General features: G+C 37.6%; 3 long non-coding RNA genes across 3 annotated transcripts; all 3 read right to left on the reverse strand.

Moving 5' to 3' along the window:
* Window positions 1-18992: 18992 nt before the first annotated feature.
* On the reverse strand, window positions 18993-21023 carry LOC126967119 (uncharacterized). Its single transcript, XR_007729934.1, has 2 exons — window positions 20923-21023; window positions 18993-19317 (listed from the first exon to the last, which is right to left on the reverse strand). It is a non-coding gene; the product is annotated as an uncharacterized LOC126967119 (long non-coding RNA).
* A 6323-nt stretch (window positions 21024-27346) lies between these two features.
* On the reverse strand, window positions 27347-31823 carry LOC126967116 (uncharacterized). Its single transcript, XR_007729931.1, has 2 exons — window positions 31679-31823; window positions 27347-27411 (listed from the first exon to the last, which is right to left on the reverse strand). It is a non-coding gene; the product is annotated as an uncharacterized LOC126967116 (long non-coding RNA).
* A 4963-nt stretch (window positions 31824-36786) lies between these two features.
* Window positions 36787-41145, reverse strand: LOC126967117 (uncharacterized). Its single transcript, XR_007729932.1, has 2 exons — window positions 41003-41145; window positions 36787-37110 (listed from the first exon to the last, which is right to left on the reverse strand). It is a non-coding gene; the product is annotated as an uncharacterized LOC126967117 (long non-coding RNA).
* Between the last annotated feature and the right edge of the window lie 30944 nt (window positions 41146-72089).

The following is a 72089-nucleotide window of genomic DNA, read 5'->3' on the forward strand; positions in this document are numbered from 1 at the left end:
AGAATTATTCTCTGCACCCTCAATAACCTCGGACACGATATCCATACTGCTAAAATCATAATTTTGTTCGGCGGCCATCTTGGATTTGAAAAATGATCACCAAAACGTTCTCTGCACCTTCGAGTACCTCGGGTACGATATTCATTTTGCTGAATTGTGTGTGGCAGCCATCTTGGATTTCAAAAATGATCACAGAATTGTTCTCTGCACCCTCGATAACCTCGGACACGATATCCATATTGCTAAAATCATAATTTTGTGCGGCGGCTATCTTGGCTTTGAAAAATGATCACCAAATCGTTCTCTGCACCCTCGAGAACCTGGAATACGATACCCATAATGTTTTCATCATAATTTTGCGCGGCGGCCATCTTGGATTTCAAAAATGATCCCGAAATCATTCTCTGCACCCTCGAGAATCTCGGACACGATATCCATATTGCTGAAATCATAATTTTGTGCGGCGGCCATCTTAGGTTTGAAAAATGATCACAAAATCGTTCTATGCACCCTCGAGAATCTCGGATACGATACCCAAAATGTTGTTATCATAATTTTGTGCGGTGGCCATCTTTGTTTTCAAAAATGATCCCAAAATAGTTCTTAGCACCCTCGAGAACCGGGGGTACGATATCCATATTGCTGAAATCATAATTTTGTGCGGCGGCCATCTTGGATTTGGAAAATGATCACAAAATCGTTCTCTGCACCCTCGAGAACCTCGAATACGATACCCATAATGTTGTCATCATAATTTTGCGCGGCGGCCATCTTGGATTTCAAAAATGATCCCGAAATCATTCTCTGCACCCTCGAGAACCTCGGACTCGATATTCATTTTGCTGAATTGTGTGTGGCAGCCATCTTGGATTTCAAAAATGATCACAGAATTGTTCTCTGCACCCTCAATAACCTCGGACACGATATCCATATTGCTAAAATCATAATTTTGTGCGGCGGCCATCTTGGCTTTGAAAAATGATCACCAAATCGTTATCTGCACCCTCGAGAACCTCGAATACGATACCCATAATGTTTTCATCATAATTTTGCGCGGCGGCCATCTTGGATTTCAAAAATGATCCCGAAATCATTCTCTGCACCCTCGAGAATCTCGGACACGATATCCATATTGCTGAAATCATAATTTTGTGCGGCGGCCATCTTAGGTTTGAAAAGTGATCACAAAATCGTTCTCTGCGCCCTCGAGAATCTCGGATACGATACCCAAAATGTTGTAATCATAATTTTGTGCGGTGACCTTCTTCGTTTTCAAAAATGATCCCAAAATCGTTCTCTGCACCCTCGAGAACCTGGGGTAGGATATGCATATTGCTGAAATCATAATTTTGTGTGGCGGCCATCTTGGATTACAAATATGATCACAAAATCGTTCTCTGCACCCTCGAGAACCTCGGGTACGATATCCATGTTGCTGAAATCATAATTTTGTGCGGCGGCCATCTTGGCTTTGAAAAATGATCACCAAATCGTTCTCTGCACCCTAGAGAACCTCGAATACGATACCCATAATGTTGTCATCATAAATTTGCGCGGCGGCCATCTTGGATTTCAAAAATGATCCCGAAATCATTCTCTGCACCCTCGAGAATCTCGGACACGATATCCATATTGCTGAAATCATAATTTTGTGCGGCGGCCATCTTAGGTTTGAAAAATGATCACAAAATCGTTCTCTGCACCCTCGAGAACCTCGGGTACGATATTCATGTTGCTGAAATCATAATTTTGTGCGGCGGCCATCTTGGGTTTCAAATATGATCACAAAATCGTTCTCTGCACCCTCGAGAACCTCGAATACGATACCCATAATGGTGTCATCATAATTTTGCGCGGCGGCCATCTTGGATTTTAAAAATGATCCCGAAATCATTCTCTGCACCCTCGAGAATCTCGGACACGATATCCATATTGGTGAAATCATAATTTTGTGCGGCAGCCATCTTAGGTTTGAAAAATTATCACAAAATCGTTCTATGCACCCTCGAGAATCTCGGATACGATACCCAAAATGTTGTTATCATAATTTTGTGCGGTGGCCATCTTTGTTTTCAAAAATGATCCCAAAATCGTTCTATGCCTCCTCGAGAATCTCGGATACGATACCCAAAATGTTGTTATCATAATTTTGTGCGGTGGCCATCTTTGTTTTCAAAAATGATCCCAAAATCGTTCTTAGCACCCTCGAGAACCGGGGGTACGATATCCATATTGCTGAAATCATAATTTTGTGCGGCGGCCATCTTGGATTTGGAAAATGATCACAAAATCGTTCTCTGCACCCTCGAGAACCTCGAATACGATACCCATAATGTTGTCATCATAATTTTGCGCGGCGGCCATCTTGGATTTCAAAAATGATCCCGAAATCATTCTCTGCACCCTCGAGAATCTCGGACACGATATCCATATTGGTGAAATCATAATTTTGTGCGGCAGCCATCTTAGGTTAGAAAAATTATCACAAAATCGTTCTATGCACCCTCGAGAATCTCGGATACGATACCCAAAATGTTGTTATCATAATTTTGTGCGGTGGCCATCTTTGTTTTCAAAAATGATCCCAAAATCGTTCTCTGCACCCTCGAGAACCTGGGGTACGATATCCATATTGCTGAAATCATAATTTTGTGCGGCAACCATCTTGGATTTCAAATATGATCACAAAATCGTTCTCTGCACTCTTGAGAACCTCGGACACGATATCCATATTGTTGAAATCATAATTTTGTGCTGCGGCCATGTTGGATTTGAAAAATGATCACAAAATCGTTCTCTGCACCCTCGAAAACCTCGGATACGATACCCATATTTTTGTAATCATTATTTTGTGCAGTGGCCATCTTCGTTTTCATAAATGATACCAAAATCGTTCTCTGCACCCTCGAGAAACTCGGACACGATATTCATATTGCTAAAATCATAATTTTGTGCGGCGTTCATCTTGGATTTGAAAAATGATCACAAAATCGTTCTCTGCACCCTCGAGAACCTCGGGTACGATATCCATATTGCTGAAATCATAAGTTTGTGCGGCGGCCATCTTGGATTTCATATATGATCACAAAATCGTTCTCTGCACCCTCGAGAACCTCGAATATGATACCCATAATGTTGTCATTATAATTTTGTGCGGTGGCCATCTTCGTATTCATAAATAATACCAAAATCGTTCTCTGCACCCTCGAGAACCTCGGACACAATATTCATTTTGCTGAAAACATAATTGTGTGTGGCAGCCATCCTGTATTTCAAACATGATCACAGAATTGTTCTCTGCACCCTCGAGAATCTCGGACACAATATTCATTTTGCTGAAAACATAATTGTGTGTGGCAGCCATCCTGTATTTCAAACATGATCACAGAATTGTTCTCTGCACCCTCGAGAACCTGGGGTACGATATCCATATTGCTGAAATCATAATTTTGTGCGGCGGCCATCTTGGGTTTCAAATATGATCACAAAATCGTTCTCTGCACCCTCGAGAACCTCGAATACGATACCCATAATGTTGTCATCATAATTTTGCGCGGCGGCCATCTTGGATTTCAAAAATGATCCCGAAATCATTCTCTGCACCCTCAAGAATCTCGGACACGATATCCATATTGCTGAAATCATAATTTTGTGCGGCGGCCATCTTAGGTTTGAAAAATTATCACAAAATCGTTCTATGCACCCTCGAGAATCTCGGAAACGATACCCAAAATGTTGTAATCATAATTTTGTGCGGTGGCCATCTTTGTTTTCAAAAATGATCCCAAAATCGTTCTTAGCACCCTCGAGAACCGGGGGTACGATATCCATATTGCTGAAATCATAATTTTGTGCGGCGGCCATCTTGGATTTCAAATATGATCACAAAATCGTTCTCTGCACTCTTGAGAACCTCGGACACGTGCACCCTCGAAAACCTCGGATACGATACCCATATTTTTGTAATCATAATTTTGTGCAGTGGCCATCTTCGTTTTCATAAATGATACCAAAATCGTTCTCTGCACCCTCGAGAAACTCGGACACGATATTCATATTGCTAAAATCATAATTTTGTGCGGCGTTCATCTTGGATTTGAAAAATGATCACAAAATCGTTCTCTGCACCCTCGAGAACCTCGGGTACGATATCCATATTGCTGAAATCATAAGTTTGTGCGGCGGCCATCTTGGATTTCATATATGATCACAAAATCGTTCTCTGCACCCTCGAGAACCTCGAATATGATACCCATAATGTTGTCATTATAATTTTGTGCGGTGGCCATCTTCGTATTCATAAATAATACCAAAATCGTTCTCTGCACCCTCGAGAACCTCGGACACAATATTCATTTTGCTGAAAACATAATTGTGTGTGGCAGCCATCCTGTATTTCAAACATGATCACAGAATTGTTCTCTGCACCCTCGATAACCTCGGACACGATATCCATATTGCTAAAATCATAATTTTGTGCGGCGGCCATCTTGGATTTGAAAAATGATCACCAAAACGTTCTCTGCACCCTCGAGAACCTCGGGTACGATATCCATGTTGCTGATATCATAATTTTGTGCGGCGGCCATCTTGGGTTTCAAATATGATCACAAAATCGTTCTCTGCACCCTCGAGAACCTCGAATACGATACCCATAATGTTGTCATCATAATTTTGCGCGGCGGCCATCTTGGATTTCAAAAATGATCCCGAAATCTTTCTCTGCACCCTCGAGAATCTCGGACACGATATCCATATTGCTAAAATCATAATTTTGTGCGGCGGCCATCTAAGGTTTGAAAAATTATCACAAAATCGTACTATGCACCCTCGAGAATCTCGGATACGATACCAAAAATGTTGTAATCATAATTTTGTGCGGTGGCCATCTTTGTTTTCAAAAATGATCCCAAAATCGTTCTCAGCACCCTCGAGAACCGGGGGTACGATATCCATATTGCTGAAATCATAATTTTGTGCGGCGGCCATCTTGGATTTCAAATATGATCACAATATCGTTCTCTGCACTCTTGAGAATCTCGGACACGATATCCATATTGTTGAAATCATAATTTTGTGCGGCGGCCATCTTGGATTTGAAAAATGATCACAAAATCATTCTCTGCACCCTCGAAAACCTCGGATACGATACCCATACTGTAGTTATCATACCTTTGAGCGGCGGCCATCTTGGATTTGAAAAATGATCACAAAATCGTTCTCTGCACCCTCGAACACCTCGGATACGATACCCATATTTTTGTAATCATAATTTTGTGCTGTGGCCATCTTCGTTTTCATAAATGATACCAAAATCGTTCTCTGCACCCTCGAGAAACTCGGACACGATATTCATATTGCTAAAATCATAATTTTGTGCGGCGGCCATCTTGGATTTGAAAAATGATCACCAAATCGTTCTCTGCACCCTCGAGAACCTCGGGTACGATATCCATATTGCTGAAATCATAAGTTTGTGCGGCGGCCATCTTGGATTCCATATATGATCACAAAATCGTTCTCTGCACCCTCGAGAACCTCGAATATGATACCCATAATGTTGTCATCATAATTTTGTGCGGTGGCCATCTTCGTTTTCATAAATTATACCAAAATCGTTCTCTGCACCCTCGAGAACCTCGGACACGATATTCATTTTGCTGAAAACATAATTGTGTGTGGCAGCCATCCTGTATTTCAAAAATGATCACAGAATTGTTCTCTGCACCCTCGATAACCTCGGACACGATATCCATATTGCTAAAATCATAATTTTGTGCGGCGGCCATCTTGGATTTGAAAACTGATCACCAAAACGTTCTCTGCACCCTCGAGAACCTCGGGTACGATATCCATGTCGCTGAAATCATAATTTTTTGCGGCGGCTTTCTTGGGTTTCAAAAATGATCCCAAAATCGTTCTTAGCACCCTCGAGAACCGGGGGTACGATATCCATATTGCTGAAATCATAATTTTGTGCGGCGGCCATCTTGGATTTCAAATATGATCACAAAATCGTTCTCTGCACTCTTGAGAACGTCGGACACGATATCCATATTGTTGAAATCATAATTTTGTGCGGCGGCCATCTTGGATTTGAAAATGATCACAAAATCATTCTCTGCACCCTCGAAAACCTCGGATACAATACCCATATTTTTGTTATCATAATTTTGTGCAGTGGCCATCTTGGGTTTCAAATATGAAGAATTTGAAGAGAATTTGCATTTGAATTTGAATTTGAATTTGAATTTGAATTTGAATTTGAATTTTATTTTGAATTTGAATTTGAATTTAAATTTGAATTTGAATTTGAATTTGAATTTGAATTTGAATTTGAATTTGAATTTGAATTTGAATTTGAATTTGAATTTGAATTTGAATTTGAATTTGAATTTGAATTTGAATTTGAATTTGAATTTGAATTTGAATTTGAATTTGAATTTGAATTTGAATTTGAATTTGAATTTGAATTTGAATTTGAATTTGAATTTGAATTTGAATTTGAATTTGAATTTGAATTTGAATTTGAATTTGAATTTGAATTTGAATTTGAATTTGAATTTGAATTTGAATTTGAATTTGAATTTGAATTTGAATTTGAATTTGAATTTGAATTTGAATTTGAATTTGAATTTGAATTTGAATTTCAATTTCAATTTCAATTTCAATTTCAATTAGAATTTGAATTTGAATTTGAATTAAGCCAAAACCATAGAATATATACTAGTACAAGTAAAAAAAAGTTCCAAAACTTAGAATTTATTACTTATTGTATATATTTTATTATGATTTTGTTAGAGTATGTCTTGTTGGTGTTAAATAAATAAATTAATTAATTGTAAAAGAAGTTGCAAATTTTGGTTTTCAAGAGTAGCAATTACTTACCAGGCACTTCTTCTCATTAAAGCTCAACCATTTCCGAATGGACGAAACGGTAACAAGAAAAGAAAACTTTTGGCATTTTTAAGTGTCATTTCATTGACCTAGATAAATAAAGTGAATTTTAATTTATTTGAGTACAAATTCCACAACATTAAGCGAGAAAATCTAAACAGTTCGTTATACATAGAATATTAATTTTCCATTCACTTTACAAAATTTCGTTATGATTGGTTAATTTTTAGAGAAGGAAATTGCCGATTAATGAGTTTTTAACGATTTTAACCGGCGTATTAGCGCGATCTCTCGCGTTCAGTGCTAGCACTCTTTCAGCGAGTTCGGAGGTCCCGGTTTCGAGTCTTGCATTGTTCATAACAGCTTATGTTTTCAACTTTAATCTGTGTAATTAATCCCAGAAGTTAGGATTACCACTTTATAAAAATAACAAATTGCTTAGATTTAATAGAGCGACATCACAAGTCAATTTTCTTATATGCAAATATTAGGGTTGAGCCGGTCATCAACTGTGAAGTAGATCCTGTAGATGAAGCCACAACCTGAGAGTTGAACAAGACATACAAGATTCTTAAATCTGCAAAAACCCTCAACTTATATGTTATCTCTTAAAAAGCTGACGCCTGCACCGAAAGACCTTCGCATTTGCGATCGCTGGTTCATTATTTCGCTAATACACTCTTAAAATGTAATCGTAGTGAACGCAGTTAAGGCATACACAGATTGGCCAAGTAAAGGTCTGTCACGTGCGCCGGTCGAGGACGTCTTCTCACGTTTGTTCACATTTCAACGGACGAGTTTATTCGGTGTCGACAGAAGGACGCCCACCTCAACGACTGCTTGGTGGCTGCCGTGCCGGATGCCCTGCGCAAGATGAGGAAAGGTTCGTATCACGAAGTATCAGCTGTTTTCTATCGGTTTAAATTGAGAGCGCGCCTTGGTAAGTACTAATTACAAGCAAGTAAAACATTCTTTTGAGTCAAGGCCGGAACGCATTAAAGGCTGGACCGCACTAGAGCAGCGCTGCGATGCGCGTCGCTTCACGTCGCTAGACGGTAGCTGTCGCTACAATATGAGGGATGGTGACGAGAATTTGGTCATTATTTCTTTGTTGTGTGCAGAATGAAGAATGGAAGAGATCCTCCTCCATAATTCGTTCCTCCTCCATCCATTTAGATTGCCTACATACCAGGGTCACGCTAGCAAGAAGGCGGATATCTACACGATATCACACTAACTTCAGAATGGTTCAGAAAGCGGCCCGCCGATTGAGTATGCGTACTGTTAATTGTTAAGTTTATAGAATTTTGTCTACGACATTCTGAAAAAAATAATTTTAAGACTTCAAAATATAAAATATTATGTTATGCAAGTAAATTTTAATGTCGGTAAACTATTAAATAAAAGTGTATAAAGTTCAACAGCTGCAGAGTGCAGACGGGTGTCCGGTGTACTTAAAATTGTTCGTGCTAACGGTCGGATTTTAAACTGTACAAAAGGAACCAGAAGATTGAATTCAAAATAATCTCAGGGAGTATTTCTTTTCAAAATAACAAAATAAGTAACACACTATAATATATTATACACCACATAAAACTACTTTACATGATATTACTTCAATAATTTTAATTTTTTTTTTTGTCTTTGTATTTTATTTTATAAACTTCTACTATTTTATAACCTTGTAAGTCATTGTTTTTGGATATTGTTTTGTATAAAACGACCAAAATGATGACTCGCGGAGCCTTAGCTCGTCAGGAGGAGATTAACCTCCAACTGACTTTGCAGCAATTAAAGGCAGCTAAAGAGGAAATCCTGCAGTTGCATAAGGAAAGGGATGAAAATGAAAAGGAATTAATTGATATGCTAGCCAGGAATAGACAGTTGAAAAGCGAGATGGCTGAGTTGGATGAGAAATGTTCAAATGCTATTGGGGAACGTGACCAACTTCAAATGATATTAGAAGGTTTTGGGAACTGTAGTGATGCATATGAAGAGGCCCTGAAGCGCATCACTGAGTTAGAAATTGAATTGCATGATGCTAAAAATGAAATCAGTAATTTTCAGATCTATAAATCCAATTTGACTCCCTCACATAACCAAAGTTTATTTGATGAGTTGGTCTGTAGCGCTCCTGAAGTTGTTTCTGCTAAGACTAATTCCAACAATAGTTTAATAATTAACCTTACAAGTCACAATAGTCACCTGAATTCATCTAAAGAGGTTAAGAGAATTAAATGTAGCAGAAACAAGCTGAAAAAGTATATTAAAATAAATAAATACATAAAAAAGACAAATAAATTAGTAAATAAGCAAAAATTAATGAACAAAAATGTAAAATTTAGTAAAGAAAGAATAGATCTAATTAATCAATTAAATTTATACTCATTAACAATTCAAAAGAACCAATTAAAATATGAATCAGATATAAATAAATTAAATAATGAAATCCTAAATCTACAGAAATCATTGGAAACAATGAATAACAGATACAATGTTACAAACAAACAAGTGAAGGATCAAGTACTGGTTTTAGATGAACTTCTTATAAACAAGGAGTCCGTGACAAGACACCACAAATGTGTTACCTACAACTTAGAGAAGAAATCTGAGCCTACTTGTGAGCCTCTTGCTAATCAGCAATTACCTTCACACAAATATAATCAAAACACAAGCTCATCTGATACTAAGTCTATCAGTTCCTTTAAACCAAATAATGTGAATAGCAAAATTGTAATGTTTAGTGATAACTTAGGTAAAGGTATGGGCCGGCTTATTTCAAGCGAGATGGGACAGGCAGTAACAAATTATTGTTTACCAGGACTAACCTTTTCACAGATTGTGCAAAGGCTATCTAAATTTAACTTCACCCCTGACACTACCTTAATGTTATTAATTGGAAACAGAGGAAATACAAACAGAACACAGCTAATCAAACAGTTTGAGTGTTTAGATTCTCTAAACATAAACCAAAAACGTTATATTTTTTAATGGGACAAATCTGTGAGTATATCTACCATTTAAAAACGAAAAATTTCTCCTTAATTGTTAGTCAGTTGAAAAGTACATTGATCACTTTGCTATTAATATTATGGTAGGCGTTAACAATCGCGCAATGTTCTATCTACACAGAATGTTTTCCTTAAGAGATATACATAAGCCCTCACGTACTTTTTTGTACATAACATACACAATTCCGCGATATTTTGTTATATCTCAAAATTAATCAAAATAAATGGTAAATTTGTAATATTATTCAGGTTGCTTAGACTTTTTTGATGTGTGTAATATCTATTCTTTGATATTACATTAAGCAAATATTGTTTTTTTCCTACCATAACTTGTTACTAGCTAAATTTAATAATTCTAGGTAAAAAGGAAACATAAGTCGGTTTAGTTTTATCTGCAAAATGTTAAAATTACTCTAAAGCGTTCCTGACACGTTAAAACTGTTATATATAGTTGTTGTGGGGTAAAAAAAGTCGGTGATAGAGAGAACAGAAATCCTGCATTATACAAAGTATGGATGGAGCCAGCCATTGCAATTTTTAAGAAAAAATATAATATAAACCATTTGTTACTATTAATGTGATATACCTCACTTCTGGGATTAATTGAATTAAATTTATAACAAAACTTTCCTGAACGATGCGGGACCACCAGTGGAAGACTCCTGTGCACAGGATGTCGGCTTGGTTATGGGTAGGTACTACAACGGAGCCTATTTCTGCCGTAAAGCTTCAACCCAATAAGACGTCCCAAACACGTAACGGTAGACCCGGATGACGACATCACCATTGCGAACGCGACACCCACACAAACACCGACACAGACACGCACACACCGCCTTCGCAGGCGTAGGCGCAGTCAACCACCGCAAACCACTGGCACTCGTCACTCTGACGATGGCCAGCGGCCCGCACCCTAGATACACCACACATTGTTTTGATACCCGACGAGACGTTAGTCCTCGTCCTGTAATCGTTTCACTACACTCACTCACACACGGACTGACTGACGGACTGACATACACCACTTACACAATCACAAACACACTCCACAAACAGACACAAACACAAACATACATGCACACAAACATTTACACTACTTACATACATACAAACATACATACAAACAATCATAAACACATACATACACACTTACATACATTACACAAAACATCACCACACTCGCCGGCGAGTGTGTTCTTCTCACCTTTCATCTTTCATCCTCATTTCATCTTCATTTTCATTCTCTCTCCTTCCCACAAGCACACAGCCGGTCTGAGGTTCGAGTCTCCTTAGGAGACGCCCCGCGACTGTTGTTGCGTAGTCTTTGCGGCCTCCACGGCCCACGTCCTACTTCGCTGTGAAAGCCAGGGCTGCTAACAGCACAGAGGAGGTTTTAGTCAGTATGGGGCGTCCGCTTACGCGGACACGGCGAGCCCCGGAACGGGGCGTACATACGTAACAGTATTTCCTCCTCTCAAAAAAAAAAAAGCCGTAAAGCAGTGTAGAAGGTACTGTGTTTCGGTCTGAAGGGCGCCGTAGCTAGCGAAATTACTGGGCAAATGAGACTTAACATCTTATGTATGAAAGACACTGGGATCACATATCATCAGTAAGTATTTTTTATTTTATTTATTTCAATGTAAAATAACACGAAGCGTATATTACTTACAAAATTTGAAAGATGCCATTGAGTGTCAAGATGTCACACACACAAGCATCTAATCGTTGCCGTAATAAAAAAGCTATTGTTCTTGGGTAGTGCGGTATCTACCTGGAGCGCAGCGGAGACCAATCCTTAATCTAAGACCCTATGAAATATTGTTATGGGGCAGTGCAGCCGATATTAATACCATCCTTGTACTGCAGAATAGGACTATTCGCGCTATTTATAACCTAGGTCCTAAAGAATCATTAACAGCAAAATTTAAAATAATATAATAAAAATTTATTTATGCTCATAAACACACACACAGTCATAATAATGGTACCACAGGTTACTTAGTTATAAATTGTATTGTACGATACTACACAATTATTATGTTGTAACTAAATTAAGAAGAAAAAAAAAGCGCACCGAGTTTCTAGCGAGTTTTTTATGAAAATAAGGGACGAGACGAGCACGACGTTCAGCTTATGGCAATTGATACGCAATGCCCTTTACAATGTAATGCCGCTCAGGATTTTTGAAAAAACCCAAAAAAAAAATTGCGCTCGTCTCGTTGAGACGTAATAAGACAAGTCTCATTTGCCCAGTAATTTCACTAGCTACGGCGCCCTTCAGACCGAAACACAGCAATGTTTACACATTACTGCTTCACGGCAGAAACACCCAAAATCTAGTCGGCATCCTGTGCCAAGGAGCCTCCCACTGGTAAAGAGGGTATGCATTTGGCTTAATATTATTTTTTTCAAAAACTTTACTATGCGTCGGTAGTACAGAAACAGTACGATAGTTATGCGGGTCAGAATTTTGTCCCAATTTGAATATTGGTGTAATCTTACTATATTTTAGAAGGTCATGAAATACGCTATATTCAATACAACTTTTTTTTTAATATTTTATATGAGAGGGGGCAAACGGTATGGGCATAGGTGAGGCAACCGCGCTTGGACATACGCAACAACAGGTGTGTCAAGAAATTCGTTGCCGGCCTTTAAGGTGGGAGTATCCTTTTTTCTTGAAGGTCCCTAAGTCGTATCTGTTCGGGAAGACCGCCGCCGGTAGTTGATTCCACAAAGTGGCTGTGCGAAGCAAGAAATTTCGAACAAAACGCGCGGTTGTGACCACAAGAAGACACAAGGTCTTCTTGGTGTTGAATTGGACTAAATTTTGTCGGCCCCATTCCGAGACTTTGCAAAGCATAGTCTCGATTTCAGACACAAGTTTGTTCCGGTTCTCGTCGACGCTATCCCGGGACATGTTGGCAGGGCTGGTGTAGGAAGCATACCTTGTGCTGTTGTCTGCATAGCAATGAATACTGCTGATTTGCAGCATATCATTAATATGCAGAAGAAACAGTGTAGGGGATAGCACGCAGCCTTGCGGAACACTACTTACATACATACAAACATACATACAAACAATCATAAACACATACATACACACTTACATACATTACACAAAACATCACCACACTCGCCGGCGAGTGTGTTCTTCTCACCTTTCATCTTTCATCCTCATTTCATCTTCATTTTCATTCTCTCTCCTTCCCACAAGCACACAGCCGGTCTGAGGTTCGAGTCTCCTTAGGAGACGCCCCGCGGCTGTTGTTGCGTAGTCTTTGCGGCCTCCAAGGCCCACGTCCTACTTCGCTGTGAAAGCCAGGGCTGCTAACAGCACAGAGGAGGTTTTAGTCGGTATGGGGCGTCCGCTTACGCGGACACGTCGAGCCCCGGAACGGGGCGTAAATACTGGTTCTACAGGGTATATACAGGTTCTCGTCGACGCTATCCCGGGACATGTTGGCAGGGCTGGTGTAGGAAGCATACCTTGTGCTGTTGTCTGCATAGCAATGAATACTGCTGATTTGCAGCATATCATTAATATGCAGAAGAAACTGTGTAGGGGATAGCACGCAGCCTTACGGAACACCAGCGTTTATGAGTTTTAAGTCGCAGCATGCACCGTTGATAACAACCTTGACGCTCCGATCGGCCAAAAAGCTAGAGACCCATTTGAACAACTTCTGGGGAAGCCCATAGGATAGCAGTTTCGCTATAAGCGCTTAATGTCACACTCGATCGAAGGCTTTCGCTATGTCAAAACTCATCGCCAACGCCTCTCCCTTCGACTCAATTTATGGGTGAGGTATGCAAGAAGATCAACAGTTAAAGGACCCTGACGGAAACCGTACTGGCAGTCGCTGATCCCAAGAGCTGGCGGTTGATTATCGATTCCATTACTTTGGAGAAAATGGAGATTATGGCAATGGGGCGGTAGTTGGACGAATCCGAGCGTACACCTAAATTAGGGATCGGGTGCACTAAAGCCGCCTTGCATAATTTCGGGACTACGCCTGAAGAAGAAACTAAAAACTAAAGAAAAAGAATAGGGGAGTCCCAGGCCCATAGGTGTCGTAAGAGGCGACTAAGGGCTTTTTAGAAGTGGGAGAGTCACGCTGCCGTCGTATGACGTCAGCACAATCGGACCAGACTCGTCAGGGTTAATTACCACACACGCACAGAATACCGGCGTGAAGTAGCGGCCTAGCGCCGCTATTTTTCGCATAGGTTAGTCGAGGACCGGAGGCCATCACTTCCGACAGGTCCGAAAAAAGATATTACCCCAGGAGGGGACCGGCTCTACCAGAGCCGGAGAATCCCTCCCTGAGCACTCTCGCTCGGGCTGCCCTTCGTATTCTGGGGAGGGCACGGAACCGCGCATGACCGAGGACAAACGAGGCAGTAACACCACGGGACCCCGCTCCACGCTCAACGTGGCCTTGTGCAATATCAGGGAGACGGCGCAGCCGGCCTTGTGTTTCCTTACGGAGACGCAGATATCTCGACCTAGCGATACGTCATATTTAACGTACCTGATAACGTGCATGATATCTGCTGTCGCCGTCTCGGCAATTTTGAGGGTAGGGACCTGTCTACTCTCTGGCTGCGCGTAGATTTAGAGGACCGCGTCCGCATCTATGCGTGTATCTGCAGGTGGTAACGTAGAAACCGATCATCTCATCGGCTGCGTTGAAGCGGCAATTGACGACGTGCTTGCACAGATCCCCTCCGCTGAAATCGTAGTCTTGGGTGATTTCAACGGGCACAATGCCGAATGGCTTGGATCACGCACCACAGACTACGCAGGGTGATCTGTGCATAATTTTGCTTTGGGTGTATGGTGTGTCCCAATTTGTTGAGTCGCCAACGCGGCTATCGGATGTGGATAGCCACATGCCGTCCTTATTAGATCTTCTGCTGACTTCACATCCCGATGGTTACCAGGTCATTGTTGACGCCCCTCTCGGGACGTCCAACCATTGCCTGGTCAGGAGTGTAGTGCCTTTCCGACGCCAATGTCGCCATCCACCAGCGACCTGCCGCGGTTTGCACTACAAGTCAGCTGATTGGGATAGGATGTGTTCCTTTTTTGCATCCTACCCTTGGGGCAAGGTTTGTTGCCCTTCGGATGTGATACTACAGGGCATGGATATTTTATATACCAAGCTCTGTAGTACCGACCGGTGGCAGATCACAGCCCTGGTTCGATGCGTCAGTTAAAGCAGCATCTGACTGCAAAAAATAGGCGTATCGAACTTGGGTTGCGGCGGTAGGTACAAAGGATCCGAACTGCAAAGTTCTTAAGAGGAAATATAACCGTGCCTCCAGATTTTTTAAGCGGCAAATCGCCCGTGCGTATTCGAAGCACGTCGTCAAAATCGGCGAGCAGCTTTCCAGTTACCCGACCGGAATACGCAAGTTCTGGTCGTTGTCGAAAGCTGGTCTTGGTAACTTCAACCAGCCGTCCCTGCCGCCGTTGCACATGAGAAATGACACCCTGGCCCATACGGCAAAAGAGTAAGCTGATCTCCTGAGCACTCTTTTTGCCTACAACTCGACTCTTGACGACAACGGAAAAACACCGCCGACCACCCCACAGTGTCAGAGGTCTATGCCTGAAGTACAGTTCAGACAGAAAACTGTTAGACGAGCTCTGTTTTCGTTGGACGTCAGGAAGTCGAGCGGGCCAGATGGCATTTCTCCAATCGTGCTTAGAACGTGTGCCCCTGAGTTGACGTCGGTGCTAACGCGTTTATTTCGGCACTCTTATTCCAAAGGCGTAGTCCCTGACTCATTGAAGTCAGCCCTTGTCCATCCGATCAAAAAAAAAGGAGACAGTTCGGATCCGGCAAACTACAGGCCTATTGCTATTACCTCCCTGCTCTCCAAAATCATGGAGAGCATAATTAGCCGTCAGCTCTTGGTATACCTAGGCGGTCACCAGTTGATCAACGACCGACAATACGGCTTTCGGTCGGTCGGCAGGTGATCTTCTGGTATACCTAACATATAGATGGGCGGCGGCTATTGAAAGCAAGGGGAAGGCCTACATAATATAATATGAGGATGTAACGAAGGCCTTTGATCGTGTATGGCACAAGGCGCTCCTCTCAAAACTTCCATCATTAGGGCTTCCCGAGAGCTTGTGCAAGTGAATCTGCAGCTTCCTCACTGGTCGCAGCATACAGGTCGTTCTCGACGGATATTGCTCGAACCCGAAGCCCGTGAATGCTGGAGTGCCCCAAGGCTGTGTGCTATCTCCCACGCTGTTTCTTCTGCATATCAATGATATGTTGGACACCTCCAACATACATTGCTATGCAGACGACAGCACTGGCGTGTATACGGCATACACGGGCCATGCAGGTCTCTCTCGGGAAATCGTCGAGCAGTGCCGGGAGAAACTTGTGTCTATCGAGTCCTCTCTTGAGAAGGTCGCGGAATAGGGTAAATTGAACCTTGTCCAATTTAACCCCCAGAAGACTCAAGTTTGCGCGTTTACGACAAAAAAATGCCATTTGTCGTATCACCGCATTTCGACAGCACTTCCCTTAAAGCCTCGCCTAGTATCGGAATACTGGGTCTCGAAATCTCGAGCGATTGCCAATTTCGTGGCCATCTGGAGGGCAAAGCCAAATTGGCTTCAAAGAATTTGGGCGTCATTAATAGAGCACGGAAATACTTCAAGCCGGCCCAAATTCTAGCGCTCTACAAAGCGCAGATCTGGCCACACATGGAGTATTGCTGCCATCTCTGGTCTAGCGCACCCCAGTATCAGCTCGATCCATTTGACCGCGTGCAATGTAGAGCAGCTCGAATTGTCGGGGACCCAGTGCTCTGTGAACGGCTAGATCACTTGGCGTTGCGTAGAGATGTCGCTTCATTGTGTGTCTCCTACCGCTTTTATCACGGGGAGTGTTCCGAAGTGCTGTTTAACCTGATTCGTGCAGCCGAATTCCACCTTCGCACGACACGCCACAAGTTAGGATATCATCCCCACCATCTGGATATGTGTGGCAGTCTTCCACAGTGCGGTTTTCAAGGAGTTTTCTTCCACGTACTACAAAGCTGTGGAATGAACTTCCTTGTGCTGTGTTTCCGAGATGATACGACATGGGTACCTGCAAAAAAAGCGCGTACACCATCCTTAAAGGCCGGCAACGCTCCTGTGATTCCTCTGGGGTTGCAAGAGATTGTAACTTAACAACAGGTGACCCATACGCTCGTTTGTCCTCCTATTCCATAAAAAATAAACATTGCGTGTGTACAAAGTACACGTGTTTCCCTGTATGCATAAAACTAGTTTTTAAGGATATGTGTAATGTGGTTATACTTAATAAATAAATATAAATATAATTTGATTAAGGAATACGTTTATAATTAGTAAAATTGTTTATCTACACCCATGCTTTAAATCCTCTATTAAAGTATCTGTAACAGTTAGCTTATTGCCAACATTAAAACATACAATGTTCTAATAACCATTACATCATCCAAACGAGTGTTGTAATGTTGTACTGAATTTCATAACAACACTCCTTTTTTTCAATCCCTTCATGCTCAAAGAGTTGTAACAGACAGCCACAATCCTATTGCTCGATGCGTGGTATCTGTATGAATTTCAAAAAAAGAACATTTTCGTTTACGCGCGTTCCACACTGCCAGAACGTCGCGCGCCGTAAAAAAAGTAGGTTATTCGAATCCCCGCCATTTTCCTCGATATTTTTAATGTTTTGATTACAAAAAATGAGCGATTCATTTTAAACGCTGCAAAAGAACATTATATTCGAGTGAATTTTAATTATTGCATTATACAAAATGTAAATTACTACTAAAATAAACAATTATTTCATTAATACTTAGTTTATTTGTATATAATCAGTAATGGATGATATTAGGTTACTACTAGGACTTGCTGTTTTAATGTTAGCAATAAGTTAACAGTTTCAGAATCTTTTAGAGGATTCAAATTCTGGGTGTAGATAAAGTCTTGTATGCAACTGTTGATAATTAGGTATTAAAACACTCATGTGGTACTATTATCACACTCGGCTTCGCCTCGTGAGATAAATATATATTCGTGTTTTAATACCCCTTATTACACAACAGTTGCATAAATAACAATATCAATACAGCTTTTTACTCTAGTACTCTATATTATAGAAAGTGTGTCAGTATTACATTATACTAGCTGATGCACGCGACTGCGTCCGCTTAGATAAAGGGTTTTTAAAAATTATAGGCAAGTTTCAATTTGAAGATTATCTCATGTCCTATTCTAGTTCCGGTTCCCGTTTTTGCTCCCGTTCCCAACATATTTTATGAATCTAATTTCGAGGAAGATTGCTATGGCAAACTTAACATGCTATTGGTATAGTTATAGCTCATCGACGTGAATTTCGTTTTTTACAGATCCTGCGGGAAATATAGTTTTTCCGGTATAAATGTAGCCTATGTCCTTTCCCAATCTCTATTCTATCGCTGTACCAATTTTCATCCAAATCGGTTCAGTAGCTCCGGCGTAAAAGCTTAACAAACAAACTTACATTCACATTTGTAATATTATGTAGGGATATACACCTCATTATACAAGATAATTAGAAATATAACAATTAATGAATGATGAGTGAATGAGATATATATATATATATATACATATATATACACTTACTTACTTACACAATTAGATATTTTTTGTAAGTGCTTTATGTAGTGCATGTAATTGTTGGGTTTCCAACGTGAAATGAATAAATAAATAAAAAGTTAAGTTTTCCGCTCCTTACTTCTACAAGTTCAGTAACACTTAAACGCTGGAGCAAATCAGCAGGTTTAAACCAAAGTACTGAAAAAAGCATTCAATAACAGAATCGCGAATGAAGCCCTATCATTGAGCACGAAAAACCTATGCATAATCACTAGGATGCTAACTTTGCACTGTCGCCTAAATAACCTAAAGCACCTCAGTGTGGTCGGAATAAAAAACGAAAGGACTTGCAGATTAAGACTCATTAGGACTAGTCAAATAGCCACCCTCTTCAAGTAATAATAAATAATAAAGGTTCACAAATCATAAAACATACATTAAAATGTTCAAAAGCTTTATTATATAATATTGCGACGAGAAATAAACGAAATTAAATTAATGCTGTTCCCACTCTATGTCATTTCTCTTTTGACTTGATTAGTTGGATCGTGGATAATCACGTGGAGATCTATTAAAATGTTTCATTTGTTTTTGTAATGAACTAAAATCACCATTATCATCATCAGCTGGTTCTGGAACTTCATCTCCCTCGTTCGCTCTCCAATGGCTAAATCGTTGAATATCAGATGGTGAATCTAAGGAATCTTTATTCTGGCTCATGTCATTCGCTTTATTTATCTTTCCCCATCCATCTTGTAAACTCTAAAAACCATAAAAAAATAAGGAATGAAACGTTAGAAATAATAGCAATTATAATGTCGGTTTGAATGCTAATTGTAAATAAATTCTACTTTAAAATAAAATAACATATTCACATCTAATTTTCCTTACTGGGATAAGTGTAAGAATAAAATAAGCCAAAAATAAAACTCTAATAATACTACAAAGTCATTACAACCATATCACTAATGTTACCTCTACCAGTAATAATGTGCCAAAAACAGTCACCACGAGCTATCTAACGCTTTACCAGTGGGAGGCTCCTTTACACAGGATGCCGGTTATATTATTTTTTATTTTCTAATAAAACATTTAAATTTATTTATACATCATATAATAATAATACTGACACACTATAACACAAATTATCTTGCCCCAAACTAGGCATAGCCTGTAGTAAGGGTACATGACAACGATATATTTAATACAATATTTTTATATTGAATATATCGTGTATAACATGTTTAATTACTTAATTACATAAATATACCGTATGTTATATACCGTATGTTTATATATGTTAATATCCGAGACATGGATGTATATACATCCATGTCTCGGAGACAAACATTCATATTCATCATATAAATGATTGCATCTTTATTTTTTCAGCTTCATTGGAACCCGGGACCTCTCTCAAGAGGCAGGCAATAGATAATGCCTGAACAGTAGACTTTATAATAAAACTGTATAAATATTAACAATTTGTTATGTTTTTAAAGTGATAACCCTCACTTCTAGGATTAATACACAAATAAAATTTGAAAAACAAAATTTTATGAACGATTCGGGATTCGAACCCACGACCTCCGGCGTTCCGTGCCGGTGCTCTAAACCACTGAGCTAACGGAATAAAAAGGAACGCCGGAGGTCGTGGGTTCGAATCCCGCATCGTTCATAAAATTTTGTTTTTCAAATTTTATTTGTGTATAAATATTCAAATTAATAAGATTAAAATCAAACTTAGAATCATGGAACTTAACATCGCTTTTATCATAAAAAAGAAGGTAAAAAATATATTTTATCAATGACACCATTCTAAAATATTATCTTGGCTATTTATTATAAAACAAAGTCCTCCGCTGCGTCTGTCTGTCGTAGCGTAGCGTAGTTCTCGAGAAAAATTCGTTAAGTTTTTCTTCACAATTTTGTATACATTAACGATAAATATATTTACGACAACGAAAACGCTGTCTTAGCCCTTCGAGATGAAACAAAATAATGTATGGGGGAATTGTGTATCATTGATAGTTCTACAGAAAAGTCCAATGGCATATGTCTATCTTACAAGCATAATATACTATACCAATTTTAATACTTAAGAAATTGGCAATTATAAAGCAGTAATATAAAAGTTGTTTACACAAATTATTATTCCTTATTCCTTATCATTTTATTATTACATATTATAAAATCATTTAAATTCTATGGCAGACTACCTTAATCCAGAATACTTAGGAACATTTTTTTATATGGACAGAACAGCGTCAGTTTATATTCAACTAGCAGTAATCTGCTACTAAATGTTAATTAAAGATATAAAATTTAATGTTACAAAAGTTATTTTAAGAATAGAATTCAACTTACATTTTCCACAAACATTGTTACAAGTAACGCGCTACAAATATATTTAATCATTATGTATTTTCCGAATATAAGCTGTACTCGTTTAATATCTGACGATAAACTTGAAGTTCAGCAATATAATGATTGTAGGTTTCGTGAATTCGACTTATATACTGTTTTGTCTTTATTTTTTATTATTATTTTAAAACAATTTCCTTTATTCTAGCAATTTCCTTCCAATTTTAATGTTAATTAAATCGTGGATCCGACTTACACGAGTAGAGTTTAAATTTCTGTGTTACTTGGTTATAGTTATTAGTATTTACTATTATTATGATCTATTTATTATTACAAGGAAACATAACAAACACATCACAAGAACTGAACAATATAGGAAAGAGATACAAAATATAAATATAGATGCGTCCTAACACATATTTCACAAATACAATAATGACAAAAATAAAAATCAAAGGTTCTATAGGTCACAAACGCAAACATTCACAGAAGTAACTAATTTGATTATGAGCATTGATACAAAAGATGTAGACAAATGAAATTAATTAAAACTAAACTTGGGGCAATGATAACAACGATTTTAATTTTAATTCTAAACTGTGTCTGAACACAGCAGGGGAGCACGAAAATATGTCGATGTCAAGAAATCTATAGTTATAAGATTTACACATTCAGTGTAATGGCGCGCGAAACCCAATGTTAGTTCTTGGGGACGATAGCTCAAAAGTAATGCATGAGCGGAGGGACCTGGCAGGGACGTGAAAGCCTACGTGAAAGACTGAGGAGTTCAGAAGATGTCAGCTCACCAGTACAATATGTACTTTACAGTTACACAGTCTGTTATTGTGCGGCGCTGACATAGCTGAAGAAAGTTGTATTCAAGCAACAAATCATTATAGTGGGCTCGGTTTCCTTTTACACGATAATTTAATGTGCGTAAGAACTTTTTTGAACAGTCTCGACTCTTTTTTCGTGGATCATGTAAAAAGGATTCCATATTTGACTTGCATATTCTAGTTGGGGTCGCACGAGGGACTTATAAAGATATGTGTAAGTACACTTGTCTTTAAATTGCTTGGATACACGTGTTATGAAGCCTAGCATGCGCAGAGAGCTATTTATAATATGGTCTATATGGTTGCCGAGGGTTAGTGTGCGGTCTAAATGAATACCCAGATCGAAGAGAATCGTGATAATATTTTTATTTCTGGTGAACAGGATAGAGTAAAAAGGATTCCATATTGGGCTTGCATATTCTAGTTGGAGTTGCACGAGGGACTTATAATGCGATCAGGTCGTTATATTCATATTTTTGTATGTATATGTTTTTGTTATCTTAATCAAAGTGAGATTATTATATACAATTAAAACGTAAAAAAAAAACAAACCTGTACCAAACCTCAATAACTGGTATTGCTGTATGCCTAGGCAAAATTTACATTAAACCTCTAAACTGCATAATATGAAGTCCTGACTCGTGATACTTGTTGCTAGGTTACTAATGATTTCAACCGCTATGAAAGACATTACTATCATCGCTACCATATTTATGTTCTCCTGGTGTCTATGTAGTAATACGTCGTGCGCAATCTTTAAGATTCTGACGCCATGAGCACATATTTTTACCTGTTTGCAAAATAATAACAATAATTATACTGTTAAAGTAAACGGTACGGAATTCCCATTCAGACCGGAACTAAGATAGTGATTGTACACTTCTCTATCATCTCGCTTTTTCGTTTCATCAAAGTCCAAATCAAATCAAATCAAAATCACCTTATTCAGGCAGGTCAAGGAAATGACTTTTCTTTTTATATGCACCTCCTTTGAGGGTTGAGCTTTAATAAGAAGAAGTGGCAAGAAACTCTTTGTGACAATCTCTCACTCACAAATCATTTCAGTTACAATATATGTAAAGTGATGCAGCAATAATACTCAAATCCATACACACCGTAAATAAATAAAGGTATTCAGCGACCATTTTATTAGCAATTATAAAAAAAATACAATTTTTAATTTAAAACCATGAGGCAGTTTCCGGCTACAGGATCATCCTGCCAGCGATTCTAATGAAGTTTCGCTTCAAAAAACATTTTCTTTTGAAACGAAATGGTTTATTTGTATGAATCGTGGTAACATAGTTGTTAACAATTAATTGTTGTACAACACAATTCGCCAATATATCGGCATACAAATATTTGATTGTTAATATTGGAATTTTTATATTTATATGTCGCTAATAAACATTACATAGTTTTAATTATAATATAATATTAAATAAACATTAGTTTGTAGGTACCTCTCAAAAAATTACATTTAAATACTATTCTTTTTGGCTAAGGCATTCTTTTAAACTATAAAAGCATTTATCTATTAGCCATAATTTAAATTTTTTATGCATTAATGTTTTAGGCATCTCTCTAATATTCTTTGGAAGGTGGTTAAAGACCCTTATACACATAATATTTGCGCTATTTTGATGAAGCGCTGTTCTACAGTATGGTATCAGAAGGCGAGTTGGATCTCTTAATCCTAATATGGAATAGTCCTTTGCTGGTTTAAAAAGTTCACCATGTTTCTTAATGAACATACAAATTTCTAATATATATAGACCAGTAAGCGTTAACAGATGGTGCTGAGGACTGACATTGCATAAAGCTCTTATACATTTTTTGTGCCAGAAAAACATTTGAAATATTAGTGGAGTTTCCCCATAGTATTAACCCGTACCGTAAAACTGACGCAATATAACCGTGGTATGCAGTATGTGCAGCATTAAAGGATATAGTTTGTCTGAGCCTTCTTAAAGCGAAAACGAACTTATTTTTATCATATGATAAAAATTATTGTAGTGACAATGAGCTAGTTATTCGCTTAAGGAGCGTTTTAAGTCTTTGAGTGTAACATTATTTATTGTATAATATGAGATGTAGTAATTAGAATGTAAAAGAAAATAGTCACGGCCCCCTTCAGACCGAAACAAAATAGTGCTTGTACATTAATTCTGCTTGGCGGCAGAAAAAGACGACAATGTGGTACTTCAGTATTTGGACATTTGGTCCTTCTTAATTAATCTTCTAGAATTGACTGGTTCGTTCAATTATTTTCGTATAATCTTTTTTTAACTCTTATTTTTCCAACAATCTTAAGAACATTAAGTTGTATATTGACGCTAGCAGCGTTATTCCATACAAAAGTATTCCCTTTTTAATGGATAATGCTTCTAAAGAGGAGATTTTTTGTCACAAAACCAAGATATGCTAAAGCTGTATATGTATAGTATGTCGGTACGTTTTGTTTTTTCAATCAACTTACGACAAAAGAAAATATGACTCTTCAAACATCGTACAAAATGCCATTTTAGTACCGCCCTGTGTAGATGAATACGTAACAATTTTAAAAGGTTTTTAAGAAAAAAGGAAAACGTACCGACACAGACTCGTTCTCTCTGAAAATACTGCATTAAAATTTATTATTTTAATTACAGAGGAAAACAGTTGTATACGAAACCTCTATTTAGTGAAAATTTTGTAGGTAAAATAGGTCTGAGCTGCATTTTTCCCTATCGCACTCTTCGGGGGAAGGCTGGAGGTGAGGGGCGTTGGTTGGCCAGTCCGGAGTATAACTTATGAGTTATGCACATAATATATAGTGTAGATGTATTGTATGTAGTGTGTGACTTATGATTCATTATATTAATTCATATAGAATAAATCAATGCAAGTTACCTACGGATAGACAAGCATGTAGTTATAAATTATACACGCAACCTCAAGTATAAGGGCGCGTTTCCACTGACACGGAGCTGGGCGAAATTGAACTTGTATTTGATTAATCACAGCTGCTTCCATCAGCGACATGGAGTAGAATTTTGAGTAGTTAGACTATGATTGTTTAACTCATGAACCGATAATGTATATATATATTTTCTATATATAGTTTCATAGAGTTATTTCCTTAGGGCTCCATAAAATAATTTATTAGAATTTTGACTGTGTAAACGTGATAACTGAAATGATAAAACATTAGGCCTTTGTCCAGCTGTGGACGTCTTCTGACTGATGATGATGATAATGAAAAATGATAAAGAATAATCGTGAATTCTTTTCAATTTGAACATGTTTTTGTGAAGTGTAATAAAATCAGTAATTTCATTTTCTATTCCATCTTTCGTATTAACTTTTTCAATGTTATATTGGATTTTACTTCCACAGTGGAATCATCATTTATTAGGCAATCAGGAGTAATATTGATAAACAACATTTATGGTTATCCCCGAATATTCCGCTTTTGACAGTCCAGTTTACTACGAACATACAGTAGTACCGTACATAGTACAGTAGTAGAGATTTGGGAGTATAACAATGACTTTAATAATTCCAAAATTTTAGGCAATAATACGCTTGCGCCTCTTTAAATTCATCATAACTCTGATCAATTGTACTGTGTTGAACCTCTTCAGCTTTTTAACTATAAATTTAACTTATACAGAGGAGAGATATCACTTATCAGGCTCTAATTCTAGTCGACCTAGTAAATCTTCTTATCATCACCAGTAGCAGTAACTTTTTATTTTGCAGTCCAACAAAGCAACACCGGACGCTGAGCTACATACACTTTTGTACGAACGTTTTGCCCGAGAACCATCTGCAACTCCACAGCTGGGTATATCCATTTCCTGGACAGAAACCTACCCTAGATTCCTTTCACTAACGTTGTATTTCTACATTGTTACAAATTTATGTTTTCATTATACACTATATCAATATTTATATATATTTTACATTCGTGATTGAATGTCAAATGTTCTTGTATCATCATCACGACAAAGTCGTTCCCGCTGTCTGTCTCTATGTATGCATAGATCTTTAAAACTACGTAACGGATATTGATGCGGTTTTTAATAGATAGGAGATATAGTGTTGGTAGCCCCCCCTGGTCCGGAACAGGTTGGATGAGGGCATCGCTGGACCGATCGTCATGGCGATCTTTGGTGGAGGTAATTTGTCAACATTTGTTTGTAACAGTAGTGGACGTCTTCCAACTTAATGATAATGATGATGATAGTAGAGATACACTGATCATTTTAGAGATTTCTAATGTGATGTCGTAAATGAACACATTGTTGTTCGACGAAAAAGTGCGCGATGGTAGGTATATGTGTATCTCTTAGTGATAACCAACAATAACCATTTTTTATCCTTTACTATTTACGAGAAATAATGGCTTATTTACGAATTTAATCAATACAGCAGTAATCAGTAATATACATTGTGCATTTAATATAGATCAACATGGCTTTTTACAGCATTTAATTTAAATGAATATTTTAGAAGATATTAAAGACTTAAAATATATAGTTTTTCTTTTTTTGTACGTGGTTTATGTTCATTCACATTTGTAATATTATGTAGGGATATACACCTCATTATACAAGATAGTTAGAAAGATAACAATTAATGAATGATGAGTAAGTGTATATACTCGTATATATACATATATATACACTTACTCTAGTAAGTGTATATATATATACATATATATACACTTACTTACTTACACAATTAGATATTTTTTGTAAGTGGTTTATGTAGTGCATGTAATTGTTGGGTTTCCAAATGAATAAATAAATAAAGAGTTAAGTTTTCCGCTCCTAACTGCTAAATTTTCAGGAACACTTAAAGGCTGGAGCAAATCAACAGGCTTAAACCAAAGCACTGATAAAGGCATTCAATAACAGAAACGCGAATGAAGTCCTATCATTAAGCAGGAAAAACCTATGCATACTCATCAGGATGCTAACTGGACACTGTCGCCTAAATAAGCACCTCAGTGTGGTCGGAATAAAACCGAAATAACTTGCATATTTTGCCTTGAGGCCGATGAAACGCCTCTTCATCTCCTCTGCAATTGCGGCCCACTAATGCATAAGCGTAACACAATCATTGGCGACTATACCCTACTGCCAGATGCTGTTCGCAATACTCGTGTCAAGAAGATACTGCGGTTCGCAAATGTGGCAGGGCTTGACGCTGAGCTATAAGTATGAGTGGCGAACACAATAGTTCAATTCTGGACGCGGTATTACTTGGACTCATTAGGACTAGCCAAATAGCCACCCTCTACAAATAATAATAAATAATAAAGGTTCAGAAATCATAAAACATACATTAAAATGTTCAAAAGCTTTATTATATAATATTGCGACGAGAAATAAACAAAATTACATTAATGCTGTTCCCATTCTATGTCATCTCTCTTTTGACTTGATTAGTTGGATCGTGGATAATCACGTGGAGATCTTTTAATACGTTTTTCTTGAATTGAACTAAAATCACCATTATCATCATCAGCTGGTTCGGGAACGTCATCTCCGTCGAACGCTTTCCTATGGATGAATGGTTCAGTAGTCGGTGTTGAATCTGAATCTGAATCTTTAACCTGGCTCATATCATTCGCATAATTTACCTTTCCCCATCCACCTTGTACACTCTAAAAACCATAAAAAATAAGGAATTAAATGTTTATTTGTAATTGAAAATAATATCAACTTTAAAATAAAAATACAGATTCACATCTAATTTTCCTTACTGGGAAAGTGTAAGAATAAAAAAGCCGAAAATAAAACTCTAACAATACTACAAAGATATTTCAACCATATCGCTAATGTTACATCTACCAATAATAACGATAATGTACTAAGAACATTCACCACGAACGATCTAACGCTTTACCAGTGGGAGGCTCCTTTACACAGGATGCTGGCTATATTATGTGTACCGCAACGGCGCCATTTTCTGCCGTGAAGCAGTAATGTGTAAACATTATTGTGTTTCGGTCTGAAGGGCGCCATAGCTAGGGAAATTACTGTGCTAATGAGACTGAACATCTTTTGTCTCAAGGTGACGAGCGCAATTATAGAGCCCCTCAGAATTTTTGAGTTTTTCAAGAATCTTAAGCGTCACTGCATTGTAATGGGCAGGGCGTATCAATTACCATCAGCTGAACGTCATGCTCTCTCTCTCTCTCGTCCCTTTATTTCATAAAAATGTCCACATTGTAAAGGTATTGAATATCGGTGACTTTCTAAGAGACACTGACTTTTACCGGATTCCTTTACATACTTTTCATTTCATAAAATCCTATATAAGCGTCTAGTCACATACACAAATCACATAACAAAGATCAAATTATAAAAAAAACTAAAATAATCTTTATTATGGAGGATTTGATACGCTTGTTACTTCTATAAAACAATACGACAGGGTTATTTTTTTACTTTACATCTGCCCTGATATTGAACCTGATATTAAACGGCATAAAAGGCATTTATTTTCTCAAAATTGATACCTTTAGATTTTGATGTCATTTCTAATTTACTAGATACTACTATCACTTTGGAAGCAAATGGCGCTCTGAGAGAGAATAAGCGGCGTAAGAAACTCTTGAGCGCTCTTTTTAATAAAATTTACAATATTGTAGTGTTATTGCTATTGCTATAAAATAATCATAATCTACTATCTATACTATAAATAATAATAATAATGACACACTTTTATACAAATTATCTTGCCCCAAACTAGGCATAGCAAACTAGCATATTATGGGTACATGACAACGATATATTTAATACAATATTTTTATATTAATTATATCGTGTATAACATGTTTAATTACTCACTTAAACATACATACACATATATATATAAACATCCATGACTCGGAAACAAACATTCATATTCATCATATAAATGATTGCACCTTTATTTTTTCACCTTCATTCAAACCCGGGAGCTCTAGCTCAGTAGGCAGGGTCACTAACCACTGGGCTATAGGGGTTAAATAAATAGATAATGCCTGAACAGTAGCTGGGACTTTATTATAGAAGTGTATAAAATTTTAAAATTAATAAGATTAAAATCAAACTCAGAATCATGGAACTTAGCATTGATATTATCTTTCTATAGTGGTAAAAATTATATTTTATCAGTGATACCATTAAAAAATATTATCTTGGCGATTTATCACTACATATTATAAAACAAAGTCCTCCGCCGCGTCTGTCATGCGAAATTCACTAATGGATAGCGTAGTTCTCGAGAAAGATTTTAGTATATAATTCGTTAAGTTTTTGTACACAATTTTATATTCATTAACGATATATACAGGGTGGCCCACCCAAACCGGTCAGTATGGGGATTTCAAAATATATTAGCGATAGAAGAATATAAGAAGATAAGAACCACGATATCGATTTTAGAGAAAACAAAAACTGCATTCATAGATTTTCAAAAAAAAATTAAACACGACTCGGGAATCGAACCCGGTCATTTTGAAAAAAAAAAGACATTTTTGTTTTATGGCCATATTGATAGTGTAGGTTGTAAGGAGTGATTGTTGCTATGAAACCTAGTGTCTTAAATTAAAAGAAATTGTTTTTTTAAATATTTTTTTACTTATTTTAGTAAATGTTCAAAATGGCAACCATTTTCTTGAATGCAATAGTCAACTCGTTTAGGTTACAATTTTGTTATGCCGTAGTGTACTTTGAAGTTGTGAATTTGGGTTAAAATAGTCTCTATGGATATTTTTAGATCTTCAGTGGTGTCGTAGCTAGTTTTGTAGACTTCATATTTAACGTAACCCCACAAGAAATAATCTAGTGGGGTTAAATCGAGTGACCTCGCGGGCCAGGGCCATTTGATAGGTCCGGTTGTTCCAATCCATTTTTGTTGGAAATGATTATTTAAAAAATCTATGGCAATCTGACTATTGTGTGCCGGTGCTCCATCCTCTTGAAAATACACTCATTCTCTTTCTTCTACCGACATTTCTCTCGTGACATCTAAAACATCTTCTAATATTTCGATGTACTTGAATCTGTCCAAACGCCCATCATAGATTTTAAAGAACATAACTTTATCGTGAAGAAGTCCAACCCAGCAGTTAAATGAAAATCTAACTTGACGTCGTCCTTCATGCACTCGTAAGGGGTTTTGACGAGACCAATAGTGATGATTTTTACGGTTGTACATCCCGTTATTGGAAAATTGTGTCTTATCAGATTTTCTTTTCATTTATCAAAATGCATATTTTACAAAATGTGAACAAATAGGATACATTGTAAAAACCACAGAGGTTTGACCTCAATGCATTATCTTAGTTTACGCCTTATTTCAGTTTTTTACAAAATAAATATTACATACCTTAAAAAAATTCTGTCTGAATCTATCTGCTCTTTTAACCAGTGACAAAATTCAAGTCGTCTGCCATCATCACGTGCATGTTAGGCCTGAACCAAACGTCCATTTCGATAGCACTTGAATTTATGTTTTTTTAGGATTCATTGCATCACGAGTGGAGGCATCTGGTGAAGCTTCGAAAAACGTTAAAACATTTATTTCCATGTCAGTGTCAACACTTAGTGGACTTCTCTGTTTTCCTTTCTTGAAGCTTCCATAATTATTTAAATTGTTAACTATTTTCGGAAATATCTTGCGAGTTGGTAAAATCCTTGAGCGATATTTTTATATCATTTATATAATTTCTGTCATTTTGAAAGTAAGCTTCTAATAAATCTAAATTCTCACCGTTTGTCAATGGTATATTTAGAAATAACACAGAAACAAACAACACAGCACAAAGAAAAAAACTTCTCTAAATAGATTGTAGGTAGATTAGTTTTCTTTTTAATTGAAATTTGGTAATCCAGAAGTTCTCGTTCCATTTTCAAATAAAAGCAAAAAACATATTTTTACTGGTACGCAGACATGAAGCATTCATTTTTTAAAATTGAAATACGGCAATCTTAGAAGTTCACATTCCATTTTCAAATAACAGCAAAACAAAATCTTTTTACTGGTATACCCAGACAACATGACGATTGGTTATTGCCTACATTTTTTTAACGAGTAAAACCGACAACTTACATGAAACAATATCAAATAAAGCAATTTCTTTTAATTTTAGACACAAGGTTTCATAGCAACAATCACTCTTTACAACCTACACTATCAATATGGCAATAAAACAAAAATGTATTTTTTTTTCCAAAATGACCGGGTTCGATTCCCGAGTCGTGAATGATTTTTTTTTGAAAATTTATGAATACAGTTTTTGTTTTCTCTAAAATCGATATCGTGGTTCCTTACAAGATATTCTTCTATCTCTTATATATTCTGAAATCCCCATACTGACCGGTTTGGGTGGGCCACCCTGTATATTTTCGAAAACCCTGTCTAAACCCTTTGAGATGAAACAAAATAATGTATGGGGGAATTAGGGGAAAGGTCCACACTGGCGTATGACTATCTTTCCAGCATAATATACTATACCCATTTTAATACTTTAAAAATTGACAATTATAAAGCGGTAATATAAAAGCTGTTTACACAAATACGATATAATTCCTTATCATTTTATTACTACATATTATAAAATCACAAATATCCTATCGCTTTAGACTACCTTATTGCGGAATACTTAGGAACATTCTTTTTTTCTATCGACAGAGCAGCGTCTTTTTATTTATAACTAGCAGTGATCTGCTAATAAATGTTAATTAAAGATCAACCCCGTTATTCATAATAGTCTGCTAACTTAAAGCATTGCTAATTCTCACTCTGTCTTCTTCTATTGATCTAAGTCAGAATCTGAAAAAACACTCCTTAGCGGCTGTTTTAAGTTAGCGGACCATTACGAATAAGGGGGATAAAATTGAATATAACAAAAGTTATTTTAAGAAAAGAATTCTACTTACGTTTTCCACAAACATTGTTACAAGTAACGCGATACAAAAATATTTAATCATTTTGTATTTTCCGAATATAAACTGTACTCGTTTAATATCTGACGATAAACTTGAAGTTCAGCAATATAATGATTGTAGGTTTCGTGAATTCGACTTATATACTGTTTTGTCTTTATTTTTTTATTATTATTTGAAAACAATTTCCTTCATTCTAGCAATTTCTTTCCAATTATAATATTAATTAAATCGTGGATCCGACTTACACGAGTAGAGTTTAAATTTCTGTGTCCCTTGGTTATAGTTATTAGTATTTACTAATATTATGATCAGGTCGTTATATTCATATTTTGTATGTATATGTTTTTGTAATCTTAATCAAGGTGAGATTATTATATACAATTAAAACGTAAAAAAACATGTTTACAAAACCTCAATCACTGGTATCGCTGTATGCCTTGGCAAAATTTATATTAAACCTCTAAACTGCATAATATGAAGTCCTGACTCCTGTTACTTGTTGCTAGGTTACTAATGATTTCAACCGCTATGAAAGACATTACTATCATCGCTTCCATATGTTGTTATTATGTTCTCCTGGTGTCTATGTAGTAATACGTCGTGCGCAATCTATAAGATTCTGACTCCATGAGCACATTTTTACCTGTTCGCAAAATAATATTAATAATTATAATGTTAAAGTAAACGGTACGGCCCCATTCAGACCGGAACTAAGATAGTGATTGTACACTTCTCTATCGTCTCACTTTTTCGTTTCATCAAGGTCCAAATCACAGCGATTCTAATGAAGTTTCACTTCAAAAAACATTTTCTTTGTTCATTCTCTCTCATAAACTAAACTTAGGGCGAGTGGGCAAAGTGCTTTTCTCACTGTATATTTTCATCATTACTCTGTGGATGCTTAGCTTGAATGAAAGTTATGGACTGTACTAGTGGTACCTATTAACAACACTGACACTGTTTCAATTTGTATGATGTGTTCATTTTTAATTGTTAGATATATCAATTGTATCTAACGTGAGTTTATAGAAATGTCAAATATACGTAAAGTTGATAATCCAAAAAAAAAAAAACAACCAAGACACGAATTTCACCGCATGTGAAGTGACTGTCTCTCTTTGCTTTATTACACAGTATACACATATGCCTACTGTGCTTATTACGTCTCGTAAGCGTTTGAATGAGAGCTAACACGAGTATAGATATGACAAAGATTAGGTATAGGTAGGAGATTTGGAGTCGTCTACACGGGGGCATTTGGAGAACACAACGGGCTGGACTACGGCACCAATTTTGCTGGAGGAAGGCCCTTGGTGGTCGTGAGCCGTCCTGAAGATGGGTACAGTTTGTTTCCTCGCTTCATTAGTACATCTAGAGGTACTAGGTTGCGGTTCAGGTACCTTAGGCTTAGCAGCAGGTGCTGAGGGCCCAGAAACTTAGATCTTTGGCTTTCCGCAGACGGGCCGCTATTCTCCTCTGCCTCCTGTTTGGCCGATGGTTTACAGTCTGTTTGGGTACCGATTTCATTTGATTCGGTTCCACTAGGAGATTTACTTGCTTTCGGCCCATAGCTCAACAAGGGTCCAACCTGCCTCTAGTCTATCGACTGTTTGGATGGACACTGCAGAGGCAGCATCTATGCCCATAGACGGTTGTCTGGGCTTAACCGGAGTCGCACCCTACCTTTGTTTTGATGGCTCATTTGCCAGTATATTCCGTGTGCCAGCAGATGCTGAACAATCTCCGGAAGTGTGTGTTGCCCCGTAGTGGTACCTTGTGGTTTCCCTCCAGGTCCCATATTGGGGTTTTTAGAGGATCGTTTGGCTTGCATAGCTTAAACCGGGTATGTTTCATTCCCGCCGCTCCCCACCCTTCACGGAGCCCGCACCTGGGGATGATCAACTTGACCATCAGGGCTACGTCGGGAGTATAGGCCCCACCGGGTGATGCACATGCGCGACATAAGGAGTTCGAGATGAGTGGCTGGTGGATCGATCCGTTCCAACAGGTACTCCACCCATTCTTGCCCCGTCAGCATGGCCGGACACCGATCCCAGCTGAACCTCGCCCGGTGGCCCTGCCGAGGCAGGGACACGAGACCATTACCCACGTGGCGGCTACTTACGGGGCTACCGATTAGCGTGAAATCTGGGCCAAAAAGAGCGTATTGCATTACAGGGGTAACTAAACCCCGACCCCTGTCCCGCTCAACTCCCCAGAATTCCGTCATCCCCGCGTACGGCGATCAACTGCGCAGGCCAAGACGCAGGTGGACGCTATAAGATCTTCCGGTTGGCATCCACTAACCGTAGTAGAGCAGATATTAGCCATTAGCCAGCAAAAGACAGCCATTGCACAGCGATTAATGAAAATCGAGCACAATAACTATCAATCACTGACCAATGTTACCAGGACGCACCGGGGTGGTGAGTGTCGCTCCATTCAGATTGTGGGTAACTTGGAGGTTTCTGGTAAGCGCCCCATGAGAAGTAGTAATTATAATGTTAAATAGTCACGGCCCCCTTCAGAAGAAACAAAATAGTGCTTGTACATTAATTCTGCTTGGCGGCAGAAAAAGACGACAATGTGGTACTTCAGTATTTGGACATTTGGTCCTCTTTGGTCTTAATGTATATTTATGTTTTTTAGTATATTATAATTGTGTCGTACCGTGTGAGAAAGTTCTAGTTAACTAATTTAACTATCACTGAGGAGAAATGTGTAATTTAAATTTAAAAATTTGCATTTTATTAATTTCCGGTCTTGGTACAATTAACTTTTCATATCCTGATTGAAAATAAGTCAATTAACATCAAAGTCACAAAATACGTCATAATTATTTAGGTTTGCAGAGATAAACGATCCTCAGAAACTACAGACGTAGGCGTTGGATGTTAAAAACAACTTGAAATCGGCACTCATTCACGAGAAGAAGTTTCTAACTAGTTCATATCAGACGGACAGACTAGCGTGGAAATCCAGTCTTTTCTTAAATTGACTGGTCTGTTAAATTATTTTCGAATAATTATTTTTTGTAACTCTTAGTTTTTTTACAATGTTAAAAACATTTAGTCGAATATTAAGTTTTTGTAATAGTCAAAAGCAGAAGCTACTTCCTGCTCAGAGTGGATTTTTGTATTGTTTATTATTAGATTATATTTAAAATTGCAGTTTCGTTCTTGCAGATTCCCAGTTGATAATTTCCAAGTCATTTTTATCTTTATTTGATGCATTTTTAATTATTTCCCTAATAATGTAATATAATAATATTTACACACTTTTTACACAAATTATCTTGCCCCATGTTAAGCATATATAGCCTGTGTTATGGGTTACAAGACAATGATATATTTAATACAATATACTTACTTAAACATACATAAATTCATATAAACATACATAAATACATTTAAACATCCATGACTCGGAAACAAACATCCATATTCATCATATAAATACTTGCACCTACCGGGATTCGAACCCAGGACCTCTAGCTTAGTAGGTAGGATCGCTAACCACTCGGCTATACAGGTCGTCTAATATGCATCGACTTTACAATTTACTATGTATTTTAAATAATTTAAAGTATTTTGTCACATACACGAGTAAAGATATGCACATCATGATTATATAATGATCTCTCACTATATAGTTGGTAGTATGTATAACTTTAGAATAGTATGGATAATTTTAGAATGATAATTATTTAAATATTTTAAGTTTAGAATAAGTGGACTCACTATTCCTCACATAAAACCTTAAGTTTAATGAGGATGGCTTAAATTGTTTAGAAATTTGTTTCTTGTATATTTTGAACAATAAATAAAAAAAAAAACTTAAGATAGCCAGTCATATTGTCTGCTCCTATGAATACTACCTGTTGCCCAATAATTAAAGAACAAAAGACCACCTGAGTTGACTGTCTTCGAAGCAAATTTAGAAGCAAACTCTGTTTTAATTATTTCAAATAACATATTATACATTTAATTTGCATAAATATTATAATTCAAATACAAATTTGAGAGTTTTACTGAAACAATGCCTCTTGCAAAAATAACCTTTTAAATTGAAGTTTATTTACTTCAATATTAAAAGAGGCTATTTGACCAGAGTGGTCTGATCGCAGATTAGTAATTATAGATTAAGAAATAGGTTTATAATTAGTAAAAATATTTTACTAGATTATGCACGCGACATTGTACGTATAGAAAAAGGGTTTTTAAAGATAATAGGCAAGTTTGGAATTGAAGATTATCTCATGTCTTATTTCAGTACCTCTTCCCGTTTTCGCTCCCGTTCACAACATATTATATAAATCTTATTTCGAGGAAAATTGCTATGGCAAACTAAACCTACTATTGGTAAAGGTATAGCTCATCGGCGTGAATTTTAGTTCATCACAAATCCCGCGGGAACCATGGATTTTTCCGGGATAAAATGTACCCTATGTCCTTTCCCAATCTCTATAGCTTACCACCAAATTTCATCAGAGTCGGATTAGTGGCTCAGGCGTAAAAGCGTAACAAACAAACAGACATTCACATTTACACCTCATTATACATGGGGCACACTAAAAGTTTTGCACTTCTAGCTAATCGTAGCTATTTGAATTTCGAATGTTTTTTGAAATGTTGCAACCTTCTTATAGTAATAAAAAAAAAGTGGCAGGAAATCTTCTGTCAATTGTTTTTTATTACACATCAATGTTCTACGTACGCAACGAAAATGGAATTAAATCGAAAAGATTTTAGAGTGATGATTTTTTATGATTTTAAAAGTTCTCTCTCTCCGCGAGACTGTGCCGCTCGTCTTTAAAATGCTTTTGGGAGAGAAGCACATTGCTTGAGCACCGTGAGGTTTGCTGAATTTGAGAGAGGTCGGGTTTCTTTACATCACGGATTTCGTGAAGGGCTGCCTTTAACTGCCTTCAACGAAAATAATGTGGCTTCTGTTGAGCGGCTAATTGGAGAAATCCCGCAGATTACCTATGAGACAATTCGAAGACTATTGGGGATTGGTATGAGCCATATATATAAATAAATAAAAAGTTAAAATCTCCGATCCTAACTGCTAAAGGTTCAGAAATCATAAAACATACATTCAAATGTTCAAAAGCTTTATTTTAATGAATCTTTATAATATTGCGGCGAGAAATAAACAAAATTACATTAATGCTGTTCCCATTCTATGTCGTCTCTCTTTTGACTTGATTAGTTGGATCGTGGATAATCACGTGGAGATCTTTTCATACGTTTCCATTGTTTTTTAATTTAACTAAAATCACCATTATCATCATCAGCCGGTTCTGGAACTTCATCTTCTTCGTCGATTGATCGTTGAATATCATCACGTGATGATTCTGCTTCTAAATCTTGGCTCATATCATTCGCATCTTTTGACTTTTCCCATCCATCTTGTAAACTCTAGAAACATAAAAAATAAGGAATGACATGTTAGAAAGAATAGCAATTAATAGTAATTTATGCAACTGTTGTGTAATAAGGGGTATTAAAACTCGAATGTGGATTATACTATTATCATTAACATTAACAGTCATGTGATAAGAGTATCACATGAGTGTTTTAATACCTAATTATCAACAGTTGCATACAAGACTTTATCTACACCCAGAATATGAATCCTCTAAAAGATTCTGAAACAGTAAGCTTACTGCTAACATTAAAACACCAGTCCTAGTAGTATCCTAATATCATTCATTACTGATTATATACAAAAAAGTAAGTATTAATGAATCAATTATTTATTCAAGTAGTAATTTACATTTTGTATAGTGCAATATTAAAATTCACTCGAATATCTTTTGCAGCGTTTAAAATGAATCGCTCATTTTTTGTAAACAAAACAATAAAAATGGCGGGATTCGAATAACCTACTTTTTTTTACGGCGCGCGGCTTCTGGTAGTGTGGAACGCGCGTAAACGAAAATGTTCTTTTTTTGAAATTCATACAGATACCACGCATCGAGCAATAAGAATGTGGCTGTCTGTTGAAACCCTTTGCGCATCAGGGGATCGAAAAAAACATAGGATAGTTGTTATGAAATTCAGTACAACATTACAACACTCGTTTGGATGATGTAATGGTTATTGGAACATTGGGTGTTTTAATGTTGGCAATAAGCTAACTGTTTCAGAATAAAGATTCGATAGAGGATTTAAAGCATGGGTATAGATAAAATATATTATAAGCAAGGTAAAAATAAATATCAAATAAAAATAAGTATCAAAGTGACATTCCAGATTCACATCAAATTTTCCTTACTGGGTAAGTGAAAGTCTCTATTTAAGAATAAGTAAAGCCGAAAATAAGACTCTAACAATACAAGAAAGAGATTTCAACTATAACTCTAATGTTACTTCTACCAATAATAACGATAATGTGCCGAGAACAGTCACCACGAGCTATCTAACACTTTACCAGTGGGAGGCTCCTTTGCACAGGGTGCCGGCTATATTATGGGTACCACAACGGCGCCTTTTACTCCCGTGAAGCAGTAATGTGTAAGCATTATTGTGTTTCGGTCTGAAGGGTGCCGTAGCTAGTGAAATTACTGTGAAAATGATACTGAACATCTTATGTCTCAAGGCGACGAGCGCAATTATTGAGCCCCTCAGAATTTTTGGGTTTTTTCAAGAATCCTGAGCGGCACTGCATTGTAATAGGCAGAGCGTATCAATTACCATCAGCTGAACATCCTGCACGCTATGTCCCTTAATGTCATAAAAAAATTCTAATTGTAACGACATTGAATCTTGATGACTTTCTAAGGACACTGTTTTTTACCGGATTCCTATACATTTAATGAAATCCTTGGGAGCTTGCAACGAAAATGCTGTCATAACCCGTTGAGATAAAACAAAATAATGTGTAGAGGAAATGTGTAGGTATCATTTATAGTTCTACAGAAAAGTCCACTATGGCATATATCTATCTTTCAAGCAAAATATTAATGCTATACCCATTTTAATACTTTAAAAATTGACAATTTTAAAGCAGTAATATAAAAGCTGTTTCCTCAAATACGATATTATTCCTTATCATTTTATTACTACTATAAAATCAAAGTTTCCTATGGCTTTAACTACAATAATATTACGGAATACTTAGGAACATCATTTTTTTCTATTGAAAGAACAGCGTCTGTTTTAATAGAAACAATTAAATATAACCTACTATAGTATAAATCGACCTTTGCTCCCTGAATTCCAAAATGTAAAATAATATCATATGCCGATGATACAGGTCTGCTCTTCACAGCTGGAACATGGGATACTGTCCAAAAGCTGAACTAGGACTTCAAAATATCACTATGGCTCAAAAAAAACCTTCTAACAATGAATTTAAAAAAGTCAAAATTTATAACATTCTCTGCAGGTGTCAAATAACAACCAAATAAAGCGTATGTTCCGATATGCACTGCGAGTACTGCACAGTGCTATCACTGTAGAAAAATTCGTTCCGTTATGGACTGCCAGTATACTGCCGCAGTACCCTAGGTAAATATATGATGTCAAAAATCGCCGCCATATTCTACTGTTAGCACTGGCGTTTTCGTGGTAAGGTACTCGCAGTACTTTGATCACGTGATCAGTCGAAACCACTCGAGTGCCTAACGTTTTATAAACAATACGTACAGTTTAATCCCAAATATTTTTAATTTGACAGTACACCAACAACAGTTTTTTTTTAATGAACTAGAAAACTTTAATACACTCATTTGAATGCTGCATCAAAAAATGCGACTGACAGTATTCGGGACTGCGTTCCGTTTTAAATAGTAACCAGTTTAGCTGGCTATAAAGGAACGGCTTCACAGTATACTAAAGTGACGTCACACTGTACAGTGGTCGCAGTGCATATCAGAACACACCCAAAAACATCTCAGTTAAAGTGCATTGTTGCTCATCTTTAGACCAATGCAGTTGCATAAAACTTGAACGTGTTCATCAAATTAAATATCTAAGATGGGATAAACATATTGAAACACTTTCAGGGAGAATCCGAAAAGTTGCCAAGGTTCTCAAAACGAAGGCATCTAGGTGATCTAGATTTTTGTTTAAAAATGTACAATGCCTTCATCGATTCTGTTTTCAGGTATTGTGTAATATCCTGGATAGGAGCAACTAAAACCCATTTAATACGTCTTGAAAGAGCTAAATGCATGCTTCTAAAAATCATAGCATATAAACCATTCATGTACCCTTCTCATATGCTCTACAAAGTAACTAGAGTCCTTACCGTTCGACAATTATTTTTACACTGCTTAACTATCAAACAGCACAAAAAGCCCGGTCGCCTTAAAGAAAATTTGGCTTTACCTTCTCGTAGATTCAAAAATATTTACTGTGTTCCGAAGTTCAATCTTGTCATGTGTCGAAATCATGCTAGCTATCTAGGACCTTCAATATATAACCAAGTAAATAATAAAATAAAAATTGCGGACCTCTCTTCTTACAAAGTAAGATCTATACAGTACGAGAGTGGCTTTTACAATTAAGCTATGATGAAACCGAGAAAATTATCAACTCAAAATTAATTATTTTAATTATGAATATTTATTTATAACTAGCTGACCCGACAGACGTTGTTCTGTATATAATAAATAAAATAATGTTTTTATATGAATTTGTCAATAATATAATATCATTACATCAAAAATAACTTCGTAAAATATGCACCCTGCTGTCGTAATGAAATTGTTTCACAGCAGAACTGTCAAACCATGCGTCAATAAATTCTCTCATAGAAATTATGTATGGACACATCAAAGGAAAAACAAATTTGTTGTTTTTATTTAATTTAGCAGCGTTTTCTTATTTATTCACCTTTTAAATCTTCTTTGGACTTCCACAAATAATTCAAGACCAAGATTAGCCAAATCGGTCCAGCCGTTCTCGAGTTTTAGCGAGACTAACGAACAGCAATTCATTTTTATATATATAGACTATTTGCTTTATCTATTACTATTTAATTTTATAAAGTTCTTATTATTAGATAGGTATGCTTTAAAGTTAGATATTATAATATTGTTTAGATGTAGTCAGATAGTATAATTTAGTCTTAGTTCTAGTGCATTTATTATTAACATTAAATAAAATTACATAGCAGACGGTAATCACTGGTTGGCTGTGCACAGGGTTTCCTAGTGAGCCATCCAGAGGAATTTAGTACATTAAAGGTGCCTCTTTGTTTCTGTTTTTGAGACTGACACTATAAATATGATTAATATAAACTAGTATTGATCTGGTAGTTAAATATAAATAAAATTTATATTAAGAATAGAATTCAACTTACATTTTTCACAAACATTGTCATAAGTAATGCGATAAAAAAATATTTAATCATTTTGTATTTTGCGACGATTAACTCAAGTTAAGAAATATAATGCTTGTAGATTTTGATACTTTGACTTTTATACTGTTTTGTGTTTATTTTTTTATTCTTATTTTCAAACAATTTCCTCCATTCTATCAATTTCCTTCCAATTATAATATTAATTAAATCGTGGATCCGACTCACACGAGTAGAGTTTAAATTTCTGTGTTACTATTTTATAGTTATTAGTATTTATTAATATTATGATCTGGTTATTATATTGTTGCATTCGTATGTATGCGTTTTTGTTTATATTATATAAATAATAATAATAATTTCATCCAATATGATAATTTCTACAGAATGCTCCCAATCTAGATGTTTCCGAATTCCAGTCTCCAGTTCCTTAATAACTGGATTAAGGGTAAGTTGCAGAAAGCATCTGTTTTGGGTACGGAAGTTTCTCAGTCTGTCACCATAACCATCGGCGGAATTGTAGTAAACCAACGCCGATTGGACTCTAAATTTTTATATTTATATACGTAATATTGTTTTTTATTTTTTATGGAAAAGGAGGACAAACGAGCGCACGGGTCACCTGGTGCTAAGTGATCACAGACAGGTGAATCACAGGAGCGTTGCCGGTCTTTAAGGATGTCTAGGCGCTTTTTTGAAAGCACCCCTGTCTTATCGTGTGGGAAACACCGAACAAGGAGGCTCACTCCTCAGTTTTGTAGTACGTGGAAGAAAACTCCTTGGTACCGCATGTAAAGGACCGCTACACATCCATATGGTGGTGGTGATATCCTAATTTGTGGCGGCCGGAATTAGATGTGACACTTCCTGTGATAAATGCGGTAGAAGACTAACAAATGAAGCAACGTGTCTAAGCAACGCCAAGTGATCCAGCCGATCACAGAGCACTGGGTACCCGATAATTCGAGCTGCTCTGCGTTGCACGTGATTGGATACTGACGGCGATAATACGACAAATGGTTTTTTTTTAGTACACAAACTTGAGTCTTCTGGGGGTTAAATTGTATAAGGATCAATTTACCCCATTCCGCGACAATTCTCAAGAGAGGACTCGATAGTAGACGCAAGTTTCTCCCTGCACTGGTCGTCGATTTCCGGAGAGAGACCTGCATGGCCCGTGTAAATGGCACCACTAATGCTGTCGTCTATATAGTAATGTATATTGGAGGTGTCCAACATATCATTGATATGCAGAAGAAACAGTGTAGGTGTTAGCATCCAGCCTTGGGGCACTCCAGCGTTCACGGGCTTCGGGTTCGAGCAATAAGCGTCGACAACGACCTGTTTGCTGCGCCCAGTGGAATGGAAGCTGGAGGTCCACTTGCAAAAGCACTCGGGAAGCCCAAATGTTTTAAGTTTTGTGAGAAGCGCCTCGTGCAAATACATGATCAAAGGCCTTCGCTACATCCAGGCTAACTGCCAAGGCTTCCCCCTTGCTTTCGATAGCCCATGTTTGTGTTAGGTATACCAGAAGATTGCCTGCCGACTGACCATGGCGGAAGCCGTACTGTCAGCCGTTGATCAACTGGTTACCTTGTGGGTATACCAAGACCTGGCGGTTAATTATGCTCTCCATGAGTTTGGAGAGTGGGGAGGTAATAGCAAAAGGCATGTATTTTGCCGGATCCAAACAGTCTCCTTTTTTTGGATCAAACGGACATTGTTTTTTATAAATATTTTATATATATAAATGTAGGAAATTCAAATTCAAATAGTTTATTTCTCAAAATAGGATAACCGCATCACTTTTTGAAGTCAAGAAAATATACAAATAATAGAATAATACAGTCCTACTGCTAAATTATTATAATATTATTTACATTGCTTTAATCCCATGCACTTTTATCTGTTATATAATCTTTAATTGTATAATAAGCTTTTTTTAAAAGTTTCTGTTTAACAAATATTTTAAACTTTTTTAATTGTAGTTTGCAAATTTCTTCAGGGATTTTATTATAAAAACGGACACATTGTCCTCTGAATGATTTGTCTATTTTCGTTAGCCTTGTGTGAATCAGAGCAAGATTATGTTTATTTCTAGTGTTGCAGTTATGAATGTCACTGTTTTTTTTTAAACGATCTATATTTTTATGCACAAATATTAGGTTTTCAAATATGTATTGACATGGTACTGTTAATATGTTAATCTCCTTAAATTTATCTCTCAACGAATGTCTAGTGGACAGATTGTAGACTGCTCGAACAGCTCTTTTCTGCAGCACAAAAATCGTTTGAATATTACTAACGTGTCCCCACAGTAATATACCGTAAGACATAACAGTATGGAAATAACTAAAATATACGACACGTGCCGGGTCTTCGTTTGTGAGCTGGAGAATTTTCCTTACAGCAAATGCTGCAGAACTAAGTCTATTCGCCAAACCAGCTATATGTGGACGCCATTGGAGTTTTGCGTCTAAAGTAATACCCAAAAAAACTGTGGTGTCTACAAGTTCCAAGTACTCCCCGTTCACAAGTACATTTGAATTCACCTGACTGACATTTGGGGTTATGAATTTAATACATTTAGTTTTCTTACTATTCAAAAGCAAATTATTAGCATTGAACCAATGAACAATTTTGGACAAAGCATTGTTTACATCATCCAAGACTGATTCACGTCTTTTAATCTTAAATAAAAGGGATGTGTCATCAGCGAATAGAACAATTTCATGATTACCTTTAACAACATATGGCAAATCATTTATATAGATAAAGAATAGAAATGGACCAAGAATTGAACCCTGTGGGACACCCATTTTTATGGTTGATCCAGGGGCGCGCTTTCCATTTTTATGAACAGTCTGAATTCTATTTTCTAAATAAGAACTAATAAGTGTCAGCGCATTGTTCCTGATCACAAAAAACACCGAGCGCATCCATTGAATCCTCCCAGGCATCATAGATATGATGAATAAGCTCAACACCCGCATCAGTTGTTGAGCGACCTTTCGTAAATCCAAACTGTTTACACGTCAGCAAAGTACTAAAGTGTGTCTGCATTTGATTTAAAATAAGTTTTTCAAAGATTTTACTGAAAACAGGCAATACAGATATAGGTCTAAAATTTGAGAGATCACTAGTATTACCTGATTTAAAAACAGGTATTGTCTTGCTGTATTTCATCAGATCAGGAAAGGTACCACAGTCAATACATTTATTAAATATTATTGCTAATTGTGGAGCTATGACAGAGATTATAGTTTTAATTAAACTGACAGAATGACCCCAGAGGTCAATTGTATTTTTTAATTTTAAAGAGTTAAATACTTTAACGACCTCGGTATAGTGCACATATTGAAATTTAAAATATTTAGAACATTCTTCGACATTTTCTTTCAACATAGTTTCAGCTAGTAGAGGTGAAGAATTTAGGGACTCAGTTGTTGAGATTGGGATATTCAAAAAGAAATTGTCAAATAATGAAGCTATTTCAGTTTCTGATTTAACCGTTTTCCCGTTATATTGTAGGCAATAATCAGTCTTATGTGATTTAGACTTTCCTGTCTCAGCATTAATAATGCTCCATGTGGTTTTTATTTTATCATTGCTATTCTTAATCTTTTCACTTAAAAAACGAGATTTAGCTGTTCTACATACTATTTTAAATATTTTGGAATATTTTTTAACATAACTAATGAATTTAACACTTGTGTTAAATTTTTTCTCATTATATAATTCATACAGTCGTTTTCAACTTTTATGGATGCCTACGGTAGCCCAGTCACTAAAGCATGGCCTTTTATTTATAAAAATAGTTTTTTGATAGAGCTTTCTCCATTACATTTTCAAAACTGTCATATGGTGCCGAGGGTGGTCTGTATATGCTCATAATAATTAATTGCTCCAATTCAACACAGGCTATTTCAATAATCCGTTCTATTGAGAGTCTGACAATGTCTTTCCGCTCCTTATATTTCAGTTCATTACTGATCAGTATTAAAGAGCCACCATGTATGGCTTGTTCTCTACTGAATGAACTACCAATCTGGTGACTATTTAAATTAAAAATTAACTGATGACATTTTAGCCAATGTTCTGTAATGCACAGTATATCTATGTTGTCACACTTCATGAATAACTCTATTTCCAAATCTTTACCTAGCATACCCTGTATATTTTGGTGTACTAAGTTTATAAGTTTAACATTTTTTGTATTTCGTTTAACATTTGAATGTTTACAAGAATAAGTATTTAACAAAAAGTCTGAGCTAGAGGCATTCTCTATTGTACACTTATCTAAAAAAAATGTTTGGAATGCTTTCCAAAGTCTTAAAACTATTTGCTTGCCCAATAGAGGCAATTTGGCAATCATTAGTTGGACAATTTTCCATACATGTCTGTAAACTACAACTAGTATGTTGCCCAAAAGAGGCAGTCAAGCTAACCAAATTTTTGGTTGAGTTATTTATATAATATGATAATGCAACAGCTATTCTGTTTTTGTGAAATTTAAAGAAGATGAGATTCTATTAAAGAAAATAATAGTAATGTGTAAACTTTAATTAAGGTGAAGTAAGTATACATAAGTATAATTAAAACGTAAAAAAATCTTTGTAGATACTCATACACAAAACGCCTAGTTTTGTTTATGAGTACAAGGGGGCAAAGTGCTTTTCTCGGTGGTTCCATCGGTTGCAGCGATGTATTGACGTTAATATTATTCGGAAAAGATATAATAAAACTAAGGCCTGGCTAGTTAAATCATTTTTTGAATTTCTAAGAGCTTTTACGTAGTTGGACCCTCGCATCGTACCATCGTACTGTAGAACGTATTTCGCCAGTGACTACGTGTAGTATTCTAATGCGGGCTTTTCATCATTACTTTGTGGATGCTTAGCATGAATGAAAATTATGGACTGTTTTAGTGTTACCTATTCTATATGACAACGTTTCCTTTGTACATTTTTAATTGTTAAGTTTATATTAATGTCAAATATATGAAATATTGATGATAAAAAAATAATCACCACGACGAGAATTTCACTGCGAATCTGCTTTCGTCTGGTCAGCGTTTTCATGAGTGCAAACAACACGAATTTTACGATATAAATTATTGCAGGTAGAATTATCTGGTTATTCGCTGAAGGAGCGTTTTAAGTCTTTGAGTGTAACATTATTTATTATATACGAGTAGTAGTAATTATAATGTATATTTACTCTTGACTTTTGTCAAGGCTCCCTTCAGACCGAAACAAAATAGTGCTTGTAAATTAATTCTGCTTGCTGGTAGAAAAAGACGACACTGTGGTACTTCATTATTTGGACACTTGGTCCTTCTTAATAATACATAATCCTTATCGTACCGTGTAAGAATGTCCTAGTTAACTTATTTAACTATCACTGTGGAGAAATGTGTAATTTAAAAAAAAAATGGAATTTTATTAATTTCCGCTCTGGGTTCAACTAACTTTTTGCGGCATCCTGGTTGAAAATAAGTCAATTAACATCAAAGTATCAAAACACGTCATATGTAGGTACTAATTACGTGGGTAACACTGAAAATGTTTAGAATTGGCCAGTTAGAAACATTGCTAATGAAAACTTTATTTAATTTCAATTTTAGAACTCTTGAAGTTTGGAGGGATAAACAATCCTCAGAAAATACAGACGTAAGCGTTGGATATTAATCACAACTTCATATCTCTACGCTAGTTAATAACAGAAGGACAGATTGGCGTGGATATCCAGCCTATTCTTGAATTGAGTGTCTCGTTCAATTATTTTCGTATATTTTTTTGAACTCTTATTTTTCCTACAATCTTAAAAACATTTAGCTGCATATTAAGTATTTGTAGTCGGGGTCGTGTTTGGAGCAGAATCTAGTGATTTACTCAAATATTATTAACTATCCATCAGATCTTGTGCCGATCGTCTTTTTAATCTATGGAATGTTGTGCCGGGTTTCATTTTCATTAAGTTCCTTGCAAGTTGAATTGGGGAAATTTGCATACGCTTCTGATAAGATTATAGTGAGTCTGCTACTTCCTTTATTATAATTTTTATATTTAATTCTCGATGCAGACGTTCGTTTTTAATATACCATGGAGTATTAGCTATCATTCGAAGCATTTTGGATTATAGCCGTTGAAGTATTTCAATATTTGAGTTGGAGGGTGTACCCCATAGTTGTAATCGAAATTTCACTTGGTGTCCCGGGGCTATTCTTTTAATGAAAATATTTAGCAACATACAGACTATCTATCTTCTTATGTTTTTATAACGGAAAAATGTTAAACAATGGCAAATAAAATTATTTTAATTTCGATTTTAAAGTGACTTTTTTCTTCGATAAATGACAAAGACATAAAATGTGACTTTTTATTTGAAGGGCTGACCTGAAGCACTACAGACTACGCACAGAGTCCCTACGCCCAAAATGGAGTTCATCACAGACTACGTGATGAAGGGCCGTATTCTGGTGCTGCCGATCCACGGGAAGGGCGTCGCCAATATTACTATGGGTAACTTAAATAGAGAAAGTGATGGGTAGCAGGTATATTCAATTCCATATAAATCCAGGAAGCCTGGCGGTATGACTAATAAACAGAAACGCTTCGAGACCAAAACCTAACTAAGTAAAACAACTTGAACGATTGTGAGTTTGGCATTTAAAGTGCTGAATAAATATTTTATACCTCATGAATTCTCCGTCCTACATCCTTGAAGTATCTCATTTTCTTGGTTCTTGCTCAATTTGTAGAATTTTTTTGTAAAAATATGATTAAGCTTTAAATATCACTCCTATCACTAACGTTACCTAGTATCTAGCCTAGAGAAACTCTCTAAGAAAAAAGCCATTCACTCGATTGTATACCTAAAACGTGCATTTTTTGATAGATTGACAGATAACGGCTAAACTTGTAAAAAACGGAGATAGCCAAAATCCACTGCGTTTTAAGAATATACTTCGTCGCTCAATTGTAATTACTGTTTCAAACTTATGTAAAATCTCACTGCACGTTTCATACTAAACTAAATTTCAACCTTTACTTAGGCAGTCCCGCCTCTTATTGCGTAGTCTTTACATTCTCTTTGTTAGCAATCATCTATGCGCATGTTCTTTGAGTCATTTTATAATAAATAACAGCTTGCTTTTTGTTTCAGAATCTCAAGTAAAATAATAAAACTGTTGTATATAATAACTGGTCATTACCGTTAAAAATGGAATGCTTTTCAACATACGGTGTTATTTTTAACTTGTTAGCTTACCTCACCATGACAATTGTGGTGACCTTTCTGCAAAAGCCACAATATAAAGAATACAAATCTGCCCTTTAATTTAATCATTTTATTGCCGATTCAATAAGGAAAAAAATGGGTTAAACCTAGTTATTTTAATTGATCGATATTGGGACGCGATTTTTATGTTAAGAAATATCATCCAAATATGGCATTTTCCCTCCCAGTCTAGATCTCCCCAAAATCCAATCAAGTACCCATAAACGGATATATTTCGATACATTATTTCTAATGTATTGTAATTATTTCATGTAAATTATCACAAATATTAATAAAACACACGGATCGGAATCTTTCAGTATCCGCCCCTTTTTGCTTTAAATTATTTCTCATTTCTTTCTTTATTCGAAGTCGTTTTAATATTTTTCTTCTACTTTAAATTGCTCCAGTTGTCAGATAGAGATAGATCAGAGAGACCTTAACAAACAATTGGAAGAAAAATTCATAGACCTAAACCCTAATTTCAGCATACAACAATCCAGTTATTTGAATACACTCTCTTGCAATATAATAGCAATCACAGGAGCTTTGCCGGCCTTTTAGAAAGGATTAACCGCACCTTTTCAGCAAAATGCATTTAAAGAGTTAGATAGTTAGTTAAAATATATAATGTATTTATTTTATTCTCCTACAGCGCGTGGAAATATCAAGGCTAATTGATAACAAATACCTAGTCCAATAGTCTTTAATGTTTTGATAACATCAACTTCAAATTCAATGCAATTAAGCGCTGCTTATTTGAAACTCAATTCAAAAATAATTATAGTATGATAGTTTCGTTGCATCCTTATATATATATCTATTCGATTTAAATGTTTTTTTGATATATATATAAAGTATTAAAATACATACTTGTAGTTTTATACTAACATGTATAAAACTTCAATGGGTTAATCATATTTGCTGTTGTTTATTGTATCATTTGGAATTGCCATTCGCGAATTTGTGAATTTTTGAGGAGACACTATGTGAACGTTTGCAGTAAACTTGGTCGTGAAACACGAGCTGATCGGCGAGCCAGTGGAGCGTGATGGACACACGTACATGCGGATGCGGGACTACAGAGTCAAGTTTGTGCCCAAGAGAGTGCTGCTACACTTCTCCAACCTGTTCAACGGAGACAAACGGTTGGGGGATCAGATGAACCTGTGAGTGTTACGGTTCCAATACTTCGTAAGTGGCTTGTCGGAAATTGATTCAAAATGGTTAAAATTAATGGCGGCTCAAATATCAGATTGTTTTGTCCCTCAAGTCTCGAGGGTTAAGAAAGTTAAGCTACAGCTGTTCTTTAGACATAACAACAATCCGATATATAATTGGAATGTGTTGTTGCATATCCTGAGATTGCTGTCGACCCATATAGCTGAATGGTTAGTGACCCTAACTACTAAGCTAGAGGTCCCGGGTTCGAATCACGGTAGGTGCAATCATTTAAATGATGAATATGGATGTTTGTTTCCGAGTCATGGATTTTTATATGTATCTATGTATGTTTAAGTAAGTATATTGTATTAAATATATCGTTGTATACCCATAGTACAGGCTATGCCTAGTTTGGGGCGAGATAATTTGTGTAAAAATGTGCCAATATTATTACTATTAAATCTTAACACAATAGTACCATCTAAGTAAACCAAGCCCATTAATTCAAGAATGCTGAATTAAACCGGCTTGGTTTTCAGCATAAAAATTTTGCCATATAAAGTAATAAGAAAAAATTACATAATTAAAATTTTGGGGTATAAAAAATAGATGACAACCGATTCACAGACCTACCAAATATTATTAAACCATACATAAAATGTATTGTACTACAAAAATTATTACATTCCATTGCCATCTTGCATATTATTATTCTTCAGAACTTCTTCTTCTATCTTCAGAAATCCTATGTCTGTGGATGGAACAGAATACTATAAAAATCGCGATACAAAAATAGGTGGGTGAAAATTTGAAGTGGTATGTATTTTGTAAAGCTGAATCATACAGAATTCAAAATAATTGCCAAAAAAATAAAAACTACATATATTTAGGGGTGGGTCATAATAAAATACCCTTAACGTATCCGTGAAAACGTTAACGTTAAAGGAACGAAATCGGATGAGGGAAACTGAATCTACTGCGTAAACTACTAAAGAAATAGTTCTACGATTTTTTTTTTTTTTTTGAGAGGAGGAAATACTGTTACGTATTTACGCCCCGGAACGGGGCGTAATATGTCGGACTCGAGTGTCCGCGTAAGCGGACACCCCATACCGACTAAAACCTCCTCTGTGTTGTTAGCAGCCCTGGCTTTCACAGCGAAGTAGGACGTGGGCCGTGGAGGCCGCAAAGACTACGCAACAACAGTCGCGGGGCGTCTCCTAAGGAGACTCGAACCTCAGACCGGCTGTGTGCTTGTGGGAAGGAGAGAGAATGAAAATGAAGATGAAATGAAGATGAAGGATGAAAGGTGATAAGAGCACACTCGCCGGCGAGTGTGGTGATGTTTTGTGTAATGTATGTAAGTGTGTATGTATGTGTTTATGATTGCATGTATGTGTGTTTGTATGTATGTACGTAGTGTAAATGTTTGTGTGCATGTATGTTTGTGTTTGTGTCTGTTTGTGGAGTGTGTTTGTGATTGTGTAAGTGGTGTATGTCAGTCCGTCAGTCAGTCCGTGTGTGAGTGAGTGTAGTGAAGCGATTACAGGACGAGGACTAACGTCTCGTCGGGTATCAAAAGAATGTGTGGTGTATCTAGGGTGCGGGCCGCTGGCCATCGTCAGAGTGACGAGTGCCAGTGGTTTGCGGTGGTTGACCGCGCCTACGCCTGCGAAGGCGGTGTGTGCGTGTCTGTGTCGGTGTTTGTGTGGGTGTCGCGTTCGCGATGGTGATGTCGTCATCCGGGTCTACCGTTACGTGTCTGGGACGTCTTATTGGGTTGAGACTATGGTGAAGGGGGGTGTACCCGCATGCCTTCCTAACCAAGATGTTGGGATGGTTAGGCGCCTTGTCAAAGAAGCGTCGCGAGATCTCTTTAAAGTGTTGAACTATTGTCGGAAGCTCTAGGTCGCGGTGAAGGTCAACGTTTCGGATGAACCACGGGGCTCCGGTTGCCATGCGCGTGAATTTATTTTGAACTACTTGCAAACGACGTAAGTAGCTCGGTCGGGTGTGCGCGAAAACGACGCTTGCGTATGACAGTATGGGCCGTACGATGGTTTTGTACAGCGTCACTTTGTGTTTGAGCGGAAGTTTGCTCCGCCCACACACAAGTGGATAAAGGCGACTGAGGACAAATCGGGCTCTATTGCATACCGTATCAATATGTTTCTTGAAGTTCATATTGCTGTTGAACGTGACTCCTAAGTATTTGTAATCCTTCACCCACGGTATGGGTGTTTCATACAGTTTAATAACGTCGGTCGGTTGTTTTTTAGCGCGGATGCTATTCGCGTTACCAAAGAGTACCGCTGCACTCTTGGTGGGGTTCACTTCAATTCGCCATTTTCTGAACCAGTTGCCTAGTTCATCGACGGCGGCTTGAAGCACTTTAATGTTCTTGCTCAAGGTTGAGCGGTTGGAGCCGAAGTAGAGTGCCGTGTCGTCAGCGTACTGAGCGAGCTGGACACTCGGAAACTTGGGAATGTCGCTCGTGAAGAGCGAGAAAAGAGTGGGAGAGAGGACCGAACCCTGTGGCACGCCAGACCTGATGGGTCTGGGTGAGGATAGGGTGCCCTCTACTCGATATCGGAAGGAGCGATCGGTAAGGTAGGCTCGAATGATGCGCACGAGCCTGTCTGGCACTCCCAGTTGATACAGCTTGAATACTAAGCCGTTGTGCCATACCTTGTCGAAGGCCTTCGCGACATCGAAAAACACGGCTGCCGTGGTAGCGTGAAATTGACGCCGTATGAGAATGTACTCGGTGAGTCGGTGAGCCTGCTGGGGACACGAGTGAGCGGTTCTGAATCCGAACTGTATGTCGGGTATCAGGTTAAGACGCGCGAGAATTAATCTTTCGTAAAGTTTCCCGATCGAGTTAATAAATTAATAGGCCTATAGCTACTCGGATTAGCTTTAGGTTTATTGGGTTTTGGGATACCGATAACAATGGAATCCTTCCATTGTTCGGGGAACGTGCTATTAGACAATAGAATATTAAAAATGGTAACCAATAAAGTAATAAGGGTCGAGGGTAGGATTTTAAGAACCCTATTGTTTATAGTGTCGGGCCCCGGGGCCTTCTTGGAGTGAAGCTCCTTAATGATTAGTTTCACCTCTTCGTAAGAGGTGGGTTTTATTACGTCGCCTGAAGGGCTCAGAGCGGAGCGACGTTCAACTTCACGATCAACTTCGTCAACGTGTGTCGGGTCGGCTGCTGCATTTGGAGAGCACTGACTCTCGAGACTATCGGCGAGGCATTCAGCCTTCTCATCGTCATCTAGCGCCGGCTGCAGTCCCGGTCTGTCCAAAGGAGGCATGACAGTGGGCGGCTCCTGTTTGAACGCGCGAGGCAGCTTCCAGAAAGCCACATGTGATGGCTTAAGGTTGCCGAGCAAGCGGTCCCAACGTTCGCCGCGGAGTTCCGCGATACGTTCCCGTACCACCCGCTGTAGGTAGCGGAGGTGGCGCCTATTCTCGACCGACGGATACCTGTCGTAAAGTCTAGTGGCTCTGTGCTTCTGTGTGAGTAAGTTCCTGACCTCTGGAGGCAGGTTTAGGCGATGCGGTTGCATCGTCGGAACCTGCCTGGAGCAGGCCTTGATCCTACTCTGTATGTGTGACGTCACATGAGAGATAGCACTGTGAGCCGTTGTCGACCGAGTCGATGACGTCCGGTATACGGTCAAGGTCGTCGGACTTGATAGACTCGAGATCCTTTTCCAGCCGTTGCCAGTCGATCACTGTTTTCGTCGGTGGTTGAAAGTTAACCGGTGGGCCTAGATTTAGGACGACGGGCCGGTGGTCTGACTCTAATTCGTGAAGAACCTCGATTGAATTTACATTGAGCGTTACGTTTTTAAATAACGCAACGTCTAGAATGTCGGGTCGGTGCGCGACGTTATCCGGATAACGTGTTGGTTCGTCGGGTGCTATTACTGAAAAGTTCCGCGTGTCTGTGAGAGAGTCTAATAAAATTCCGTTTCTATTTGTGGCTCTACTGTTCCAGCTAGAGTGTTTGGCGTTAAGATCGCCGCCCACTATGACTGCGGCCCCGTGGCCGAGTAATGCTTCTATATCTGTGTCTAATATTTGTTTGTTCGGCGGAAGATAAGCTGAAATAACAGTGATCGGCTGGTGATTCGCCATACTGACCCGGATGGCAGAGGCCTCGATGTTAGTGAGGACCGGAGGATCTATAGGTATACAGTGTAGAGACCTTTTAAAATAAATGAGGGTGCCACCCATACGGGTGGTGCGATCATTCCTAACTAAGTTATAATTAGCGATACGCGGATCGCGTATACGTGGTTTTAAAAATGTCTCTTGCACTAAGAATAGGTCTAATTGATGTTCGTGAGCGAACTCCTTCACCAAGTCTAGTTGAGGCTTAAGGCCTTGGGCGTTAAAATACGCTATACGGAGCGTATGTGGTTTAACCCGTCCGCTTACGTAATTAGGCATCGCGAATGTTGTTTTTATACTTTAGCCCTATATCGGTGAGGGCACGGAATATTTTGCCGTTGTCTGCCATAACTTGCAGGAGCGACGGCGGGTCTTCTCGGACAGCATCGAGCGTGCTGGCCAGGGCTGTTATTTCGTCAATGTCGAACATCTCTGACAGTTCGAACATGAACGCAAAGGTGCTGCCGCCTTTGCTACCTGTTGCCGCGGACGCGGGCGCCGGTGGCCTCGGTCGCGGGACCGACGCCGCCGGGCGGGACGCTAGCGGAGGCCGGAGGGGCACGGGGGCCGCGAGAGTGGCCTCTGTGGCAGCGTTGGCAGCCGGAGGAGACCTCGCCCAGGCGTTTACCTTCGGAGGCGGCGCAGGTTTGAAGGTTGGAGTGAACTCCACCTTCTCTGCTCTGCCTTGCGGCTGGCGGCGCCCTGGGTGACGCTTGTGTTTGGGTGCCTTGGGACACCCGCGATAGCTCGCGGGGTGCCCCTTCTCCCCGCACAAGACGCAGGCCGGGGGCTCCGCGCATTGCGCTGGTCGAGGGCACTCTGGCGTGCCGTGTTTCCCGAGGCACTTCACACACCTCGGGGTGTGTTCGCAATTTCGTGCCGAGTGCCCGTATAATTGGCATCTGTGACACTGACCGGGCCCCCCGCGGTTGCGAGGAGCTTCGGTACGGATGCCCTGAAGGGAACAAACCGATTTGATGTTGAAAATTTCCTTTCCCTCTTGCGTGAGGTCGAGGACTACGAGAACCATGTTAAATGGTTGTTTATTGTTGGTTCCGCGCATACGGTGCACCTCGTGTGCAGGGTAGCCCTGCTCTTTGAGGTCCAACAGAATGTCGGCCTCGTCTATCTCTTTGGGGACGTTTCTAATAACGACCCTCAGGCGCTTCTCCTCAGGCAGGGCGTACGTGTGGAAACCCACACTCAGCTCTCTAAGAAGAGATGTCAGGGCGCGGTGGTCCGCTACCTCTCTGGTCTCTAGTTTAATTAGTGATTGGTACGCCCTCGCCTGGAAGGAGAGCGTCTTCGGGATCCTGTTTTTGATGGATAACCATCGGCCTCGGTCCCCTATAAAAATAGGAGGCGGGCGCTTGGTCGGAGGCGGTACGCGGGCTTTAGCGGGCGCGGGCGCGGACGCGGGAGCGGAGCCAGTCGTGGCCGCGGCTTTCTTCGCGGGTGTGCTATCCAGAGAAGGCGATTCACGACCGCGCTTCTTCTTGCGACTGACGGTGATGAAGCCGTCAGCATCCGACGCGACACTCTCCGCTCTCGACGGTAGAGCGGATTCCGGCCGGGCCGGTGAAGCACTGGAAGCCTGAGGGGCTACCGTGCGGTCAGGACTGACCGCGGGGACCTTAGGGGTCGCCTGCGCGTCAAAGTACGCCTGAAGGACAGGCGGGCGGGCTGATCGGGTGATCACTTTCCTCGGTTTGACCGAGGCCACGGAACTTGCGTCGGACGCATTGCCTATCTTCATTTCGGATTCCCCGTCGGAACTCGAAACGTCAGATGACGATCTGTATTTTTTAGATTTGGATTTCGCTGTCTGGATATCTATCGTTTCCTTAATTAACGGAGCGATCTTCTCCGTAAATAGCTTATCTAGCAGGGCGCTTAGAAGGCCCTCGTCGGCAACCATTGGTGAAGCCATGGTTGTTATTAAAAGTTAAGCGGGTGACAACCCCCGCTGCCCGAGTCAGGCAGAGGGGGAATATAATGATAAAGTGGACAACTATAGTTTAGTTGTGCACTTGCACATTAATAAAATACTATTAATAATAATAAAGTATGCAAAATTAAAAGAAATTAATAATAATAATTAAGCCTAAGACTTAGCTTTGCTGGATGTAGACTGGCTGGGCCGGAACCCCGATGTACGCTGTGCAGGCCCTCACGGAGAAGACACACACGGCACGATCTGCAACACTCACAACACACACGATTAGCGTGCAGAATCGCGAAACACAGCACAGGTGCTAACTAACACGATCGTAAAACCGGGTTATTAACACTTAATCACTAAGCTACGTTCCGCGAAGGAACGTAACAGGTGCGAGACTCAAAGAGTCCCGAACAATAGCGCGCGATAACAATAGCTAGCCCAGGTGGCCTGAGCAGATAGTGCGATAACGCAGGTAATAAAAATATTCGAAGGAGGACAGATAACGCGGCACGTGTGCTCGCGTCGCCTGCCTGAATCGAACTCTAGTTCTACGACTACTCCGGAACATGTTTTAAAGGGTACGGATAGGATGCGGATCGTACGTAGTGCGATAGCACTCTGACTCACAAAGATAGAAGGATGCACTCTTTGACTAAGTATCAATCGTCATAGAGGATGGATCGACATATTGGTTGTCAAATGTCAAATATTATGGTAAGGTTCAGAAATGTAATTTGTGACAAAACTTAAGATTTATCAATCTACATTAAAATAATCTGATAGATAGTTTACCACTGTAGTTAATCTACTGACTATAGTTAGCTAAAATTAAGCTTATTTTTTACCTCCTGAGAAGATATAAAAATTCTAATTCGTTGTTCATGATGATGATGATTCCTGAACGACAAAAATTTTTTGTTTTTATTTAATTCCGAGTATTTATTCACCTTTTAAACCTACTCTGGACTTCCACAAATAATTCAAGACCAAAATTAGCCAAATCGGTCAGCAATTCATTTTTACATATAAAGATTACACAGTTGGCTAAAGAATTATTTGCTCCTATTGTATTTATAGGTACTTTATGAAGGTTACGTTTTTACGAGTTTATTGAGTACTCAGGAAATATTTTTATTAGTATTGGTGTTGGTAAGAAAATACTGCTGGTGTTTATGGGGTCACAGATTGAGGTGAAACCAATATTGTTCAGTTGAACTCCAAGAGACAAATTTATGTTTGACAACTTCAAGAAAATGATTTTCGTATGTTAAAAATGTAATTTGAAAATATTGTTATCTTTCTCGGACAGATTCTTGAACGAGAACTCGGACTTGGTCTTCAACGAGCTCAAAGAGTCTTATGAGAAGAGTCTGAGCAGCGTGTTCCAGGACGTCACCAACAAGATCTTCAATTCCGTACCTATGAACAAGATATTCCCAGAGGATGAATAGCCCTTGAACAATACTCGTGTAATTAGAGAACTATAGTAGACTGATACAGAATTATATGGCCATTTGAGTAGGTGCTCGAATTGCCAATGACTTTAGTAATATGTAAATAGATAACTCCTAGTATGTCCTAGTAGGTCTGTATTGAACTAAAAGTAGGTAATTTAAATGAATGGTGAAATTACAACAAATTAGCACTATAAAAATAAACTATTCATTTTTTTTAATGTTCGAAACAAAACAGTTAATAAAATAAGAGAATTTTCGACAAGCAACAGCACTTTTTTATGATTCCTTCATTTAATCCTATTAGCAAATTTGTCCGTTGTTTTCCGTGATATTTCTAACTTTTAAAAATTAATATTTTCTAGATCGATATTGGTGCTTCTACGTACAAATAAACCAACAAACTTACAATATTTTTAATAAATGTTTCTTAACGTTCTGTTTCTGAAATATTTATCGCTTCTTCCAGTCCAATTATTATTTAACCATAATTTTGTATATTATATACGTACACAGATTCGGAAAATATTCATTTTAATTTTGTAGATAGGTAGATAGAATAAAGATAAGAGACATATTATTATGCATAAGGTATTAATATAAGTAGATTAGTTGAAAATAACAAATATGTATTTATAGATTGCTTTAACTATTAATAAGAGATTAAATAAGTATTAAAAATTATCAATGCCTTGTTTTATTACAACGGCTTCCATCGCGTTATAAAATGACCAATTATGGGTGTACTGCATGTCGTCTTTCTGAAAGACGATCAAAAATCATAAAATTTGTCAATTGTCTTAATATGTTTTATACATTTAATACTTTTGCTCAAAAAGTAGACTCTTCCATATGTGCTTGGTGTTCGGAAAGTTATATTTTGACGCACTAGTACTTTTTGATTAATTGAATTTCTGTTTTTTTTTAATATAGCCATAGACCTGAGGAGGGGCGCAAGACTTTTTTGAAGTAAAACTTCTTTAGGCGTGACTTGGGGGAACTCAGAATATTTTTCTGACGGAAGTAAATCAAATCAAGTAATTTGCTTAGATTGAGTGGGTACATTGGTGTTACATTATAATCATAGGTGCTAACAATCTGCCCGGTAGGTATGCAAAAATAATATTTTACAGTTCTTACTCTAAGTTTACAGTGAAAACCATTACTAAAAATGTCAATTTGAAATATCTAAATTAACTTATTCTAATGACTATAGATTCATGTCATTAAATACTCTTTAACTGAATAATATTTCTTCGTCATTAAAATGCCCTTAATTTTATTTTTAAAAGAGTTAATATTTAAGTTTTGGTCCGCTAATGATGCTGGTAGTTTATTATACAGTTGAGGATCTATATTAAATATACTATTACCAAAAAGTGCTGTGGTATGCTGCTTGAAACATATATTTTTTCTGCCTTTACTATCAGAGTTGATCATTTGTTCTAATGAAGCATTTCATATATATACAAGCACGGGAAAGTAAGTAAGTATTTTAAATTTTTCAAAATATGGTTCACAGGAATCAGTCGGGCTTAAATGAAATATTGCTAGTATACATTTTTTCTGACATTTCAAGACATACGAGTCTTGAAATGTCTTATCTGTTAAATTTCCCCAAAATATGATCCCGTACCGAATATTTGATGTGACATATGCGTTAAAAGCTACTAACACTGCGGACTGGTTTACTACTTTAGACAGCATGTGCAATGCAAATGAAAATCTATTTAGCTTCATGCACAAATTTTCAATATGTGTTTTCCAATTTAGGCAATCATCAATATGTAAGTCTAAAAAATTGTTTGGGTTATTTCAGATATTTATTTACTTAGATAATTAATGTTCAATGCTATTTTATTGCGTCTATTTACAAATGTCATTATGCTAGTTTTGTCAAGACTTATGATTAAATTGTTACATGTCAACCAGTTTATAATATTGTTTATAGCATTATTAATATCACTTTCAAAAGAATTTAAATTGTCACCTTTAAATATCACTGTGCTGTCGTCAGCAAATAAAATCATCTTATGGTTGGTTACCATGTTTATATATGTTATGAACAACAGTGGACCTAAAATACTTCCCTGCGGTACTCCAGTGGTTATGGTTTTTGACTCCGATATGTATGGTGTTTCTGTTTTATCATGACGTACTAACTTCGTTATTTGTTTCATTTGTTGCCTCCTCGTTAGATATGATTTTTATGATGACGATGTCAAAAAATTACCGATACATGTGCCACTTACTAAACGCGTTGGCTGCTTAAGTGCTAATTTAAGATTAAAACCATGTACTAATTCTTTAAAGGTTTGCGTGATGTTATTTGATTTATAAGCGTCTATATTTATATCACCACAGATAATGATTTTCCTTTTTTGAAGCAATTTTTATTAAATATAGTGGTATAAACTGTCAAAAAATGTGTCTACGATAAATTTATCGAGTTTTGGTGGTCTATAAAAAAAACTCCACTACATTCTATAACACCTGGTACGCTTAAGCGTGTGATATCCGTTAACTCTTTAAATTTAACCCAATTTCGTATGTATGGCTAGTATGGCTGAACCATCCCTTCTATTATTACGAAAATACACATAAGCAATGCGAAAATTTGATATCCTAAGCAGCTCCCAATCGAGTTTAATTAAATTATGTTCCGTAAAACAAAGTACATATATAAAAATATTTTTGCTAATTTCTAATTCGTCGAGTTGTACTACCAGCTGTTCAGATTTATTAATAAGTCTATTAATATTTTGATGTATTATGTATAACTTATGAGACTCGAAAAAAATTATTAGGTTCTGCACTGTTTCCGTTGGTTACATTTTGCTCTATTTCAGTAATATGTTTTATGGCATCGTCCTTTTCCTCTTGTCTTTCATTACCGTTTTCACCTTCACTTTGTCCATGTTCAGTTTGGGTAGCTTTATTTTCTGTATGCTTAACATTCCTCTGCTTATTCTTTATTTGTTTTTTATAACTTTCTATTTTGCTTCGATATTCAAGGCGTACAATATCCTTTATGAGTACCTGGCATATATGTCGTATTTGCATACTTAATTTCATTCTGCTTCTACTATAATCCTGTTGTTTCTACTATAATGTTAACATTTGATACATTTTGGAATTTTCCATATATAAATCTTAAATCGTATTTAAGCTTATTTTCATTTAAGCCTCTATTATTAGGTATTTCACTCACTAAAATACTTGTATGTGTGTTATTATAGAAAAATCTATTCAAACTAAGTTGAAAATCATAGGGATTAGTTTCATAAGTGCCTCCTACTATAATCACAGCATCATTTTTTGTTAAGCTTTTTATCAACCTTGTCTCGGAAAGAAGTATATTAGTCAATTTTGCACCTGGTTTCAGAAAACACGTGACCTTATACATGGGCCCAGTCAAATTTTGCAATATTCTTTGAGTACCTCTCCCTTGCTCATCCGCAATAATCACGATCCTTTTTCTTGATTTAAGCTTCAGTAGGTCGTCTTTCTGGATTTTGCCCTCAACTACTCCCTTAGGCTTATTTGGAATTGCTCTCTTGTCCTGCTTTACTTCAGTAACATGATACTTTTTCCCAGTCAACAATCATTTATTTAAATTATCTGAGACTGTTGACTCCTGATTTAAGTCCTGTGTCTGCGCTCTTTCTGGGAGTAAAATATTTGTTTTTTCTTTTTTTCAAAAGTTAACTGTATCGGCGTATTGCTGGTAGTTACTGACTTTCTCTTTTTTCCTACCCGTATTTGGAGTAGTATTTTTATCATTCTCTTCTCCTATTTTATTATAAATATGAATAATTCTATTACATTTCTCTACTTCCAACGTCAACTGTCTATTGTCATGGCTGATATTTCCTGGTGAGCGCTTTGAAGCTCAATCGTAAGCTCCTTTATTTTATCGTTTAGGCAAGTAATTGTTTCATCCAGTGATGTGTCAGGTAGACTCATTACAGTTGTGTCTAGAAGCGATATATTTGAGGTGGATATATTGCTTAAAGAATTAGATTTTTTAAGCCTTTTTCGAATGGTAATATTTTCATGCTCCATTTAGTTTGTTGTTCCTCTTATTTTTTGTCTGAAGGAAAATATTAAATATTAATAATTTTGACAATAAAAAAGAAAAACGATAACCAAAGAAAACTTATAACAAAAAAGTCTTAAATAAGAGAAAAAACGTTAACGTTAGTAGGTGATTCCGGCAGAAAAAAATTTTCAGTATTATTTTCTGAAAATCTCTGAAAGTATATTTGTTTATTTAAGACTACTTTTGTATTAAATAAAAAAAAGTATGTGGGTGAAATCTTTACACGCGATTGAAGTAAAACTTAACTATAAATAAGCTTAGGAATAAGTAACAGATACATATATATAATTTTTTTCACATCTAATTTTCCTTACTAAGTGTAAGAATAAAATAAGCCAAAAATAAAACTCTAATAATACTACAAAGTCATTACAACCATATCACAAATGTTACCTCTACCAGTAATAATGTGCCAAAAACAGTCACCACGAGCTATCTAACGCTTTACCAGTGGGAGGCTCCTTTACACAGGATGCCGGTTATATTATTTTTTATTTTCTAATAAAACATTTAAATTTATTTATACATCATATAATAATAATACTGGCACACTTTAACACAAATTATCTTGCCCCAAACTAGGCATAGCCTGTAGTAAGGGTACATGACAACGATATATTTAATACAATATTTTTATATTGAATATATCGTGTATAACATGTTTAATTACTTACATACATAAATATACATATACATCCATGTCTCGGAAACAAACATTCATATTCATCATATAAATGATTGCATCTTTATTTTTTCACATTCATTCGAACCCGGGACCTCTATCTCAAGAGGCAGGCAATAGATAATGCCTGAACAGTAGACTTTATAATAAAACTGTATAAATATTAACAATTTGTTATGTTTTTAAAGTGATAACCCTCACTTCTAGGATTAATACACAAATAAAATTTGAAAAACAAAATTTTATTACCTCCGTCGTTCCGTGCCGGTGCTCTAAACCACTGAGCTAACGGAAAAAAGGAACGCCGGAGGTCGTGGGTTCGAATCCCGCATCGTTCATAAAATTTTGTTTTTCAAATTTTATTTGTGTATAAATATTAAAATTAATAAGATTAAAATCAAACTTAGAATCATGGAAGTTAACATCGCTTTTATCATAAAAAAGAAGGTAAAAAATATATTTTATCAATGACACCATTCTAAAATATTATCTTGGCTATTTATTATAAAACAAAGTCCTCCGCTGCGTCTGTCTGTCGTAGCGTAGCGTAGTTCTCGAGAAAGATTTTTGTTTATAATTCGTTAAGTTTTTCTTCACAATTTTGAATACATTAACAATAAATATATTTACGACAACGAAAACGCTGTCTTAGCCCTTTGAGATGAAACAAAATAATGTATGGGGGAATTGTGTATCATTGATAGTTCTACAGAAAAGTCCAATGGCATATGTCTATCTTACAAGCATAATATACTATACCCATTTTAATACTTAAGAAATTGGCAATTATAAAGCAGTAATATAAAAGTTGTTTACACAAATTATGATTCCTTATTCCTTATCATTTTATTATTACATATTATAAAATCATTTAAATCCTATGGCTTCAGACTACCTTAATCCGGAATACTTAGGAACATTTTTTTATATGGACAGAACAGCGTCTGTTTATATTCAAGTAGCAGTAATCTGCTACTAAATGTTAATTAAAGATATAAAATTTAATTCAACTTACATTTTCCACAAACATTGTTACAAGTAACGCGCTACAAATATATTTAATCATTATGTATTTTCCGAATATAAGCTGTTCTCGTATAATATCTGACGATAAACTTGAAGTTCAGCAATATAATGATTGTAGGTTTCGTGAATTCGACTTATATACTGTTTTGTCTTTATTTTTTATTATTATTTTAAAACAATTTCCTTTATTCTAGCAATTTCCTTCCAATTTTAATGTTAATTAAATCGTGGATCCGACTTACACGAGTAGAGTTTAAATTTCTGTGTTACTTGGTTATAGTTATTAGTATTTACTATTATTATGATCTATTTATTATTACAAGGAAACATAACAAACACATCACAAGAACTGAACAATATAGGAAAGAGATACAAAATATAAATATAGATGCGTCCTAACAGATGTTTCACAAATACAATAATGACAAAAAGAAAAATCAAAGGTTCTATAGGTCACAAACGCAAACATTCACAGAAGTAACTAATTTGATTATGAGCATTGATACAAAAGATGTAGACAAATGAAATTAATTAAAACTAAACTTGGGGCAATGATAACAACGATTTTAATTTTAATTCTAAACTGTGTCTGAACACAGCAGGGGAGCACGAAAATATGTCGATGTCAAGAAATCTATAGTTATAAGATTTTCACATTCAGTGTAATGGCGCGCGAAACCCAATGTTAGTTCTTGGGGACGATAGCTCAAAAGTAATGCATGAGCGGAGGGACCTGGCAGGGACGTGAAAGCCTACGTGAAAGACTGAGGAGTTCAGAAGATGTCAGCTCACCAGTACATATTTTCTTTAAAGTTACACAGTCTGTTATTGTGCGGCGCTGACATAGCTGAAGAAAGTTGTATTCAAGCAACAAATCATTATAGTGGGCTCGGTTTCCTTTTACACGATAATTTAATGTGCGTAAGAACTTTTTTTGAACAGTCTCGACTCTTTTTTCGTGGATCGAGTAAAAAGGATTCCATATTGGGCTTGCATATTCTAGTTGGGGTCGCACGAGGGACTTATAATGCGATCAGGTCGTTATATTCATATTTTTGTATGTATATGTTTTTGTTATCTTAATCAAGGTGAGATTATTATATACAATTAAAACGTAAAAAAAAAACAAACCTGTACCAAACCTCAATAACTGGTATCGCTGTATGCCTAGGCAAAATTTACATTAAACCTCTAAACTGCATAATATGAAGTCCTGACTCCTGATACTTGTTGCTAGGTTACTAATGATTTCAACCGCTATGAAAGACATTACTATCATCGCTACCATATTTATGTTCTCCTGGTGTCTATGTAGTAATACGTCGTGCGCAATCTATAAGATTCTGACGCCATGAGCACATATTTTTACCTGTTTGCAAAATAATAACAATAATTATACTGTTAAAGTAAACGGTACGGAATTCCCATTCAGACCGGAACTACGATAGTGATTGTACACTTCTCTATCGTCTCGCTTTTTCGTTTCATCAAAGTCCAAATCAAATCAAATCAAAATCAATTTATTCACGTAGGTCACGGAAATGACACTTATGAATGTCAAAAAAATAAAATTTTTATCTTATTGAATCTACCGCTACTTCGTAAGGGGTCGCTAATGAGAAGAAATAGCAAGAAACTCATTGCCACTCTTTTATATCAAGATTTACATTTAAGTACATCGATTTACAAATCATTTCAAATTACAATATAAAATGTAAAATGATGCAACAGACACACTCAAACGTCAAATAGTCAATGACACGAGTAAGTCAAAAAAGTAAATGTAAATTAATACAAAAATTATTGAGTTGAAGTAGTTGCATCATCCACATACACCATAAATAAATAAAGGTATTCTGTGAGCATTTTATAAGCGATTATAAATAAATAAATATATATATATCCATACATAGATATACACACAATAACTTTTAAAAATCTGAAACCGAGTCTCCGGTAACAGGATCATCCTGCCACCGCAAGCAGCGCCCGTTCACGAGCATGACGCATGAGCCAGCCATCACCTCCTTCAACCATATTTTAGGGAAGGGGACGACCCGTCCCACGTCGCCGCCACAAGCAGTTACATTTAAGCGAGCATGACGAAACCTGTTACGAGAACTCAGCAAACAACAATAAAAATAATCCTAATCTTCATATCATGCAATACTCACCAAATACCTCTACTTACAATTTGACAATTCTGCTTAAACTTAGGTTATAGGTTATAGGTTATCACGGGCTATTATCCGCAACTCGACGACTACAGCGCGCCTATTTTGCGTGGTGAGGAGGGCGGCTAATCCTGCCACCCCAGTTCCTCAAGGTAATGTATCAAACATCTGATGTCACCCATGACCTCGGGGAGAGTCCTCGGTGACCCCAGGTGTTTGGCCCGGTATGAGGCCACACTCCTACACTCCAAAATGACGTGTGCGGCCGTTTCGTCCGCCTCCGTGCAGGCTCTGCACAGTGGGCTGTCGGTGACACCTATATTGAACAGATGCTTGTTAAAAGGGCCGTGACCCGTTAGTACATGAGTTATTTTCCGTAACCTAGGTCGTGGAAGTTTTACTAGCTTGCGAGAGAGCTTGGGGTCTATTTGAGGTAGAGCTTCTTTTGCTTGTCTACACCCACTTACTTTCATCCAGTACTTATTATTTAATTCCTTGGTGTGTTGGCGTATTACCTTCGTAGGCCAGCTAGGCGGGAGAGGGATAGTTGGTTCTGGTCCTTTTGCTGTCATCGCTGAGCCTCTCCTGGCCAATTCATCAGCGGCATCATTCCCTCGTGAGTTACTGTGACCCTTTATCCATTGAAGAGTTACTTGGTTGTTATTTTCGCATAACTCCCTCAGACATTGGTGACAGTTGTATATTAGCTTAGAGGTGATAGTGTGGCTTTGTAGGGCTTGTAGTACTGATTTGCTATCTGAAAGGATGCGGATGGAGTAGTCCTTTACCTTTCGAGTCAAAGTAGCAGTGACTGCTTCTATGATACCCATACATTCTGCTTGGAAGACAGTATTATGAGCTCCTAGTGATGCAGCTATTCTTATATTTAGGTCATCCGAGAACACTCCGTATCCCGTGCCCGACCTTGTCTTTGAGCCATCTGTGAAAATCCTGAGGTTTTTTGTACTGAGGTCCTCTTTCAGTTCTTCATACAGCTGTATTTTGTATCTCTTATTGAATATGTATTCCTTTGGAGATCTATCACTTACTGCCAACAGCAGAGGTTCCTTTTCAATCACCTCATTTAGAACCTCTGGGTGTGGGGATTGAGTGGTTTTCCAAAGATTTAATGTCTTCAACCTTACTGCAGCGCAGGCCGCCTCTTGTTTTATATAGAGGTGTAGTGCCGGAAGGTTCAGCATAGCTTCTACAGCCGCGGTAGGTGTGGTTCGCATACATCCTGTGATAGCCATACACGCTAGTCTTTGGAATCGTTGCAGTTTATTACAAGTAGTGTTCAGCTTGGTGCGTGGCCACCATACAACTGCGCCGTAACATATCATAGGTCGTATCACAGCTGTGTAGAGCCATAGTACGATGTTCGGGGCAAGTCCCCATGTCTTTCCTAACATTCTACGGCATTGCCAGAAGGTTACGGTAGCTGTATTTATTTTTTTTTCCAAGTGGGCCGCCCAGTTTAACTTGCTGTCAAGTATAACTCCTAAGTATTTCACTTCGCTGTTTAGTTGGAGTTCGGTGTTAAACAGTTTTGGCAGTTTATAGTTACCCAGAACTCTTTTGTTTGTGAACATTACCAATTCCGTTTTATGTGGGTTGACTGATAGGTCGTTATCTATGCACCATCTTTCCACGATTTTCAATGCTGCATTTGTTACTTCACATATAGTACTGGCAAACTTTCCGCTTATTAATATAGTTAGGTCGTCTGCGTAGCCTACCGTAAAGTAGTGATTTTCGTTTAGAGTGGTAATTAGATCATTTACTACCAAGTTCCATAAAAGAGGTGAGATAACTCCTCCTTGGGGGCAGCCTTTAGCTACAAATGCTTTCTGTGTCTCACTTTCATTTAGTAATATCACTCTGTGTTTGAGCATGTTTTCAATCCATGATGACAGTTGTACATACTCCATGGCGGTGTAATGCTTCTTTTATTTTTGTAAATTTTGTCTTATCGAAGGCTCCTTCAATGTCCACGAAGGTTCCTAGACAAAAGGTTTTTTCCGAAAGTGCGCCCTCTATAACGTTCACTACAGCGTGAAGTGCAGATTCGGTGCTTTTACCCTGACTGTATGCGTGTTGGTTGGGGTGTAGGGGTATGTCAGGTTTCAGCAGGGATCCGAGGATTTGCCTGGGTTGGTTAGAGATTAATTTCCTTGCCCTGTTGGCCTGGTTATGGCATTGGATGCTGCTGCAAAATTTACGCCAGCCTTCTGATCTTCTGTATCTGATGCGTTTCTTGTATTCAGACTTACACTCTTTGTAGATGTCCCAGTCGTATTGATCGCCTGTGTTCATTGCGCGGTTCAGATGTCTCCTCACTTTTTTCCTGAGCCTTTCTAATTCAGGTTCCCATCAGGTCTGGGGTCTTGGTCTGTCTGATTGAGGGCTGGTGAGGGGACATGTAGCATGATAACTGGCAGTCATGAATTCGTATATTTGTGCTATTTGGTTTTCGATGTTATCTACTCCGATTATCCTGGCTGGGAGTGTTTCGTCCTTTAGACGCAATTCCATCAGCAACTTGTACTGATTAAGATTCGTTCTGCGGGGTTTCCTCTTGGGAGGCGGTGTAGTGATGTTTACCTCCATGTTAAAAAGTATCCATCTGTGGTCTGAGCAGGATGCTTCTTTCGACACATGCCAATTGGATATATAATCAGACATTCCCTCTGTTGCTAAGGTGATGTCTATAATTGTTTTGCTCCTTCTATTTACAAAGGTGGGTTCTGAACCTACATTCAAAATATTAAGGTTAGTAGAAAAAAGGTATTCTGTGAGTTGCTTACCCCTTTTGTTGGTTGTTTGCATGCCCCAGAGCGGGTGATGTGCATTGCAGTCTGCAGCCACAATAAGCTCGCTCTTGGTTGTCTCGCAGTAGTTCACCAGTTTGACAAGTTCTTCCGGCGGTGGGTCTTCCCCGTCAGGCATATAGACGGAGGCGACCACTATCGCTCTCTGGTGAGTTGGAAGGATGTGTCTGTCCAGTATTTTTATTGTGCATAAGTCTCTGTAACAAAAATCTGTTAGGGGTTGCACATGTAGATTATTAGAAATGTAGATACAGGCTCTAGGGTGTTCTGGTCCTGAGTAATGTATAAGCTTACCTCCGATATTGGAGAGATGGCATATCCGGCCCCGCCTAACCCACGGCTCCTGGATTAGGGCGAGAGCTGTAGGGTTAACCTCCAACCATTTCCGAAGTTGGGCCGTTGCGGTTTCGCTATGGTGGAGGTTTATTTGGATGGTGCTGCACTTAGAAGGCGATGCCATCTTTGGATAGCACACCCTCCTCGCCATCCCCGATGCAGAGCTCTTCAATGCCCTTGGTGCAGTCGGCATCGCCTTTGGTGCCCGCCGCCAGAAGCTCTTCGAGCTCCTTTAGGCTGTCGAGCACTTCCTCCGAGGGAGAGCTAGTGGCGCAGTTGCCGTCTGCTGGGTCAATTGTTTGAGCGTCCATGGGTTCCGGCAGTGCATCACTGTCGTCTATATTATTCCCTGTTGTTGTCAATGCCTCACCGTTTGTATCCTTAGAGGGGGGGGTCTCGGTGTATTTACCTCCTGGCCCCTGAAACTTCAGATATACTGAGCCCAGCATGAATGATAGCCGGCGCTCATGCTCCAAGATTTTGGGGATTTGGTCCTCCGGGATGCTTACCACGATGAAGCTGTGGTCGTTGTGGTGATAAAGGGCGTGTAACAACCAGCTGTCTACTTTGGCCCAAGAGTTTTGGAACCGTAGCATCCCGTCGATTGCTTTGGTGTCCTTCCATTCACCTGGTAGTAGAATGCTACACCTGACGCGGTTGGGAATTTCCCAGATGTTTTTTACTGCCAGGGTGTCACCGTTAGGGAGTTGGATTTCCGGGACAGCTGTTTTCAGCCACTCCAATGTTTTAAGATTAGAGCACCACAGTTTTAGGATGCCCCCATCATAGACGGGTTTGCCCAGAAACGCAGGCCCTTCTCTGTCTTCATTCATAGCGGCCATCATGGCTGTCATGAGCTTATCTTCAAGCTTGCTTTGTATAACTGTGCCATATTCGCGTCAATATGCCCTGTAGTGGTAGATGTTATGGCCACAACAGGGTCGGTTTTCGCAGCGTTGGCGTATGATGTCGGTTTGGGCCGATTTAGCAATTTGGCCCTCTTGTGGTCACCCCTCGGAGAGTTGGTGTCATCCAAGCGAGTGCGTTTGGTGGATGTCGAGGGTTGGGCTACTCTGCCTGCTTTGTTGGAAGGAGGCCTTCGGTTGTCTGGGGCCTTCCTAGGATCATACCGGGCTTGCTTGACCGGCATATCCGAACCTCGTGAGGTGCTGGGTTGCGGTTCGGGTTCAGAGGAGGGCATTGAGGCGCTAGCTTTCTGAGCGTTGGCCTTGCGAAGGCGAGCTGCTATGCGCCTTTGCCTCCTGTTGGGTCGATGGCGATCTGGGTTGTCATGTGCCGAGGGACTCTCCCCTATTCGGGGTTTGTTTTGGTTTCGGCCCTTGTAAGATACGAGGGTCCAACCTGCCTCCAGTCTGCTGACTGATTGGGCAGACACTGCTGATGCAGCGTCTGTGCCCATAGACGGTTCCCTATTAGGCTCCTTGGTCTGTAATTTCTGGGTGCCAGCAGGTGCTGAACACGCTCCAGAGGTCTGTGTGGTCCCGTTGGATTTCTCCGCCGGGGAATTAGTTTGTTTTGGGGTTTTTTTGGATCTTGGGTTGTCCATACTTGGATTGTCTGCTTAAACTTGTAATTAATATTATATTTTTACTAACAGTAATCAAAAGCTCAATCCTTTAGGGTAAATTGTAAATTGTAAACTGATCTGTGATCACATATTATTACTTTAAAGTTTCGAACTCAGATTGACATTTGACAGAGTCAACTTGTCAGTCAGAACTTTAGAAACTTCAGAAATTGACAAGCTAATATATTATCTTGTTTACTCAGTCTACGCATTAATTACTATATAATTATCTATAAGGCGACGTCACCAAATGGCCCAACGGAAGACCAGCGCTGGTGTTCAAACCAGCAAATATGCTGAGTTGAGACCACTTTGTGACGTATAGAAAATAATATTTCTCAATTTTGTTTTATGTTTTATTTTACTATAATCGTCATGAATAAACATTTTTTTTTCTTTCTTCTTCTTCTTTCTAATCAAATCAAAATCACCTTATTCAGGCAGGTCAAGGAAATAACTTTTCTATTTATATCCACCTCCTTTGAGGGTTGAGCTTTAATAAGAAGCAGTGGCAAGAAACTCTTTGTGACAATCTCTCACTCACAAATCATTTCAGTTACAATATATGTAAAGTGATGCAGCAATAATACTCAAATCCATACACACCGTAAATAAATAAAGGTATTCAGCGACCATTTTATTAGCAATTATAAAAAAAATACAATTTTTAATTTAAAACCATGAGGCAGTTTCCGGCTACAGGATCATCCTGCCAGCGATTCTAATGAAGTTTCGCTTCAAAAAACATTTTCTTTTGAAATGAAATGGTTTATTTGTATGAATCGTGGTAACATAGTTGTTAAATTACATTTGTCAAATTACATTTAAATACTATTATTTTTGGCTAAAGAATTCTTTTAAACTATAAAAGCATTTATCTATTACCCATAATTTTAATTTTTTATGCATTAATGTTTTAGGCATCTCTCTAATATTCTTTGGAAGGTGGTTAAAGACCCTAATACACATAATATTTGCGCTATTTTGATGAAGCGCTGTTCTACAGTATGGTATCAGAAGGCGAGTTGGATCTCTTAATCCTAATATGGAATAGTCCTTTGCTGGTTTAAAAAGTTCACCATGTTTCTTAATGAATATACAATTTTCTAATATATATAGACCAGTAAGCGTTAACAGATGGTGCTGAGGACTGACATTGCATAAAGCTCTTATACATTTTTTTGTGCCAGAAAAACATTTGGAATATTAGTGGAGTTTCCCCATAGTATTAACCCGTACCGTAAAACTGACGCAATATAACCGTGGTATGCAGTAAGTGCAGCATTAAAGGATACAGTTTGTCTGATCCTTCTTAAAGCGAAAACAAACTTATTTTTATCATATGATAAAAATTATTGTAGTGACAATTGGCTAGTTATTCGCTTAAGGAGCGTTTTAAGTCTTTGAGTGTAACATTATTTATTGTATAATATGAGATGTAGTAATTAGAATGTAAAAGAAAATAGTCACGGCCCCCTTCAGACCGAAACAAAATAGTGCTTGTACATTAATTCTGCTTGGCGGCAGAAAAAGACGACAATGTGGTACTTCAGTATTTGGACATTTGGTCCTTCTTAATTAATCTTCTAGAATTGGCTGGTTCGTTCAATTATTTTCGTATAATCTTTTTTTAACTCTTATTTTTCCTACAATCTTAAGAACATTAAGTTGTATATTGACGCTAGCAGCGTTATTCCATACAAACGTATTCCCTTTTTTTCTCCCTGGATAATGCTTCTAAAGAGGAGATTTTTTGTCACAAAACCAAGATATGTTAAAGCTGTATATGTATAGTATGTCGGTACGTTTTGTTTTTTCAATCAACTTACGACAAAAGAAAATATGACTCTTCAAACATCGTACAAAATGCCATTTTAGTACCGCCCTGTGTAGATGAATACGTAACAATTTTAAAAGGTTTTTAAGAAAAAAGGAAAACGTACCGACACAGACTCGTTCTCTCTGAAAATACTGCATTAAAATTTTTTTTGTAGGTTCAATATTGTAGAGGAAAACAGTTGTATACGAAACCTCTATTTAGTGAAAATTTTGTAGGTAAAATCGGTCTGAGCTGCATTTTTCCCTATCGCACTCTTCGGGGGAAGGCTGGAGGTGAGGGGCGTTGGTTGGCCAGTCCGGAGTTTAACTTATGAGTTATGCACATAATATATAGTGTATCGCCCGGATACTATGGGTTTGCTTGTCGATTTAGTAAAAGTTATTACTGGATAATTTGAATGTGAGATGTATTGTTTGTAGTGTGTGACTTATGATTCATTATATTAATTCATATAGAATAAATCAATGCAAGTTACCTACGGA

This window comes from Leptidea sinapis, chromosome 12 (genome assembly GCF_905404315.1).
Source record: "Leptidea sinapis chromosome 12, ilLepSina1.1, whole genome shotgun sequence".
In the NCBI taxonomy this organism is placed as follows: domain Eukaryota; kingdom Metazoa; phylum Arthropoda; class Insecta; order Lepidoptera; family Pieridae; genus Leptidea; species Leptidea sinapis.